General features: G+C 45.9%; 2 long non-coding RNA genes across 2 annotated transcripts; both read right to left on the bottom strand.

Moving 5' to 3' along the window:
- Nucleotides 1-337: 337 nt before the first annotated feature.
- LOC121137071 lies at nucleotides 338-35,424 on the bottom strand. The gene is made up of 5 exons (XR_005874285.1): nucleotides 35,234-35,424; nucleotides 31,296-31,425; nucleotides 30,620-30,689; nucleotides 1,896-1,951; nucleotides 338-1,208 (listed from the first exon to the last, which is right to left on the bottom strand). It is a non-coding gene; the product is annotated as an uncharacterized LOC121137071 (long non-coding RNA).
- A 14,134-nt stretch (nucleotides 35,425-49,558) lies between these two features.
- On the bottom strand, nucleotides 49,559-55,544 carry LOC121137203. Its single transcript, XR_005874434.1, has 3 exons — nucleotides 54,953-55,544; nucleotides 54,617-54,668; nucleotides 49,559-49,687 (listed from the first exon to the last, which is right to left on the bottom strand). It is a non-coding gene; the product is annotated as an uncharacterized LOC121137203 (long non-coding RNA).
- Nucleotides 55,545-72,089: the final 16,545 nt, after the last annotated feature.

The raw sequence follows: 72,089 nt of genomic DNA on the forward strand, positions 1-72,089 counted from the left end.
AAAAATGATCTCACATAATTCAAAATTATTTGAAAAGATTAAGTGGGTTTGGGGTTTTTGGTTTTTCTTTTTGTTGTTTTATTTTGGTTTTGGTTTTTGGCATAATCAGAAGAAAGGGAAAACTAGACATCCTTCTGTTGAGACAGAATAGAAACAGATTCTCACTACAGAATCTAATTTAGAATACCTAAACGTGATGTTTTGATAAAGTTCACTACATCAACTGATGAGCACATGAATAAGATCACAAAGGTACGGCTTCAAGGAACCAACCCTCTTTGTTTAGCTGAGATGGTCACAGGGGTTCCCAGGAAATTCTGCTTGCCCCTAGAAACTTCTTTTGTCCAGAAAGCCAAAACGTCAACTTCAAACCTTTATTTTCTCAGCTTATGCTGTTATCTTGAGATACAAACAGTCCTTAGAAAGAATGACTATGCAACAATGTGTTATTTATACTTAGTGGTGAACAAGCATATAATCTCACAACATGTCTTAAGGGGCACAGAAATTATGAAAATCCCACATACTATGAGGACAACAACTAATTCCACATCTGGCCACAACCAAGGCAATTTCTTAATTTTGAATTATTTAGGAAAGAGTAAGCACTAAAACTTCTTTGAATAAGTAGTTAGATTAGAAAAGGTGTTAACATGAGTTTATTATATCCCCAAACCCTGGACGGCCATGAAGCTGTTGTCCACTGCTCTGGTTGTCCAAGTCCCTGCTTAACGGGACTCTCAGCAGCATATATGAGTAACATTATCTTCCCTCTGACAATGGCAGCATTCTGCATGCACAAAGTAAAACAGGAATTAACAAAATTCCAATCGCTTACTAAGATGATAGATAGTGAGCCAGCTTGAGGAAGAGATCTCCCAGGGTGTGCGGAAAAACCTGCCGCTGAAGGCAAGCTCTCAGGATGTGGAACTCTGCGCGCATAAACAGGAAACCCAGCAGCTTGCGCGGGAATGACAGACAGGCTTGGAATGGCTCCTCTGAAGTGGGCACGGTATCTGACCCTTGGCAAAAGCAGGAGCTCGTGTTTGTGACATTTCATTTTCACATCTGTGTCATCCCTGTCCTCAAAATCCAAAGGCCTCCGAGGCGTCTTTGCAAAATACCAGACACGAACAACCACAAAAATTAAGTTCTTAGTACAAATAACAGAGGTGCGAATGATGGTCTCATTGCTTTCATGTGGTCTCCTGGATGGCATTTTAATAAAAGAAAGAAAGAAAGAAAAGAACCGTTGTCAGAGCAGAGTCTCAAACTCTAACAGGTAGCTGTTCCAGGGAAGGCTGTCAGGAAGTCCATGGCACCTATCTAGGACAATGTATTTGTCTTTGAACTTAAATATGGGAGCCAAAACTTTGACTCTCTTATGCTAACACAAGGAAGGTCAAGATCCCTGTAAAACCTAGGAAGTCAGAACCTACTCTTAGCACGGTTAGCAAAGTGGCCGCATTTATCAGATCAGTTGTTATGACAAAAATTTCCCAGGGCAGCAGTGAGGAGTCCAATGTGACAGGCTCACAAAGCTGCCCACACCAGCTGTTACTGAAAAACCAGCAACGAAAAAACAATATCTCACTATAACTAATCTCTCGCTGAGGGTGTCACATATCAGTAAAACCGGGCTCTGCGTCAGGCGTGTGACATTGCTCAGTGCCATCTTGATCTCACCCCCAAACAAAGGCTGTTTCTGCAGAAAACAAGGTCAACAGATCATGCTTTAAGTGTTTTGATTTACTGTGACGAGATAACTTGTTTTTTCAAAAGCTTCATTAAAAACTTGAAATATGGTAATTTCAAAATGACACAACAAATGATGAACAATTATTCTTAAAGGCATAAAATTAAGCCCAATGTGACATAAAACGGTGTCTACTTACATAGAAAAGAATTGTTAAGCTTGCACTGGTGGCAGTCCTTTATGTTTTCAGCAGACCTGGAATTTTAGGACAAATTAATAAGTAGCATGCTACTGATATCTCATTGATTTAAGTATATTATCATACGAGAAAGTGCAGTGAGCGGCTACTGACGACAAGGACAGCTTCCTAGACGCGTCCCTAGAGCAGGAATGTGGAGGCCCTTCGCGTTGGTAATGTTATCAGTGGCAAAACAGCCCTTTAACAATACGGCCTATGCATCTGGAATGTAAAGGATGTGCCATGGTGAGGTCAAAGGAAGAAGACAGCAAAGTGTAGGGCTCCCACTGATTCATAGTAATCCTGAATAGACAGGACCTGATATCACGGTGCCTAGGAGGAAGAAAACAAAACCGTGACCACGTAAACATCCCCACTGAGGAGACAAGGAGACTCAAAGGCTCTGTCTGCAGAAGGAGATAGCGGTCCCATCCATCCATCCATGACACGCCCCCCCATCAAAGAAGAGGGTCTGCTTTTGGTCTATTGGGTGTGGAGCAGAGAGTATAATGGATGATCGATAAGACAGAGCGTGGGCGAGTGGTTTAACACGTCGCAAGCTGCCGAACCGGTTAACACTCTTCACTTCCCTGGCTTCTTGTTCTCCGTTTTCCACTAGCGCTAAGTGCCTGAACCCCGTGCAACAGGAGTTTATAAAGGGCTGCTCTTGGCTAGGGAGAGCATTGAGCACCTCAGCGGTGACACAATATAAACTTCGCTACATGAAATCCTGGAAGTTGATGCAAACAGCTTTTAATAGCAGCGAACATTTGTCCCCTTTGTTTAGACCATCTGGATGTCCCATTGTGTTCAGTCAACACTCAGTGCCGCCGGGTGACAGTTGATATATGTTAAGTACAAGCAAAGTGCCTTGGTCCACTCTGGGGACCTTCAGGGGAACTTTTCAGTGTTTTGTGGAATATTCTGTCAGATCGCCGAGTAGCCTGCATCCTTAATGGCCGTGTGCCAAAGTCATCTGGCCTTTTTTTTTTTTTCTTTATCAAAGGAGAGTTTTGCTTTGAGTGTTTGAAAGGTTAGGAAAACTATGCCAAAGTTCTTCCAGGCAGCCTGGAGAGCTCAAGCTGACAGCAATGATTTTCAATATGGAGGAATGAATAAAGAACTCCTGGGCTCCTAGGAGGATCCAGGCTTTGCTTGTTTCACATGCAGTATGACTGACAAACAAGCCATTAAAACACGGCTGCAGAAGGCCTCACCATAACACAGCTGGCCCTCAGAAAAGGCGAGATCACTCCTGCCTCGGCGCCCTCACCTGCACAGCCACTGCCGGCATCCGCCAATGCACCAACGAGGCACTGTGCACATGCCCGTTAGCTTTCTCATGTAAAGTGACCTCGCTGCTCATCCTGATGTGGCATGCCTCAGACTTACCCAAGTGAGAAAGGCCGCTGCAAAAAGAGAGTGCCAACTAGATGAATGCTACTGTGTAGAAAGATTACCCAAGCAGAGCTGGTACCCTGCACAGAGTGAAAGGGCTTACAAACCTGCCCAGGCACACTAAGCAGCTGGTTTGGCTGTTCAGGAACATCTGTGGCCTGCTTAACAATGTCTGGACTCTTCCCACTCACGAGTGTCACTGCTGCCTGAGTGACTCTGGGTGGGTCTTCCCACAGAAAGGCAGCCAGGGAGGCAGGGAGGAAGGAGCACTGAAGATGAAAACACAGCCCTGATGTTTTGTTTCTGTGTTTTGTTAATGGTGTTTTAAAAATGGTTGGATAAACAGAATTTCATCTTTCTACAGAAGATGTAGCAATTAGATAATGCATATGAATCAAGTTGACCTCAGGTTGGGGCTATGAGCAGAGCCATAACGAGCCCTCCATATCTGGAGTCCTGCCAAACCTCAGTGGCCAGGGAAGTGAAAGGCAGAAATCCTATGCATAAGTGAAATCTCTGTAACAGGGCACCAGTTTCTGACTTTCCTTATCTTGTGTGCATGAAACAGGTAAAGAAAAGACTCCAGCAGAGACGGAGCGAGGGGAGAAGGATGCTCACTTGAGAGGTAGAGCTACAATCCTCTCGGATTTCTTCTGAGGACTCGATAGATACACAAAGTGACTAGCTCAACATACACTGGCTGAGAGCTGTAACTGAAGCTCTGATCACATGAGGCTGTTATACTAGCAAATAACTTACAGTAGCATATTCTTAAAATACAGTAACGTGGCTGAGGGCAAATTTCAGTGGCTGAGTACTTGCCTAGCATACTTGAGATCCTGGATTCAGTGCCTACCTCTGGTGGGGAGGAGGGAATGTTATTTAATAGATAATAATTTACGTTGGAGGAGAAATCTTTATGCTCTAGAGAACAAATTCTACCAAAGAGTCTAACTACAATGTGTGGCTTAATGAACATAAAAGTAAAATAAACTTTCCATAGCTTCTAAAATGTGCCTTAATCACTTAATTTTAGTTTTTTGGTTTTTTGAGACAGGGTTTCTCTGTGGCTTTGGAGCCTGTCCTGGAACTCGCTCTTGTAGACCCGGCTGGTCTCCAACTCACAGAGATCCACCTGCCTCTGCTTCCCGAGTGCTGGGATTAAAGGCGTGCGCCACCAACGCCCGGCAATCACTTAATTTTTTATGATTACACAATTAAAGAAACTATCCAATAGTTCAAAAGACAAGAACACAAAGGGAACACTAGAAATGTATTCTTCATTGTATCTGATGAATAAAACCTATATGTATATCACCATGTAAAGAAGGAACTATGCTCAGAACAGCAGTTACACTTTAAAGAAACAGAGAAAATGTTCTCTGAAGGAATAAAAGACCTCTTAAAGAATCCCAGACAGAGAACTCCACAACAGCAATTCTGAGTTTTAGAAAACATCAGCTACAATTGTCCCAGAAGCTACACTGTGAGTCTCACCAAGCAATAAGCAACAGACAGCAGTTACATGGTTGTTGCTGTTTTTTAAATGAGGCTCCTTTTCATCAGAACTTCAGATTTCAAAGGATGCTGAAGTAAATTGTACTACAGAACCATTGCTGTTTAAAGTCTTTTCTACATTTATTTATTGGGAGGGTGGAGCATGTTCATGCTACTCTGTACTCCCCTGGAGGTCAGAAGATAACTCTCAGGAGTCAATCAGTTCTCCCCTTCCACCAAGTGGGCCCCAGGGATCGAACTCAGGTCATCAGGCTTGGCAGCAAGCACCTTTACCCACTGATTCAGCTCGCTGGCAACTAGTTTCTATTGTTTAATCCATCATCTTTAATTTTTATTTTATCTTATGTGATAGATGATGTGCTTTTATATCCATCATTTCATTAAAAATAGCCTATCTTTCTCCCCTTTTCTAAAATAAGATACAATTTTAAAGCACATTGTCTTAAGGAATAATTGTAGTGAATTCGTATTTTTCCATTCACTCTTTCTTCTATCAAACTAAGCTGTATCCAGAATAAAATATGTCATATGATGGTTTTGAGCAAACCATGTATGTGGCACGTTCCCAAAGACAGCCACAGTGTCTTTAAGGTCAGTGATTCTTCATTCAGGCTCTTTCCCTCAACCTGGGATGCTACACTGCTTCAGCCAACGGTGCAGTATCAATGTGACTTCTGCGGCTAGAATTGTTCATTTTATGTACTTTGCACACTGGTGCAGAATGTTTCCTGTTAGAGCCCACCCATCAGCCTGGGAGTGACCCATGCTGCCTGTGTGGAGGTTTGTATGGTCCACAGCTCTGGTGGAGTGCCTAATGACACTGCATAAAATTGCCAACCGTCAGAGCGTGCACCCTGGAAACAGACCTTTCAGTATTCATCCTCCGCTCCCAGTGACACCACATGGGGCAGAGATGAGCCCTGGTCAGACTGAAAAATCACCAACTATCTTTGGTATAGACCACAGTTTTGCAGAATAGATAGCAGATACAGTTTCAAGGGAATGTGTATGCTAATAATCTGTAATGGTTGGTGAGCACAATTGCTATCTGTTGGAGTTAGAGGCTATAGGTAATTTCAATACTAAGACACACGGTAGATGCTCTACTTTCATCTACAGAATCCAATGAACTATTTAGGTTTCTAGAAGCTAGATATAACATAGATTCTATGAAATGACATGGATTCAAATCATTAGGCCTATTAATATAATGAAATCAGCCGAATACACTCAGCCAGAGGTTTATTTTTTAAAATTACAAGACATTTCCTAGGACATAAAACTCAGTTATTGATCAAATGAAAGACTACAAATGGAAAAACACTTTGTGAATTACGAGGCATCCTAAGAGAAGTTCAGATTCTAACACACACACACAAACTTATCATTTCAAAGTCAAACAGTTAGCTTCAGTTAGAGACATGCTCGGAACATTGTAAATAATACATTTATAAATTCATTAATCCTTTTTAAAATTCCAGACTAATGAAAAATAGTGCATTTTTAAACAGCTACTTTGGCAGCAGGGGACTGGATTAGATGACCTCTTAAAGTTCTTCCAGGGCTTGCAAATCTGCAGAATGCAAGCTGCCTTGCTACTCACAGACACCAGGTCACAGAGGACTCAGACGTCTAATTTCACTCATTTCAATTCCATGCTGATACAAAAATGAAAGGGTCTGCTTTGATGCCTGTATTAATGAAAAAGTATTAATTCAATAATATCTTGTAATACTACCCGTGTAAAGATTACTGCTTTTGCAAAAACTTGAATGTTATTTGCCTCTGGGTTTACAAATTACTGCTGAGTTTTTCTAAGTTTTCAGATACAGGCATCTTCGAAGAGCCCCAAGAAAAAGTGCAATTATAAACCAAGAGACCAGAGTGTATTACTAAATATCAGATATTATTAAGGTTCCAAAAATAGATAGTCAAAAAAATTTAATCACATTGAAGAGATATTACTTGGGGGACATTTTTTTTATCCTACTAAGGAGGATTTGTTTTAAGTGTTAAATGGAATCATATTAATATTCATGACTTTATCTGCATAACATTGGGAAGTGCCTTATTTGAGTCCTCAGCTTCCTGTATAAATATGTGTTTAAATATTTGCTATTTCAAAAGGAAAGCCATCAACCCACTAGATTCTCGGGCAACTAAAATGAAACATGCAGAGGAAATTTAGGTCAAATGGAGTCGCAGGAGCAAGCCAGTGATTCAAACATCTAAACTTTAACGTGAAATGTCACCTAGTTTTTTAAAAAGTGAAGATGCTAATTCTGCTGATGAAGATATTGTTTTCCCCCTCCTGTGCCCTATTCATTATGCAAGGCTGCAGAATATGAAGTTGTGGATGTGTGATCCGGGCCATCTAATGATCTCCCACACCTGCTCATCTGGTACAATTTTAATTAACACTCCAAGGAGGTTTGTCAAGAGTAATCAAAAACATTGTCGCTTATAAAGCTGTGGCAAGAAATCAATAGTTTTCATCAGAAAAGGTAAAGGCTAGCATAACTGAGCCATTTAATTGCTTCATTCCAATAAACAAAAACCGCACATTTTAATGACTTGATTCGGAAGATCAATATCTAACCACATATTGCATTAAACAGCAACATGTGGTGGGACATTCGTAGTCATTTCCATTCTGCAAGCAGCATTCCTCTTTTTTATTTCATCCCGAGTGGCAATAGGTTGCTGCGCCTCCGCGGTGCTATGATTTATTTCAAACGAGTGACCTCTAGGGCCGTAAGACTAGAACGGGTGACTAGTTCTCAATGGTAAAGCTACTGGCACTTGACAAAGAGCCTGAGGCAGAATGAATTTACTTCTCTTTTCCTCAATCATCAACAGGCTCTGCCCTGACCCCCGTTCTGACTCCTATAACAAGAGCTCCTGTCTCAGCGTGAAAAATTTACTGTCGCCTCTACTTCTCATCGAGCTCGAGTGAGGGCTTCTGTCACCTTCAGTGAGCTGAGAGCAGAGATCTAACTAAGCAGCAGTTCCAATTTAAAAACTACCTTAATGTGTTTCCTCTAAAGAGGGCAGCGTCTGCAGGCATCTGTTTGCAAATGGCACGATTGTCTACAGAGTTAAATCTTTGCCCTACGTTTAATTCAGAGCAACACTGAGACCCAAAAACTCGCTTATTGATATGGTGCCATGGACAGCATGAAGTGCTCGTTAATACTGCAGACTTGGAGAACTACGTGTTTATTACTGGTGGCCATTAAAAGCTTGAAGAAGACGGGATGCTTAAGTCATTTTGAAGGTTACTTGAAAATAGAAATTTCAACTAACCATTGAAAAATACTGTCTGTGATAGGTATGAATTCTTCCACGTTTGCCCACAGAAATACAAAAGCATGCAAGACTCAATAAAGACATCAGATTAAACACGATAAGCTGGCTAACACCTGTGGTATATCAGCATAGTATGTGGCCCTCAGAAAGGAGGAAAGAAAGGGGGGAAACAGAATCCCCCATGTATCTACTGCACATGACTTTTAACAACCACCTTAAAATAATTAAGCAGTCAAAATGAATGTCTTGGAACCCCACATCAACTACAAGGCAATTAAAAGGCTGGCGTTTGATGGTTTATTCCATCTTAGTGTCGCCTGGCCTTACGCAAAATTTCCACTCCCTCTTTAATTTTCAATCCTTCTACCCTCCCTGCTTCACAGCTCCTGACTATTGGCTTTTACAATCTGTCCCTAGGGACCGAGGAGTTATTACCCCTGTCGATGGAGGAGAAAGGGATGTTATTCCCTTGTCGCCCTCGTCGGCTCGGGCAGATTCCAGCCTCTGATGAATAGCCTTCATCGGAGGGAGGCGGATGCAGTGCGGTTAGTCCTCACGCTTGTCAGATCCATCTACCTGTGCCACTGGTATTACTTACTGGAGTCACTGTGACACTCGTTGTCCCCAGGGTCCACAGGAAAAAAAAACCCTAGAGTCAACCTTGCCCGGGGCATTCTGCAACTGTGGCTAAGATGGCAGGACAACGCCCAGGTGCCATAGCCGAGGGTACTCGGGCTCCTGCGCCTTCAAATCCAAGATACTAAAACAAGCGGCGGGGCTAAGAAAGCCCTTCAGAATTGGACCTTGGAGGTGAATATTGTGGCGAGTTAGGGGAAACCTGAGAAACTAACTAAAGGCAATTGAAGATGCGCAGCCAAGGCTGGGAGACGCCCTGCCATGTGGGGCTCTCCATTTCATCATGACCTAAAACATGGAAACCTCTAGCTGACTCTTAACTCACAGGCGCATATGCTTAATGCTCTGTCGCACCTAAAATAAGAGGTTCCATCAATTGCCAAGACACAGTCACAATTTTTCCCCCCAGACAGGGTTTCTCTTATAACAGTCCTGGCTGTCCTGGCACTCGCTCTGTAGACCAGGCTGGCCTCAAACTCACAGAGACCTGCCTGGCTCTGCCTCCCGAGTGCTGGGATTGATGGTGTGTATCACCACTGCCTGGCCAGTCAACATGTTACACATAGCCAGAAAAATATTAACTTCTAGAATGAATCAGTGGGTTCCCATCCTACGAGACGTCTGGTCAAGTCTAGCAGGGCTTGTCAGGTGAAGGAAAGCAAGTCCTTCACCCGCTCCTGCTTGTGGTCTGCACCTCACATCTGTCTGTCTCCTGCTTGTGGTCTGCACCTCACATCTGTCTGTCTCCTCCCCTGTCTTTACACAAGGTGGGTAATCGATGGGTATCAAGAAATCATTGCACATGGTGCCCGGCCAGACCTGCCTGGTAAGTGAAACCTGGGCCTGCCTTGTGTGGGCGACAGTCTAGCATGCTCAGCGGGCTAGCAGTCAGGAAATCAGGGCTCTGTATTTATTTTCCTTCACTTAGGCCATCAGAGCCCTGATTTCCTGCCTGCTAGCCCGGTGAGCATGCTAGACTGTCGCCCACACAAGGCAGCCCCCACCTCCATCTGTCTCCATCTCTATGTAGTAGGGATAATAAAAACCCAGAGACAGACACTGGGGCTCAAGCTTCGAGCTGAAATATCAGAGAAGCAAAGCAGCCAAGCCAGTATCTCTTACCTCTACCCAGGCTGAAGCAATCCTGCCCTCAACGTGGCGGGAGACTAATCACCTGAACGTGGCTGGGTACCAAAGGGCCCCAGACTGAATATTTGCTCCTATCTTATATACCTCAAGTGCTGGGATTAAAGGCATGTGATCCCAAGTGCTGAGACACCTTGGTGTGAGCTGTTTCTCTTATAGACTGGATCAGTTTCATGTAGCTTAGTGTGGCCTTGAGCTAACAGAGTCCATCTGCCTGTCTCTGAGCCCTGGGATTAAAGGTGTGTGCCACCACTGCCTAGCTGTATAGCCTGTGGCTAGCTTCACCCATTCTGAACCCTCAGGCAAGCTTTAATAAATCATAAAAAATATATCACTACACCCCTATTATTCCTTATCCCTACCATTCAACTCCCCCCACTGACCACTTGTAGGGTGTATACTTCCAGAATCCTTTGGAAGTATCAGGTTCATTACAACCTCATTTCTCAGACACGAGTCAGAAAGACACATAGACGGCCCTCTCCTCCAGGATGGTGCCTTAAATTCCAGAGTCATGCTGTGTAATGCCAACCACAACTGTGATTCAAACTTTCTTACAAAGAAGCTTTCAAAGAGAAAAAAAAAAGGCTGTGTTTCATTGAATAAAAAATATGCATGGGCCAGATGGTGGTGGCACATGCCTTTAATCCCAGCACTTGGGAGGCAGAGGCAGGTGAATCTCTGTGAGTTCAAGGCCAGCCTAGTCTATAGCGTGAATTCCAGGACAGCCGGAGCTACACAGAGAAACCCTGCCTCGGAGAAAAAAAATGAAGAAAAAAAAAAAAGCATGAACAACTATTGACTTCTGGGGGAATTAGCCTCTCCCAAGGACGAACCCCCTTATTTGCTGTCCAGTGCAGAGGTCAGCCTTGAAACTATGTGCATACAGTGGGGAGCACAGCAGCGGTTTGAGGATAAGAAACTGGGAGGGGCTGGAGGAAGGGAAGGGAATGGGAAGAAATATACCTCTATTTCAATTAAAAACATTAAAAGTATGTAGCTGGGTGTGGTGGTGGTGGCTCATGCCTTTAATCCCAGCACTCAGGAGACAGAGGCAGAAGGATGTCTGAGTTTTAGACCAGTCTGGTCTACAGAGTGAGTTCCAGGACAGCCAGGGCTACACAAAGAAGCCCTGTCTTGGGGGGAAAGGTATGTATAAAAAATATAAATAATATACTTGATGCTTTAAATGCAATGTTTATTTTACACTCTCAGCACATCTCAATTTGAACTACAAGTTCTATCAGAAGTGATTGATTGTGGCAGCACACACCTATAACCCCAGGGTTTAGGAGCTAAAGCAGGAAGAGCAACACTTTAAAGCCAGACTGCGATACATCATCTCAAAAAAAAAAGTCAGAGAATGTATATCATTGAAATTTGAAAATGTAAATTCACATATTCAAGTTCTTCCAAACCAGACATAAAAGTCCTATAATAATAGACTCATTATCAGTCCTTGTTTTAAAGAATTATTTGTCAATGTGTATGTGTGTCCCTGAGCGTATGTGTGTGCACCATGTGTGTGCAATGCCTGTGGAGGCCAGAAGAGGGCATCAGACTCCCTGAAACAGGAGTTACAGTCTGCTGTGAGTTTCCTGATGTGGCTGCTGGGAACTGAACAGGTCTTCTGAAAGAGCTGAGCCCTCTCACCAGCTATCCACTATTTCATGCAAATTTAAATTAATTAAATTAAAATTTAAAATTTGACCAGGAGGTGGTGGCAGCAGCACACGCATTTAATCCAGCACTAAAGAGGCAGAGGCAGGCAGATCTTGGAAATATTTAAATCCAGTTTCCTAGTCACAGCAGCTGCATTAGAAGTACCCATTGGCATCCTGTGACTTGTGCATTCTCAGGGAATGGGGCAGCTCTAGAGGAACATGTGTCAGGTTGGAGACCAGTGAGCAGCTTCAATCCTCTTTGGGACTTGGGGATATCTTCAGTCTGACAGCCAAGCCCGTGCTTGTGTAGCTAGCTCTCCATGCAGAATTCTCAGCTATTAGAATCATCACCAGGACAGCTTCAGCTATTAGAATCATCACCGGGCCAACTTCAGCTATTAGAATCATCACCAGGACAGCTTCAGCTATTAGAATCATCACCGGGACAACTTCAGCTATTAGAATCATCACCGGGACAACTTCAGCAATTAGAATCGTCACCGGGACAGCTTCTACGGCCTCATCCATCATCCCCTTGTGAGGCCATGTCTCAGTTAGCGCAGGATTAGGAATCAGAGAATGATAAGGACTTGGGACTAAGGGACTTGTTACACCCTGTCCTGCTTTCCTTCTCCCCCCGGTCTGCCCTCAGTCTGCCCAGAACCATCTATGAAAGAGGCTCTTGGACATCATCACTCTACTTGGCCAAGATAGTACGAAAGGAGTTGGGAGGCTGTAGGCAAGCAGGTGGGGGCGTTGTCTTGATCAACATCTGATGTGGGAGAGCCCAGCCCATTGTAGGCAGAGCCACCCTTGGATGAGTGGCCCCTAGTCATATAAGAAAGCAGGCTGAGGGCTGGAGAGATGGCCCAGAGGTTAAGAGCACTAGTTGCTCTTCTAGAGATCCTAAGTTCAATTTCCAGCAGCCTCAGGGTGGCTCACAACCATCTCTAATGAGATCTGGTGCCCTCTTCTGGCCTGCAGACAGACATACATGCAGACAGAACACTGTATATGTAATACTTAAATCTTTAAGAATTAAAAAGAAGAGAAAACAGGCTGAATGAGCCATGGGAGCAACGACCGCATCTAGCATTATGATGCCAGATCACCCACCAGGGAGTCCTCACCAGGACATGTGCCAGAGTTATGCCCTGGAAACTCCAGAACAATGAGCAGAATAAACTTCCCTTCTTTATAAAGTTACTCAGCTCAGCTAATTCACTGTAGCAACAGAAAACAGGTTAATCCACTAACACCTCCCCAAAGCAGCATTCTGGCTCCTTTGAGTACCCAAAACTGTGAAGGTTTCAGTAAACCTTCCAGCATCCCAAGCACAGTCACTAGGAGCTCACTCCATTCCCTTCACCACCCTTGCCTTGAGATGACATCCCTACGAACGGTCCTCTATTGTCTATCTAGTTCTTTTCATCCCCTTTCTTCAAAAGGATGTAAGAGCCAGGAGGGCAGTGACCTCACTTTCCTTGCTCACTGCTCAATCCCCACAATGAGAGCTGTGCCTGAAGCTAACCTGCCTCTCACTCAGTACATTTGTGATAATGGACTAACGAATGAATGGGCAGCTGATGCATGAGCTAAAAGCTACTTATTGGTTTATTTTCAAATAAGAAGGGGCTGGAGATTAATAATAATAATAATAATAATAATAATAATAATAATAATAATAGGGGCTGGAGAGATGACTCAGAAGTTAAGAGCATTTGCTGCTCTTTCCAGGGAACCCAGATTTAATTCTCAGCGCCCTCATAGCAACTCACAACTGTGTGTAAATCCACTTCAAGGTCATCTGACTCCCTCTTGTGGCTGCCAGGGGCACTGTATGCATGTGGTATCCAGAAATACATGCTACAACATACCTGTGGTGGTTTTAATGAGAATGGCGAGGCAGAGGCAGGCAGATCTCTGTGAGTTCGAGGCCAGACTGTTCTACACAGTGAGTTCCAGGACAGCCTCCAAAACAATACAGAGAAACCCTGTCTCGAAAAAACAAAAACAAAACAAAACAAAAAGCTGAGAACGGCCTCCTCAGGCTCATGTATTTGAATGCTTGGTGTCCAGCTGGTAGAATCGTGCGGAGAGAATTACGAGTGTGGTCTTGTGTTGGAGGAAATGTGTCACTAAGTGTGGCCTTTGAGGTTTCAAAAGCCTATGCCAATCCAATTGGTTCTCTGTCTTCCCTCCTTCCTCCTCTTCTCTGTCCCTCTCCCTCCCCACTTCCTCCCCTTCCTCCCCTCCCCACCCCTAGAATCTGACTATACAGGTCACTCCAGTACAGGCTAGCCCTGAATTCTCAATCTCCTGCCTCTGCCTCCCAGTTGCTGGGATTACAAACATGTGGTTCCTTACCTACTCACACGTTAGCATTTTTCAATCCCTCAAGAAGCGTCTGGCATGGAATTGAATGAACACATTTATGATTGGCATTAGTGTTATACTCACTCACCGTTTGAATACTGAACCCAGACCTATACATTTCCATAGCAAATCCTCAGACTCCTCAGCTGGGCTCATGTTCCCTTGTTAAAGACTCACGGGACTCCGTACAAGGGACCTTATCTCAATTTGTAACCATAATCTGTGTCTCTCATTAGATCAAGGACTGGTGGTTTATCATTCTCGTACCCACAGTGACTGACCTGAAGGGTGACTGTGACAATAATTTATAAAATGGCTAGGCTATATTAACATGGAACATTTTTGTGTGTTTTTATGCCATATCTAAAGTTCACTTAGAGGAGGAGCCCAGGAGCAACTGTGGATTTAGTCAATGTTTGCACAAAGAAAACCAACACTAAAACTGCCCAACTCAGCGTTCCGAGGCCAAGCACTGGCTGATTCTGAGGGTTACCCCTCTGCGTTGCTGCTCTATTGCAGGTGATCATGAACTAGCTAAGCTACGGATTAGGGAGGAGCCTGATCCACATAGCTCTGGTCCACAGGCCAGTGGCTACCTGGGGCATTCACAGCTCAGCAGAGCTCCCTGGAGCCAAAGACCCCTGTCTTGTGTGCAGCAACCCCTACATCTCCTACCAAAGCAAGTCATGTGACCACACCCAAAGTCTAGTATAGTGTGTCTTAAGCTTTTCTACTCTTAACCATTTTGCCCTGGATATTTTTATGTGATTCAGATATAAAGGTACATAAAATAGGAATGTAAGTCAAACATTGATAGTAAATAAAAAAAAAAACACTTCAGGAGGTAGAGACAGGAAGATCTCTGTGAATTTGAGTCTAGCTTGGTCTAGTGAGTGCCAGAACAACTAGGGTTACATAGAGAGACTGCCTCTCAATAAAAAAATAAAAATAAATAAATAAACAAATGAGCCCTCATGAAAGCTCTGAACATTACCGTGCACTCTGCGAGACTCCCTGGAAACTCCTGGGTCAGCTAGTCTGGCATGCACAGTGCAGACATCAAAGACCTTTCTCGAGCAAGGTGAAGACCGGCACCTGAGGATGCCCTCTGACCTCCACATGAGCACTGTGCTATCTGTGAACCTGCACTCACACACACAAATGTTCGTGAGCACACATCTTACACATGGACCCAAAAATAGAATGAAATTTTTTAACTCTGACATTTGAACACAACACAGATCCAAATTTTATGCATGCTGAGGAATAATGATAAAAATAAAAGAAGTCTTTGCTTTCCTAATTAAACTGCATACTCCTATAATAGCAGAAAACGTTGTATGCACAGAATAAACATTATTTGTAACATATGATAGTCTCAGATCTGCCGAGGTGTTTCAGGCAGTGTTAGTTGACAGTATTGCATGCACAGTAGAAAGTAAAGACGCTGTGTGTACAGACTTACAGTGAAGCCCACAATGCAACACCAGCAAGTACTGTCAAAGCATCATGAATTTGTTTTTGGTTACTGTGCACTCTTGTCAAGTGTTTCACAACTCCACATTCACTTAAGTGACTCCCGAGGGGTTATAACACAGAAACTGGGGTTCATCTGGGTGTAGTGGCATGCTTTAATTCCTGCATCCAGGAGGCAGAGGCAGGTGGATCTTTGTGAGTTCCAGTATAGACACAACTGCATAGTGAGACCCTGTTAAAAAAGAAAGAGAGAGAGAGAGAGAGAGAGAGAGAGAGAGAAAGAAAGAAAGAAAGAAAGAAAGAAAGAAAGAAAGAAAGAAAGAAAGAAAGAAAGAAAGAAAGAGGAAAGAAAACGAAAGTGAGGGTTAGGAGCCTACAATGGGAAGGGCAAGGGAGAATATTTGCTGAAGAGTAATCTCGGCAGTCACAGACGGTCACGCCCCAGAGCAATTGCATCAAAGGTAAAATGAGAAGCCAGAGCCCACTGCCAGCTGCGGGAGACACGCTACAATTATGAAGTCACTGTGGATAGAGAGAGCAAACAACGGTATCCACTGTAATCCCAGAATTCAAAGTCACAAATAAGAGCCATCCCCGAAACTGTTTATAATTGAGATGCTGCTCACTCCAGCAACCCTGCAGCATGCACCGGCTGGGGGTGGGGTGCTGAGGAATGGCTGGGATGTATTTGCTGTGGAAATGCCTGGGAAAGAGGCCTTCCAGAATGGCTGGAAACAGTGCAGAGGAGAGCGGGCTAGCTGGGGAAAGAACGCAGGGAAGGAAGAGAGAAAGGAGACGTGTGGGCAACTCAAGAAGGAGAATTGAGGGCAAATTTTAATCATCATGGCTGGAACTTGACGTTATTGTGGGCTTTGTTATTGTTTTGTTTTGCCGGTTTTTGAGAACAGGATTTCTCTGTGTAGAGAGATGTAGACCAGGCTTGACCTCGAACTTAGGGATCCACCTGCCTCTGCCTCTGCCTCCGGAGTGCTGGGACTAAAGTCGTGCGCACCACTGCCCTTATATTGTGTTTTTTTTTTTACAGTTTCTCAATTCAAATACAGAAGACGTTTAAAGTTTTCACATGACTCCACAGTAAATATCCAGTGAAGTCCCCTGCTTACACCTTACTGGCGACTGAAACGTAAATCTGATCATGTCATACCCCAAGGAAAAGTTGCTCAAGTCTTCCTAGTGCCTGAATCTTCCTTTCAGTGGCTTTCTAGAACTTTCTCAAACCGCCCCTTCTCTTCGGCGCTCCCCTTCACCTTCCCCATGCCCTACTCTTTAGGGATGGGTATGGTTAAGTTAACCTCGTGGTCTCATCCCTAGGATGTACACATGTCCCTGCAAACACTTCCCTTCTTTGGCTGTCCTCACTCATTATTTCCCCGGAAACCTCACTTCCTCAGAGACCCTCCAGGAGCAGAGCCTCCGCTGTCTGGAGTCCTTCACAAATTCCCTCCCACACGTGAAGGGCAGGTCTGGACCACTCGTCATTTTGTCCTCAGTCCCCTGGTACACTGGAGGTATCCCAGAATATTTACTGAATGAAATTCAAGGTTGAAAGGCATCTAAAAGCACCAGCTAATCCAGGACGACTTCTTCCTGTTCACTGAGCAAATACATCTTCACTGTATACCAGCGCACTTACATGGTACAGGCTTGTCTTTAACGTGCCAGTTTCAAAATCAGAGCATTTTTAGAAGCCATAGTGTCTGCCACCTTTGCCCACAGCTTTTGCCTTGTATTTATTTCTCAAAGGCTGCTAATTCTAAGACTAGGGAACTGTCTCTACAAAAGAAATAGCACTCGGCCGGCGGTGGTGGCGCATGCCTTTAATCCCAGCACTCCGGAGGCAGAGGCAGGCCGATCTGAGTTCGAGGCCGGGCTGGACCGACAGCCTCCAAAACAATACAGAGAAACCCTGTCTCATAAAACCAAAAAAGAAAAAAGAAAAAGAAAAAGAAATAGCAATCTCTTTCCCTCTTCCCCTCCCCTCCCTCTGAAAGCAAGGAAATTCAACAAGTCTGTCTCAACACCTTACTTCTGGTTTTCTCGTTGTTCACATGCCAGCATTGCCATCACCACTTCCAGGAAGGCCTCTAAAATCGGTCAACACTTCCACACAGCCAAGAAGCTCTTTTCCACTCACACTGGTCATCACTCACACTGGTCACTGCTCACACTGGCCACTGCTCACACTGGTCATCACTCACACTGGTCATCACTCACACAGGGCATCACTCACACTGGTCACTGCTCACACTGGTCACTGCTCACACTGCTCACACTGCCCACTGCTCACACTGGTCATCACTCACACTGGTCACTGCTCACATTGGCCACAGCTCACACTGGTCACTGCTCACACTGGCCACTGCTCACACTGGTCACTGCTCACATTGGCCACAGCTCACACTGGCCACTGCTCACACTGGCCACTGCTCACACTGGCCACTGTTCACACTGGTCACTGCTCACACTGGTCACTGCTCACACTGCTCACTGCTCACACTGGCCACTGTTCACACTGGTCATCACTCACACTGGTCATCACTCACACTGGTTATCAATCACACTGCTCACTGCTCACACTGGTCATCACTCACACTGGTCTCACACTGGTCACCACTCACACTGGTCACCGCTCACACTGGTAACCGTTCACACTGGTCACCGCTCACACTGGTCATCACTCACACTGGTCATCACTCACACTGATCACTGCTCACACTGCTCACTGCTCACACTGGCCACTGCTCACATTGGCCACTGCTCACACTGGTCACTGCTCACACTGGTCACTGCTCATACTGCCCACTGCTCACACTGGTCACTGTTCACACTGGTCACCGCTCACACTGGTCATCGCTCACACTGCCCACTGCTCACACTGGTCACCGCTCACACTGGTCACCGCTCACACTGCCCACTGCTCACACTGGTCACTGCTCACACTGGTCATCGCTCACACTGCCCACTGCTCACACTGGTCACCACTCACACTGGTCCCCGCTCACACTGCCCACTGCTCACACTGGTCATCGCTCACACTGGTCATCGCTCACACTGGTCACCGCTCACACTGGTCATCACTCACACTGGTTATCAATCACACTGCTCACTGCTCACACTGGTCATCACTCACACTGGTCTCACACTGGTCACCGCTCACACTGGTAACCGTTCACACTGGTCACCGCTCACACTGGTCATCACTCACACTGATCACTGCTCACACTGGCCACTGCTCACACTGGCCACTGCTCACACTGGCCACTGCTCACACTGGCCACTGCTCACACTGGTCACTGCTCATACTGCCCACTGCTCACACTGGTCACTGTTCACACTGGTCACCGCTCACACTGGTCATCGCTCACACTGCCCACTGCTCACACTGGTCACTGCTCACACTGGTCACAGCTCACACTGGTCATCGCTCACACTGCCCACTGCTCACACTGGTCACCGCTCACACTGGTCCCCGCTCACACTGGTCCCCGCTCACACTGCCCACTGCTCACACTGGTCACTGCTCACACTGGTCATCGCTCACACTGCCCACTGCTCACACTGGTCACTGCTCACACTGGTCATCGCTCACACTGCCCACCGCTCACACTGCCCACCGCTCACACTGCCCACCGCTCACACTGCCCACCGCTCACACTGCCCACTGCTCACACTGCCCACTGCTCACACTGCCCACTGCTCACACTGGCCACTGCTCACACTGCCCACTGCTCACACTGGTCATCGCTCACACTGGTCACCGCTCACACTGGTCATCACTCACACTTGTTATCAATCACACTGGTCACCGCTCACACTGGTCATCACTCACACTGGTTATCAATCACACTGCTCACTGCTCACACTGGTCATCACTCACACTGGTCTCACACTGGTCACCGCTCACACTGGTCACCGCTCACACTGGTCACCGCTCACACTGGTCATCACTCACACTGGTCACCGCTCACACTGCTCACTGCTCACACTGCTCACTGCTCACACTGGCCACTGCTCACACTGGTCACTGCTCATACTGCCCACTGCTCACACTGGTCACCGCTCACACTGGTCATCGCTCACACTGCCCACTGCTCACACTGGCCACTGCTCACACTGGTCACTGCTCATACTGCCCACTGCTCATACTGCCCACTGCTCACACTGGTCACTGCTCATACTGCCCACTGCTCACACTGGTCACCGCTCACACTGGTCATCGCTCACACTGCCCACTGCTCACACTGGCCACTGCTCACACTGGCCACTGCTCACACTGGTCACTGCTCATACTGCCCACTGCTCACACTGGTCACCGCTCACACTGGTCATCGCTCACACTGCCCACTGCTCACACTGGCCACTGCTCACACTGGTCACTGCTCATACTGCCCACTGCTCATACTGCCCACTGCTCACACTGGTCACTGCTCATACTGCCCACTGCTCACACTGGTCACCGCTCACACTGGTCATCGCTCACACTGCCCACTGCTCACACTGGTCACCGCTCACACTGGTCATCGCTCACACTGCCCACTGCTCACACTGGCCACTGCTCACACTGGTCACTGCTCACACTGCTCACTGCTCACACTGGCCACTGCTCACACTGGTCACTGCTCATACTGCCCACTGCTCACACTGGTCACCGCTCACACTGGTCATCGCTCACACTGCCCACTGCTCACACTGGCCACTGCTCACACTGGCCACTGCTCACACTGGTCACTGCTCATACTGCCCACTGCTCACATTGGTCACTGCTCATACTGCCCACTGCTCACACTGGCCACCGCTCACACTGGTCATCGCTCACACTGCCCACCGCTCACACTGGTCATCACTCACACTGGTCACCGCTCACACTGCTCACTGCTCACACTGGCCACTGCTCACACTGGCCACTGCTCACACTGGTCACTGCTCATACTGCCCACTGCTCACACTGGTCACCGCTCATACTGGTCATCGCTCACACTGCCCACTGCTCACACTGCCCACTGCTCACATGGTCACCGCTCACACTGGTCACCGCTCACACTGCTCACTGCTCACACTGGCCACTGCTCACACTGGTCACTGCTCATACTGCCCACTGCTCACACTGGTCACCGCTCACACTGGTCACCGCTCACACTGGTCACCGCTCACACTGCCCACTGCTCACACTGCCCACTGCTCACACTGCCCACTGCTCACACTGGTCATCGCTCACACTGCCCACTGCTCACACTGGCCACTGCTCACACTGCCCACTGCTCACACTGGTCACCACTCACACTGCCCACTGCTCACACTGGTCATCGCTCACACTGGCCATCGCTCACACTGGCCATCGCTCACACTAGTCACTGCTCACACTGCCCACTGCTCACACTGGTCATCGCTCACACTGGTCACCGCTCACACTGGTCACCGCTCACACTGCCCACTGCTCACACTGGTCACCGCTCACACTGCCCACTGCTCACACTGGTCATCGCTCACACTGGCCATCGCTCACACTGGTCACCGCTCACACTGCCCACTGCTCACACTGGCCATCGCTCACACTGGCCATCGCTCACACTAGTCACTGCTCACACTGATCACTGCTCACACTGGTCACTGCTCACACTGGTCACTGCTCACACTGCTCACTGCTCACACTGGTCACTGCTCACACTGGTTGTTAGACATGCCCCCACCGTACCACTAATCATTATCTTGCAGTCTAACCATTGGGAGCACAGAGGTGGACGGGAGTGTGTAAGCAGCAAGTAAGATGCATGGCCGTTGTCACAGTCCTTTTGACTCTAGTTTACGGCCAGCCCTCAAATCAACACAAGCATTGGCATTCCCGTGTTCCTATCTGCAGACCAGGATGCCACAAACACCACGTCCACATCTGCAGGCATCTAAAATGAGGTTTTAAAGGTGACACAGCTCATGTTGTAGATACAACGCACATATTTACCCTTCACTACAATCATCATTGTCCTCCCCTTTTGCTATAGGGAAACTGAGGCACAGAGAGATTAAGCAAAATGCTTAGTGTCTTACAGCTACTATTATTTGATGAGGTCAGGTGGAAGGTACTCAGGTCATCTGGCTTGGTGGTGAGTGCACACTGTCAGCATGATATACTGTGAGCACTGTATGCTGTGAGCACTGTACACTGTGAGCACTGTATGCTGTGAGCACTGTACACTGTGAGCACTGTACACAGGGAGCACTGTACGCTGTGAGCACTGTACACTGTGAGCACTGTACACTGTGAGCATTGTACACTGTGAGCACTGTACGCTGTGAGCACTGAACACTGTGAGCACTGTATGCTGTGAGCATTGTATACTGTGAGCACTGTACACTGAGCACTGCACACTGTGAGCACTGTACACTGAGCACTGTACACTGTGAGCAGTACAGATGACCTTAGGAGAGTCAGCCATTCATCACCTGGATTGTACATTTTCTCTAATGGTCAAGTTTCTGTTTTGATTAAGAACGTTACAGTATCAAAAACATCTGCTCTCTTTATTTATTATTTGGTTACTGTTACATTTGCATGTATTTATTTGTGTGTGTGCATGTGTGTGTTCTTGTGTTTGCACATGTATGTGTGCATGTGTTTTTGCATGTGTGTATGGTTAGAGGACAACCTGTATAAGTAGATTCCTTCCTTCTGTCACCCAGTCCTGCCTGGGTTTGAACTCAGGTTGCCAGGCTTGGCAGCGAGCACCTTTGCCTACTGAACCATCTCATGGGTCCCGCATCTGCTTTAAGAATCTATTTTGGCCATGCCAGCAATGAAAGCATTTTATGAAAGTTTCTTCTTTTAACCTGAACCAAGTGTATGAGCTTCAAAGTGTTTGCTCAGTGACTGAGTGATGAGGGGAGCCCATCTCTGACCGTGACCCCAGAGCTGGAGTGTTCAGGGGTGTGTGCTCTCATACTGCTGCATCCGTGTCTCGGATGGGACGGGCACTGAAGGGGGGAAGCTGCAGGAAAGGTAAAGAAATGGCAGCGGTCAAGCATCTTACCTCAGATGCTCCTCAGCAAGTCTGCGAGCCGCACTCTTCTTAGCTGAATCCTGGTGGCCACCTTGAGTTGCCTCAACTTCCAGCAGAGCCAGTGGTCAAAAGGAGAAAGACAGCAACGACTGTATGCGATTTACCTCGTCATTAGCGGAGGGTTAGAGCCACCTGAGCCATGTGCGTGTGCTTGCAAGCCTACTGTGAAACTGTACTTAAAACCTTGCCTTTAGGGCCAGCAGATCACAGCGTACAGTGCTCACAATGTTCAGTGCTCACAGCATACAGTGCTCACAGCGCACAGTGCTCAGTGTACAGTGCTCACAGCGTACAGTGCTCACAGCGTACAGTGCTCACAGCGTACAGTGCTCACAGCGTACAGTGCTCACAGTATACAGTGCTCACAGCGTACAGTGCTCACAGCGCACAGTGCTCACAGCGCACAGTGCTCACAGCGTACAGTGCTCACAGTGTTCAGTGCTCACAGCGTACAGTGCTCACAGTGCACAGTGCTCACAGTGCACAGTGCTCACAGCATACAGTGCTCACAGTGCACAGTGCTCACAGCGTACAGTGCTCAGTGTACAGTGCTCACAGTGCACAGTGCTCACAGCGTACAGTGCTCACAGTGTACAGTGCTCACAGGGTACAGTGCTCACAGTGCACAGTGCTCACAGCATACAGTGCTCACAGTGCACAGTGCTCACAGTATACACAGTATACAGTGCTCACAGTGTACCGTACTCACAATACACCATGCTCACAGGGCTGACTCATCTCAGGTGACAAACTGGAGTCTACAAGGCCAACACCAAGCTTCTATGGCCCTATGGTGTGAAAGAGAAGTTGAAAACATAAGTTCAAAGTCAGAAGATGCCAGCTATGCCTCCCAACACTGATTACGCTTATCAAACGATTTTTCTTCTTTTAAGTAAAGGCCTGGATGTATAAAGATGTGATCCTTTAAACTAGCAATGCCGCCACAGTGTCCTTATAGATAACTATGACAGAAATAATAACACCTTGGATACAGGGTATTCGGTTAACCTTGCCATAACTCCATGTTCTCCTGAGGGGTCTGTGAGACAACAGACTAGAGATGACTTATCTAAAAATGTATGGACAACAAATACTTCAGGCCATTCTCCATAAATATGATTTCCTCTGCAAGCTTCAGAAGGCATTAATGGAGGGAGCTCGATGTTCTGTCTTCCCAGTAAGAAGCTGGATGTACCCATGTGTCAGGTAGTCAGAGACTTGAGGTGTCTACAAGCCGCACCTTCCATCTTAGCCATTATAATCACCATTTTCTACCTTTAATTTTGGTAACCAATTCATGCATAATTTACTGTAAGACAGACATGCCGCTGAAATGGAAGTTTGAGAATTAAATGCACACACAGCACGAGCCCTAGAGTGTTGCAAATAACATCAAATGGAATTTGACACTTTAGGATGAACCAACCTTATAAGCAAGGGTAGTATTTCATCCTGCAGTCTGTATAGGCACTTACTGGTTTACATTTTTTTCCCAACTCCTTTGGTAGTCAAGAGAGCTAATTTCCAAAGATGGCCACCATAAACAGTTCAGTCAAGGTAACCCAGTCAGTGAGGTAACCCAGTCACAAAAAGAGAAACCTGGTACGTACTCACTCATTTATGGATTTTAGACATGAATCAGGGGAGTGCCAGCATACAATCCCACTGCCAGAGAGTCTAGGAAACAGAACCTTCATCCAGCGACTGATAAAAGCAGAGGCAGATACCCACAGACAAACACTGAACTGCATTAGAATCTAATGTCAGAAAGAGACAAACGATGGGCAAAGGAGTTAAGAGTGGGCTGGTTTAACCCACAGAAACAGTTGCCTGGAACAAGGGGGAGCTCTTGGACTCCAGACTGATGGCTGTGTGGAAAGCATGGGACTGACCCAGACCCCTGAATGTGGGTGTCAGTGAGGAGGCCTAGGTAATCTATGGGGCCTTGGGTAGTATTTATCCCTGGCATACAAATAGACTTTGAGTGCCCATGCCACAATATGGGAGGCTCTCTCAGCTGGGACTCTTGGGGGAGGGTCTAGGCCCTGTCCTGGTTGAAATAACAGTTACTGGAGATCCACCATGAAGGGCCTCACCTTCCTTGGTGATCAGAGTGGAGATTGGGTGGGAGACTGGGGGACCTGTTGGGGAGGGCGGGGGAGGAGGGGAGGGAGAGGGAGCTGGGATTGACATGAGAAACAAGATTGTTTTTAACCTAAATAAAAAAAACAAAAAAAAATAATTAAAAAAAAGAGTTAACACTGAAGGCTAGGGATATAGCTCAGTGATACAGTTTGTATCCAGCATGCCTAAGGCCCTGGACTCAGTCTTCAGCACTTCAAAATAACAAGAATTAACCCTAACCCTAACCACAGATGTCAAGTAATGTATCTTCTCCTCAAGTGCAAAACTTATTGCCTAAGTTGATTCACAGAAAACAAACAGGCTTCTACGGGATAATGACAATAAATAGTGAGTTCCAGGATAGTTGGGACTACACAGAGAAACCCTGTCTTGAAAACATCTAAATAAATAAATATAATAAGATAAAACAAAAACTAATAGATTGGAATTGGACAAAACAAACACACAGGAGGAAAAGAGCCCAAGGAAAATCACAAGAAAGAGACCCACTCGTTCACACACTCAGGGATCCCATAGAATGCTAAACTGGAAGCCACGGTACTTACACCTGGGACACACACTTCCTGCCTCCTCTTCCACAGGCTGAGTGTCCCGAGGTCTCTGACTCTCTGAGAATGTCTGCTGTGGGTCTGTTTCTGTCCCCATCTGCCTCCAGGGATTCTTGCTAAAGAGCCAGGGTAGGCATCTTCCTGAAGGCAGACAGGGTGATCTGATATCGAAGGTGGGGAGCTTTATCTAAAACTGGATGAGACAGTCTGGAAACAGAGCCCGCGGAAGAGGCTTGGCAGGGACTCTCAGGGGCTCTTCACAGGTTTCAGAGACAAGAGTCTTCACCAAGCCTTTCCCAGATTTATCATTTGCTTTCTTTTTAAAAATGTGTTTATGTGTATAATGTGTGCTCATGAGTGTATGTACACATGTGCCACAGCAGGCATGTGGAGGTCAGAGAATAATTTCCATTGATTGATTGATTGATTGATTGATTGACTTGCACAAACACGTGCAGGCCCATGTGTGCCAAGCAGGAGTGTAGAGGTCAAAGGACAATGTTTGGGGAATTGGTTCCCCTCTTTCCACCATGATTATGGTGGCCAAACTCAGATTTTAGACTTGGGCTGTAAGCACTTTGTTTTTGTTTCTGTTTTTCAAGACAGGGTTTCTCTGTGTAGCTTTCTAGACCATACTGGCCTCGAACTCACAGAGATCCGCCTGCTTCTGCCTCTCAAGTGCTGGGATTAAAGGCGTGTGCCACCACCAACCAGCCTATTTTAAATTTTTTATTAAACTTGTTTATATTCTGTGTGTATGTGAGCACATGTGTGTACATCCACATATGTGAGCATGCTCTGGCACACATGTGTACATCCACATATGTGAGCATGCTCTGGTACACATGTAGAGGGCAGAGGACAACTTGGGGGAGGGAGGGCTTTCCTTCCACCACATGGGTCCTGGGGATTGAACTCAGATCCCCAGGCTTAGCAGCAAGCACTTTAACTCCCTAGTCCACTTCTCTGGGCCTTAAAATACATCTTTTTTGTTTGTTTGCTTTTCGAGACAGAATTTCTCTGTGTAGTCCTGGTTGTCCTGGAACTCACTTTGTAGATCAAGCTGTCCTCAAACTTGGAGAAATGCACCTGCCTCTGCCTCCCAAGTGCTGGGATTAAAGGTGTGTGCCACCTGGCTTTCAATTTTTTTGTTTTGTTTTTTAGTTTTTTGAAACTCAATAAATTTGGCATTAGCAAGAAAGCTGACATGAGGTTGGCACATCTATAACTGGGAATCTAACAGTTTCTGGAACTCACAAAGAATATAACACATCTACACTTTTATAGAAAATCACAATAGAGCCCTATGATGAATCACTCCCAGGCCCACAGAGGCAGGAGTCTCCAACATGTCAGCTTGAATAACAGAAGTTGAATGATAAAGCCCATGAGTTATGATCAGCATCCCTGCCTCCCATGAATCAGTTTCTAACTTCTGCTACCAAGGAGCCTGCACAAGAGACACCACTCACGGGCCCCTCTTGTCTGAAAGAGCAGTCACACCTGTAACTTAAGGCTGTCAGGACTTTTCAAAGACCAGGCTGCTGGCTAGAGAAGTTCTCACTCGTATGTAGCCCAACTGTCAGCTGTCACGGACACTCCACTGATCAATCGGCAATACTAAAAGATGCTCTGTGATAATGAGTCACATGAGAGCCACTTGCCTTCAATTAGTACCAGGATATGGAGTTAGGAGTTCAGCGTCAGAGACCACTTCATTCCTCTGGCCTTGTGGCCCAACCCTCTGTTCCAATCCACATGGCCTTTCAACTGGATTTTTTTTTCTAGACAGGGTTTCTCTGTGGCTTTGGAGGCTGTCCTGGAACTAGCTCTCGTAGACCAGGCTGGTCTCAAACTCACAGAGATCCACCTGCCTCTGCCTCCTGAGTGCTGGGATTAAAGGCATGCACCACCACCACCACCACACCTGGCTCAACTGGATTCTTGCAGTAACCTCCTAGTTACTCTTTGCATCCCTACCCACCAAAGACCTCAGCACAGCCTAAGCCTTCCCCATGGAAGAGCACACTGTGACATTTCTCTGAGCTTCACTCAGAGTCCCTTCATGGCCTATCAGGTCCCATGATCCAAAAATTCCCTTCCCAAAACTGCTCTGACTTCATACCCTTGTATGAACCCTCCCTCACTCAACTCCAGCCACGCTGCCCCCGGCTGCCTGTGGATACACGGGACACACATCCATCCTGGGGTCTTTGCAGAGCTCTTTCCCAGCTGTCCACACGGCTCCCACCCTCACCTCGTGGTTTATTTCAGCAGGTCAGTGTTGCTGGGGACCAAACTCAGGGCCACACTCATGCTAAGCAAGCGCTCTACCACTGAGCTGTGGCCCCTGGCCAGTTCTTTCTGTATTACAATGCTTCTTCTCATATACTAAGTGGTTTAAGACTCAGGTTTGAATTTTGAAGCCTATTTGTTCTGTTTTAACATTTATTTATCTATTTGTATGTATGTATGTATATATTTGTATAGACATAACATGCCACACCATACATGAGAAGGTCACATGACAACTTATAAGAGTGGCTTCCCTCCATCCACCATGTGGGTCTCAAGATTTAAATTTAGCTTGGCTTGGCAGCCAGCACCTTTACCCTCTGAGCATTTTAAAACAGTTGCGCCACGTAGCCTAGGCTGGCTTCAAACTCTCCATCCTCCTGCCTCAACCTCCCAAATGCTGTGATTATAGGCATATACCACCAGGCCTGGCATAAGACCTCTGAGTTAGGTTGGAGGTTTTCCAGGTCTGTTTTTAATGGCAGTTTGCCTCAGTGGCCAGGAGCCTGCCTCCCACAGGGTCATGTGTGGCAGCATCTGATCCCAAGTGGGATCACTCTCGTGGGAAGCTGTGGTACCCATGAGGCAGCAGGTTTGGCTGGTCAGGTGGATCACTGGGGGGGGGTGGCTCTGAGGAGTTCAGCAGAGACCTGCTCCCAGCTCTATGTGCTATAACCTATGCTCCCTGTCCGATGTCTGTCTCCATGACGTAACCACTGTAAGGACCACCCACCGTCATGGATCACATTCCCCCAGGGACCCTGTCTTCTCCGCCACTGAGGGACTTAATCCCCTGAACTGTGACATGAAATCCCTCCTCTGTTCCTTCTGTCACAGGTTATGTCACTATGACAAGGAGAGTAATAGAGATGAAGATAATGACGTGAACGGGGTCCCACCTACCGACTCCTCCAAAGTCTGAGTCTTCTTCAGTCAACATTACCCCCTGAAAGTCAGCAGAAAATGTAAAGGCTGATCTGGGTATGGAGAAAGGAAGAAGCTGGAGGATAAAGAGCTCAAGGTCATCCTCAACTATATAACAAGTTCAAGACCTGCCTGAGCTACATAAGTATAAAAAAACTGTTTTTAAGAATGAGTTGGTCTGCCCAGTCCTAACACCACCTTGTTTGTATTTTCCAGCCTTGGAAACTCCCAGAACAGGTAACATAAACTGTACACTTCATAACAGGAAACTGCTGCCTCTTCCTCTTCAGGCATCCTCCCCCAATCAGTATCATCGGTATCCCCTTATTCGTCTGTGCCGCTACATCACCAGAGGGGGCGCTGCCCCGCACCCCTCTTCCCTCGCCGTCTTGACTAGGCTGCTTCCTCCACTCCCCGGCTGCCTGCAAACATACTTCTACTCAGATAAGGACTCTCGACATCCCCTAAGGCAAACGTTCACTCTGAGTAAAGATTTTTTCTTTTACATTACTTTCATTTCAAGTCAAACTCTTTTTCCTGTGCTCACAGGCTCAACGCGGAGTAGCTGACTTCTGGCGGGGTTTTCCCACACGCCAAGCAACTCCCTGGAGACTACCGACGGGGAGTTCTGCAATTCACTCTCTAACACTAATGATCTGGAATTAAAGGCAGCAAGCTGGTAAGCCAAGGGCCCAGTCTCACAGGACTGTCTGCCCTTCAGAAGCTATCATGATCTGGATCTTAACTATCTGTCAAGCCTGCATACTGGCCCCTGGCTGCCAGGTGATGGCGCTGTTGGGAGGCAGTGGAACCCTAAGGAAGTAGGAGATAATGAAAGAAAATGAGATCATTGAAGGAGTGCTCCTGAAGATATGTATGGGGACCCCCCCACCCCCTCCTTCTCTTTCACGTCCTGACAGCCATGGTGTGAGCAGATTGCTTGATACCACGGCATCCAACATGGTCACAGGTCCAAAACAACTGGCCAAGCAACCATGGACTGAAACCACGAGCCAAAGTCAACTTTTCTTCCTTCCAAGCCATTTCAAGTATTCAGACACTGACAGGAAGCTAACACACATACCAATCACAACCAGCAGGCTGTCAACCACACTTCTGCAGTTATATTGAAGTTATACTGTAGCTACTCTGCAGCTATACACAGAGGGTTCTCATGACCCCTCCTTGGAGTGGTTTAACTTACAGACAGCAGAATTCCAGAGAACACTTTGGTTCCATTTACCCAATTACTATAGTAGATATTACAAAGGGTACTGTGAACATACATACGGACATGCACATAAACATATAGAAATAAAATCTCTTGCCAAGCATTGGTGGCGCATGCCTTTAATCCCAGCACTCGGGAGGCAGAGGCAGGCGGATCTCTGTGAGTTCGAGGCCAGCCTGGTCTACAAAGTGAGTTCCAGGACAGCCTCCAAGACAATACAGAGAAACCCTGTCTTGAAAAAACAAAAATAAATAAAATAAAATCTCTTTAAAAAGATTTCCCACCCCCTTGTCTCAACTCTGACTTCTCCAAAGACACTTTATATCCAACAAAGTGATTAGCAATGGGAATTATAAAAGGAAATAGAACTGTTTCTAACTCCTGAATGTGTTTTCTTTTGTATTTGATAAACACAGGGCAGAAACCTGCTCCCCGCACGTATTAACGGCGGACAAAGGCAATGGCTGGCTATCTATGCTGGTTACTGAGTTGCCACCTGAAGCAAATTATTGTTATTACCAAGTTATCAACCCTTTAAGAATCTCTTAATGGAAAAGCAAACAGCTCATTAACTATAATGACTACCATCCTTCCAATAGAGGGGTGGCGACGGCAGAAGCACCCTTTTACACCCAAAGAGCCCCTGAGAAGGATGACCAACAGCACACAGCAAGGTCCTGGCATCCAGGCCACAACCACTCTATAGCTGTGTATGAACTCTGCTGCGTTCCCAAACCCTCTGTGTTTACCCTGGTTTGTACCCTAAGAGAGTGCAGTGCATCTGTGGGACAGTTGACAAAGGAAACAAGCTACTGCTGTCAGCTGACTCAAGACATTACCGTCAGACACCATGCTGCAAGACGGGCCCTGTTATCACAAGCGAGCTGTTTGCTCACAGTTTGGTTTGGTTTTTTGTCTTTTTTTTTTTCTCCAGGAAATTGTTTACCTTGATGAAATTGCATAGCCACTGGGTCAGGGTTCAAAGCTCAAAAGATAAGTGCCCTAAAGATGCAAGTCTGGGAAAACAAGGAGGAGAAACATTAGATGAACCCCAAGGAGGACATTTCCATGCCATAAAAACTACACAGCGTTCTTTCAGACCATCAGTTAATTCTAATTCCGAAAGTCCAAAGCCACTGTTTAAGGGAACTAATTAACTAACTGCCAACACCCCCTCTAAAGTAATCACCCAGGTTTGTAGGAGCAGAGGTGCCCAAGGGTTCCTGCTTCTTTTGGACATCACTAGTGATGCTGTATGAGGCAGGGCTGGGAAGTCCAAGGCCTGAAGCAGCAGCAGCGTTCAATGCTCGCCCAGCCTTAGCAGGTAGTTTGGTTACTGAATCCCTGAGGACTCACTTGCCACATTAAGCCCTCCTCGAAGCCATTGGTTCCCAACCTTCCTAATGCTGCGACCCTTTAACACAGCTCCTCGTGTGGTGGTGACCCCCAGCCATAAAATTACCTTTGTTGTTACTTCATAACTATAATTTGCTACTGTTATGAATTATAATGTAAATTTTTTTGGAGATAAGAGGTTTACAAGAGGGTCTCCATCTATAGGTTGAGAACCACTACCTCGGCTCTATGGAGAAGTGGCTGCTAAGGCCAGAGATGTATCTCACCGTAGGTAGATGCTGCTGTGCCCTTCATAAGTTGTTCTGGCTGCTGTGTTTTAAGAGAGGTCCTCCTGTAGCTTCTAATTTTTCTATATGGTCATCTGTGTGTGGATGAGTACATTTAGAGGGAGGAAGGCTAGAGAGGGAGACAAAAGAGGAGAAAATACAGAATGCATGTTATGAGAAGTGTGAGAGGGACCTGGGGTTGGAAGGGTTTAGGAAGGAATGGGGGGGGGAGGAGTTAATCAAAAGGAAACACCTACAGCAGAGTGCGAGGAGCCTGCTTCTCTGTAGGCCAATCTTTAAAATTCTTTCTTAATCTTCCTTCCCACTTCTGTTCTCCTCTCTTCCCACCCATAGGTAGCTCTCTAGAGGTGGTTAGTGTTTATTTTGCTGACTTGAGTATTGCTATTTTGTGCCCATGTATTTTTCTCAAAATCTCCTGTCTGGCACGTCTTTAATCCACGTTAAAATCCAATCCTTGTGTACTTGCATGCTTGTGGTCCATGCAGTCTTTAAAAATCAGTGAGAGAATCGCTATGTTCTGGTTTTACAACGAACATTTTTATCATAAAACTTTGGTTTTGTTAAGTTTTTGTCTGCTTTAGTCCTTGGTTTTTTGTTTGTTTGTTTGTTTATGGTGGTGATGGTTTTTTTTGTTTGTTTTCTTCAGACAACCAGCAACTGTCTGAGACTTACAGTATAGGGGACCATTCAGAATTGCTGAATCCATTAATTGAATGAGTACACAGACACACCTATGGGCGAGAGAGCAGGCTGAATGAAGCTGGATTCACAATCCACATCTAGGGGGGTTGTTTTTCTCGTGTAAGAAAATGTCATGGGACTGGGAATGTAGCCCACTGACTGGGTGCTTGCCCACCATTCGCACAGCAAAAGGAAAGATGAAAAGAAAAAGAGAGGGAGAGAGCAGGAGAGGAGAGAAGGAGGGAGGGATGGAGAGAGGACGGGCTTCTTTTTTTAAAAAGCCCAGAGGATATATCTTAGTTGGTAGAATGCTTACCTATCAAACATGAAGCTCTGAGTTTGATCTCCAGCACCCTGTAAACAAAGTACTGTGGTAGAATGTTCCAGCAGTGAAGGATCAGGAATTCAAAGCTACATTCCATGAATTTTCCCAAGACTTTCTCTCAAGGAAAACTAAGTGTGTGAGGTCCTCTTCTAGATCTAGAATTCCCTTTGTAATAGGTACGACTTGCGTGCCAGCAAGCATTTAAGTTGTGCTCAGGTTTTTCTTTTTTAACCACTTCAAACAACACTGCACTAAAGACAGGTGCACATGAGCCCCTAAGGAGTGCTCACTTGTATAGGACAGAATTCCAGAAACATTCATGTGTTTTTACTGTATAAGCAGCATTGGGCTAGACACTTTGTCTTCGTTTTCCCACGATGCACCATTGTGTTTCTGGTGGAGTTACCACTTGCAGACCTACAGTTGCACAACAATTCAGTGAGTTCCCAGGGCTTCTCACCAGTCATAGTCTGGATGACTTTGTAATCACCAGCACACTGGCCAGGTGTTTTTCAAATCAGACTGAAAGTTAACACATTTGAAAATAAAATGCCAGGAGCTGGAAAGATGGCTCAGTACTGGCTGTTCTTCCAAAGGACTCAGGTTCAATCCCCAACACCCACACAAGGGTTCACAACCACGTGAAACTCCAGTTCCTGGGGATCTGATACCTTTTTCTGGCTTCTGCAGGCACCAGGCACACAAGTGGCTCACAGATATATATGCAGGGAAAACACCCACATACATGAAACAAACTAAAATGCCAGGCCAGCGTTTGGGGAGCTTGGGGGGAGGGCTGAGGCAGAAGGATATGAAGTTTGGAGGTAGCCTGGGCTACATATCAAGAACCTGTCTCCAAATAAAGAAACAGCTGCTCACAGTCACACAAACATTTAGTTCCAATGGCTGCTTGGTTTATATAGTGAGTTTCAGGCTAGCCAGAGATATACATGAAGACTGTCTGAAAATATAATAATCAAGGGGAAACAATAATAAACCTCAAAAGAAAAATCACCAGTAGGAAAGAAAATAAATAATTCCAGCATTTTCAAATACTTTGGAATCATTAGGGAAAGTGGCGATCCCAGGGTTAAGGAGATCTTATCGTACTTATGCCACCAATTTCACAAAAGCTCAGGGCTGAGATGTGACCCAGTGGCAGATCATTCTCGTAGCATGTGCAGTCACCGGATCCATCCCTATCGCTGTGGAAGGAGAACCTGGGAGGTGACACTCCCACACTGACCAGAAACTGAGGGACAGATGGTCTTACTCGGTCCTGCCTCCGGGGTGCAACCACCCATGGTGGCTTCTGTGGGCAAAGCCTGGGCTGCCTGTCTGCTGTCTCTGTGAACTTAACCCAGGCTAAGCTCTAATAGGACGCATTCTCCACACAGCCTGAGAGGTGCTGGGGAAAGTCACACAAGTATTGCAGGACTTTCAATCTACAGTTTCATCAAGGGATGCTGGGCACACTGAACGCTGATATGCTACCTAACACAAACAGCCTTAAATCAGTGTTCCAAGAAGCCCTAAAAGTCTAACAAATTTATAGAGCTTTTGTGGAAGGTGGTCGTGTTTCCAGCAACGAGATGACTCAGGGTTGAATTCTGGGTGCGCCCAGTTCAGGGAGAGGCAGGCCTGGATGAGGAGGACGGCATCAGGGAAGTGTGTTGAACAGGATGCAATCATCAGTGGCGCTGCTGGCACAGAGGGGGTGTGACCGAATGTTCCAGAACGTGAGCAGACTTCTGCTAGGGATCCTCAACTGCACAGGGCTCCTTTCCTGTCACTGAGCTTTCTCTTCACAAACCCGTGTTAGAGCACACAGGACTGTAAACTCATGTGCTCAGGGGCCGAGGAAGACAATCACAAGTTCAAGGCTAGCTTGCACAGCTCAGGGAGACTTTATCTCAAAAAGTAAAAAGAGGACTGAGGATGTGGTTCAGTGGGGCACTTAACACACTACACACATACACACACACACCACATATGCACATACCCACCACACATGCTACACACACATACACATAGACAGACTGCATACACACATACACACCACTCACACTATACACATATACCACATACACATACACACTCATATACTACACACACACTACATGTACACCATATATATATACACATATATATCACACCACACACACTACAAACACACCACACACACACATACACACCACACATACTATATATACACATACACCACATATACACCACACATACCATACACATACATACACCACATACACACACGCACCCCACACATACTACACACCACACACACACATACACACATGCACCACACACACACACACACACACACACACACGCACGCACGCATGCATGCACTACAGCACACACCCAGTGACCTCAAAGCTACAAGAAAAGACTCGAGAAGCCATCATGATGCAGTTTTTTGGTACCTAGGCCTATGTGCCAGGCCATGAGACCACACAAAGGATCCAAGGTCTAAGCAGAGGGTTGGCCACATGCAGAAGTTTTAAACTCAGTGAACTGACCTACATGTGTGTGCCTCGGGTGGCTGTGCCATCTCCTAGTGACACACACAGCAAAGCCACAGAAAGCAGTACTAGCCCTGGCCTTGAATTAAGAAGGCCCTCCCCACTGTCATGACAAGCGCAGCTGTGTGGAGGACAACCTAGCGAAGACAGAATAGAACCCTAACGAGGGAGGCATGCGAGGTGGGGAAGCTCTCCAAGAAGCCACACAGCAGCAGGTGAGTGAGTGAGTGAGTGAGTGAGTGAGTGAGTGAGTGAGTGAGTGAGTGGCAGGGATCAGTGCCAAAGTCCTTGCCTAATACACATGAGGCCCTGGGTTCACCCCCGGAAGCGTAAGTCAGGGGACCACTAATGGAACTTGATTCTAGAAGCACCTGACAGAGTCCTTAAGGAACAGCCAGAAACCAAAGGCCTCCCAAGAGCCACTGTTTCCCGGAGACACTTTATGCGAGCACCGTTGCAGTCTCGTCTCGTGTGGATGCACCGTTGCAGTCTCGTGTGGATGCACCGTTGCAGTCTCGTCTCGTGTGGATATACCCCATTCCCACCGCTCTGCTTCCTGCCGTGGGGCTGTCACAGCTGTGTCACAAGACGGGGCTGTGGAGCGCTTACCTTGCTCTACGTCACACAGTTAAGTAGAACAATGGGAAGCCGATTCCAGTTCTCTTTCACTCCAGACTTCCAGATTCGCTTAGCTCTCTTCAAGCCCACCAAAAAAGGGAGGTCTGGGAAGATGGCTTAGCCTCCATGGTGGGACTTGCCTCAAAGCCACTAGGGGGCGATAGAAGGGAAAGGGAGGCGAGAACCTGTGGAGACAGGAGGGTGCAGAGAACCTGCAGAGCGTGGAACCAGGTTCGCAGAGAATGGCAGGCTCAGAAGTGCGTGGCTTTTCCTGAAGAACCATCACAGGGCCGTGTTTTACTTGTTTCAGTTACAATAAAATGCAAATAACAAATTAATTGCTCAAAGCAAACGCACCCACGGTGTTCAGCACTTTCACAACATTGCACACCTCTGTCTGGTTACAGTTCCATCACCCCAAAAGAAAACCCCAAACTCCATGCCCCCTCCCCCCACAAGCTGGTAACCATCAATCTGAATTCTTATGTGGTCTGGATGTTTCACGATGGGATCACAAACTGCCTGACTATTTGTGTCTGGCTTCTTTTATGTGTGTTTTCAAGGTTTATGTAGCATATATCCACCTTTCATTCCTTCTTCTGGCTAAATTATGGTCCGTTGTATAACTATCCACACTTTGTCTCTCCATTCATCCACTGATGGGTATTTCAGTGTTGTTTTTCTAGAGGTTTCTGCAGCCAGTCAGATGGCTTGGTGGTAAAGGTACTTATTACCAAGCCTGATAACCCAAGTTTAATCCCTGAAACATGTATTGTAGGAGGTTACATGTATTGTCCTCTGACTTACATACAAGTCATGCACACCCATGCACACACAAATACACAAGAAATGTAAAGGTACAATTTTGTTTTAATATTTTTGAAGCTACCAGGCATGGTGGTACATACCTGTGATCCCAGAACAGCGGAGGTTGGAGCAGGAGAATCATGAGTTCAAGGCCACCATGAGGAATATAGTCAGACCCTATGTCATAAGAACCGACCAAGGCCAGGTGGCGGTGGCGCACGCCTTTAATCCCAGCACTCGGGAGGCAGAGGCAGGTGGATCTCTGTGCGTTCAAGACCGGCCTGGTCTCCATAGCCAAGTTCTAGATCTGCCAGCGCTGCGTGGCAAGACCCCATCACTATCAGACCACAGCTATAAGACGCACACCATAAGAACAAGATGCCGTGTGGATACGGAGAGAAGGCCCTCGGGGAGAAGCACTGGGATTCTGTAAAGGACATAACGGACGTGCTGTGTGCGCAGAATGGACCACACAGACGGTGATACAGTGGTCACAGTATGCACTGTTCGGACATAAAGTGATGTGGGGCTTTGTTCATGGGTGTTTGTGTTTGGCTTTGTGACGCAGTTTCTCTGTGTAGCCCTGGCTGGCCTGGAACTCAGGAATTTGCCTGCCTCTGCCTCTGGAGTGCTGGGATTAAAGGCACCACCACCTTCTGGCTATAAAAGAGGTGTTTTAAGCAAGCTTAAGTTGGACATTTGTGGAATCGTGGAACAACTTGTGAAGGAGTCATGGAGGGAAGCTAGCATAATAAACCAACGTAAAGAAGGAACCTAATGTCAGCTTTAGCAATTTAGGCATGGTTAAGACATAAAGTAAATACATTAAACCTTGCTGTTGGCTTTAGAACATTAGACTACTGATGTCTGCCCTGTGTTTTGAAGCACGGCCCAGAGGCTTGGAATTTACATCTGGGTCACCACCTGGCTGTAAGAGAAGCATTTTAATCAGAGGTTTCTCGTCCTTGTTCACCAAACTCTACCATAGCAGCCATGAGCATGCCTCATGTGGTGTGTGTGACAGGAAGCAACGGCCGACTCGCACACCCACCCTGTGCACCCCTGCCCCAACAACTCACCGTGAGCAGTGACGCTACATCGTGAAAAAGCCAGCGTACTGAAGGCTGCAAAGTATAACCGGGCAGAGGACAGAGACCCGGAAATGCACAAAAGTGTCAACAGTGCGCTGCCGTATGGGCTAAAGGGAGCTGGGCCAGCCCAAGCGGATCCCATTTCTCATCAGCACAGAGAACAACACACCTGCACCTGAGAAGCTATGTAATGAGGGGATGGTGCTTTTGCCCCATCACTCAAAGGCACCGTATTTGGAGGAGAGCCTGGCAATTGCTCTCCAGTTTGGCTTACATGGAATTTCTCACTTGTACATCTCTACACTAGCAAAGTCCTTACTCATCCACTGAAGGTGTTTGGCCATTTTGTCGTGATGAATGGAGCCAAGGGTAGGCCACTGATGACAACAGGATCATTCTGAGAAGAGGCGCCAAGACGCTTCCAATAGAAATAAAAGGGAACCCCTGCCACCTTTCCCAAGCACCATTTTCCCCTTACCAGGACACCACACCAAGCACTAATCTTTGCCTACTGAGAACATCGACACTTTTTATGTAGTTAAAATAATATATTTGCTATTACGAGATACTTTTTGTTTGTTTTTCGAGACAGGGTTTCTCTGTATTTTTTTGGAGACTACCCTGGAACTTGCTCTGTAGACCAGGCTGGCCTGGAACTCACAGAGATCCACCTGCCTCTGCCTCCCTAGTGCTGGGATTAAAGGCTTGTGCCATCACCACCCGGCTCAGCTGTATTTTTTTTCATCTACTTATTAAAATACATTAAACAATAATAAAGGGGAGGAGACCTTACCCTCTCCAAGGAACAGATGGGAGGTGGGGAGAGGGGGAAAATTGGGAGGAAAGGAGGGCGGGGAAACTGGGATTGGAATGTAAAAAATAAATTAATAAATTTTAAAGAATAAAGCTTTGTAATAGGATAATAAAACATCGAGTGTTTCTACAGTCTGTAATGTTTGGGGGAAACAAAATGAGGAAAATGGCAGGCATGCTAAATTTCGTTCATTTGTCGTTCCGATAGAAACTACAAAAACAACTCCAACATTATTTTTGGTTGTGAGCCTAGTCTTTAGCAGCTGAACCATCCCTGCAGCCCTAACTCTGACATTATAAAGATGGAGGAAAACCTATTTTCCTTTTTGAGACAGGGTCTCTCACACTGTAGCCCTGTCTAGTGTGACACTCATAATATAGTCCAGAAAGGCCTTGAACCTTGGGCAATCCTCCTGCTTCAACCTCCCAAATGCTGGGATTATAGGTGTGAGTCACCATGCTCAGTTTAAATACACTGTTTGATGTTATGATTTTTTTTGTCGGCAACAGATGTGTTTTCCAGCTTGTAAATTCCAACCAACAGCACTGTAAAGTGTACACATTGCAAGTTGCAAGTGAGCTGGGCAGTGGTGGCACAGCCTTTAATTCCTGCACTAAGGAGGCAGAGGCAGGTGGATCTCTGTGAGTTCCAGACCAGCCTGGTCTACAAGAGCGAGTTCCAGGACAGCCTCCAAAGCCACAGAGAAACCCTGTCTCAAAACCCCCCAAAAAGAACCTCTAAGGAGCCTCCAAAAAAGAGATGTCACAGGTCACAAGACTGCTCTCACTGGTACCCATAACAATTTAATTCCTCCTACTCTGTTAGCTGATTTTATAGCATAGGAGACATATGTGCTGTTTGCACTTAAAAGTATCATCATCTTCAAATTAGAAATTAATCAAAATAACATTAGATACTTAGGGTTGGGGATCTAACTCAGAGGTAGAGTTCTTGCCTACCATGCTCAAGGCTCTATGTTCTACCTCCAGTAATAACAATAGTAATAATAATAACAGATGCTTAACCTAAATTCAATTTATATTATTTGATTAGACACATAATGAATCTAAAAGCCGTCCGACTGTTTTTGGAAAATGATGTCTCATCTACTCGGCCGCTGTGACAAATATCATAGACAGTGGCTTGCACAACGAAAACCTTTGATGTCTGAGAGCAGGTGCCATTGTGGTAGGGCTTGGGACGAGGCCCCACTTCCTGGTGTGCAAATGTTCACTTCTTGCTGTATTCCCACAATGCAGGGTGAATAGCATTTCTCAAGTCTGTTCTTAGGACATCATTATCATCTCATGCCAAAATTACCATCCAAAGACCAGAACGTCCCATTCCCGGTGACGATCACATATTAACTGTGGGGACACTAACATATTAACTCAGTGTGGGGCAGAGAAGTGCACCTTGCCATACCAAGTCTAGGATGGGGTCTTTAGGACTTCCAGACCCCCACACCCAGGTATAGGCCAGTCACTCTTGACTTAAAAACTTTTCCCAGTGGCACATGCCTTTAATTCCAGCACTTGTGAGGCAGAGGCAGGTGGATCTCTTCGTGTCTGAGGCCAGCATGAAGCATGGTCTACACAATAAGCTCCAAGACAGCCAAGGCTGTATATATAGACCCTGTCTCAAAAAAAATAAAAGTTTCCACAAAAGAAGCAAACCTCAGTATTTACCTATGTGACTTTTCAATTTCTCATCCCCAGATCTACCAGAGACTTTTCACAAGGCAAGACAGAGAAAGGTAGAACATTCCAGAATATTTGAGCCAGAAAGATACCAACATAAAACTTGATATCATCATATATTGTCATACAAAATATAAAGTTACTGATTTCGAACATAGCAGTGGTGATAACTAATATTCCCTCAAAGGGAGAGCTGTGGGGACCAAGAGGTCAAGCAGGAAAGTGGTTCTTCTACACAAAATCGGGACATCAATAACTGCTAAAACATAACTGATAAAGCAGTAGCCATTAGCATTAATTTTTATAAAAACTTTCCAATGATGTAACAAGCTTGACTGCGTGTCTGTAATCCCAGCATGTAATCCAGGAGGATCTCCAGATGAGGGCTAGCCTGAGCAACAGGGTAACATCCTGTTTGGAAAAAAACAAACACCAGATGTGGTAGAGCATGCTTTTAATCCAAGCAGGCAGAAAGGGAGGCAGGCAGACCTCTGTGACTTCAACACCAGCACCGGCTACGTAACAAGTTCCACGTCAGCCAGGGCTATGTAAAAACAAACAAAGCCACTAGATGCCCCACTCCAACATCTTGAGGATGGGCAGCTCAGCTCCTGGCACACATTAACCAATATGTGCTCCAGTTTGGACTTTGCGGCACAGAGAACAAAACCGCAGCGCAGAGCTATCCCTGCAGGGCCTCTTCCCTGCTGGGACCCACGGTTCTGCTGCTGGGGAGCTCGTGCCCCGGTCGTGACCTACATGGCACCAAGTTCAACTGTTTTTATGTCCTAAACAAAACGTCATCTGACCTAGGTGGCTACTGGCTATGAGACACGCCAGCAACTTATCTGCCTCAATAATGAAAAGTAACACAGACCGAGACGCGAGACTGGTCCCTATTTCAAAATCAGTGAAGGACGGGAAGTCCTTTACCCAAGATCCTTCCAATGCCAAAGTGTCCATCCCCTTCCCGTGTCACCCGGCTTCAGCAGTACTGTCTAGCTTCCCCTACACTCTTTTTACGACGGTTTATCGGCCTGTGTGTAAGTGCACTCACACGTCCTACGGTGTGCACGTGCACGTCAGAGGAGTTAGGAGTGGAGTCTCGCCACACTGCGTGCTCCGGGCTAGCTTGCCTGTGAGCTTCGGGAGACTCTGTGTCTATCTCCCTTGTCTCTGTAGGAGTGCTGGGGTGACAGGTGCACACCACTGCGCTCGGCTTTTCTGACACGGGTCCTGGGGATGGAACTCGGGTCATCCGGCTTGGCAGCATTGCTTTACCCTCAGAGCCGGCTCCCCAGCGCCTACGCTCCCGTGCTCTTGACCTCAGCCGTCCGTTCTCCACTCCAGGGCTGCAGCGCTCACACACCCATCCGGTCATGTCCAAGTTCTTCCGTTCTTGTCTTCAAAGTTTCGAACGGCTTCCTAGTGCCTCCCCCCCCACTCCCAGGCAGAAAGATTTAGGACCTAGGAGTGCTTACTGGGACCTGTGGCTGAATGTCCTGACTCTCTCTCTAGTCTCAGCTCTCAGCCGGACTCCTCGGCACCTCTCATTTCTCTGGAGATCAAGGGTTACCTCCTCAGCCACCATGTATTTATTCTGCCTCCCACCAGTTCATCTGCCCCTCGCCTCCCCTCGCCTCCCCTCGCCTGCCCTAGCCCTGGCTGACTTCTGCGTATCCACCTGGCCACTTTGCCTCTAGAAGCTAGACTAGAAGGTACCCACCCCCTCGGAAAAGGTCCAGGCACCCAAGAGCAGCACACTTTCTGCGTTTCACCTGCAGAACTCCCGGGAAAGCCTGGCTTCGCTGCTGCCGTGTCAGCCACGTGACAGCGCTTGGTTGTCTGACACCGATGTCTAGTACCGTGTGTGGTACACGGACACAAACGGCGCTCCACGTTGCTGCCTACAAAGAATACCCTGCATGATGACAAATGTAATTGTCCAGAAATAGTTCCACGGACACTCCTTTCTGCTGAAAAGCGACAGTCAGAGTTCTACGGCAAGTGGAGCTTAGAGTGTGGTCTCAGGAATGAATACAGGGTGCTGGCAGACCCAGGCTACACCACATGATGCACCACGGATCACCCAGCTTTGGGGGACAGGCATCAGACTCAGCTTAATCTCCTGAGTCACAAGTGGAAAGCCTGTGTGGGTTCCCCGGAGACAACAGCAGAGCACCAATAGCAGAACATGAATAGGTACTGAACTAGACAGAGACCTGTAACCAACTTTTTCTTTATAGCTTTGGAGACTGTCCTGGAACTCACTCTATAGACCAGGCTGGCCTCAGACTCACAGAGATCCCCTGCCTCTGCCTCCCGAGTGCTGAGATTAAAGACGTGCTCTAAATACCTATGTAGAAATAAATTTCAAGTTTAACCCACCAGAGACAGCCCTGTCTCATGATATTCACCTGAATGCCGTATCCTTCTAGAATATAACTGGCAGGGGCATGTGCCTCTTCAATATCACTATACTGCATTTTTAGAAAGATTTATTTTATGAGCTGGACACAATGGTGTAACCTTTAATCCCAGCACTCAGGAGACAGAGGCAGGAAGATCTCTTTGGGTTTGAGGCCAGCCTGGTCTATAGAATGAGTTCCAGGAAAGCCATGGCTATGTAAAGAGACCCTATCTCAGGAATATATATATATATATTGTGTGTCTGAGTTTTCCCTGCATCATGTCTGTGTACTGTGTGCATGCAGTACCTGTGGCAGCCAGAAGAGGGCACCAGCTCTCCTAGAAGTGGTGTTACAGACAGTTGGGAGCAGCTGTGTGGGTACTGGAATTGAACCTGGGTCCTCTGGAAGAGCATATGGTGCAGTATTTTAGGTCACAAATACATATTCAGACAGAACCTAGTTTAGATTTTTTTATACATTTTGGGACAAAACAACTAGTTTCCACTAAAAGATTAACAATGTTCTTAACCTACACCAGCAGCAACAGAAGTGTATGACCAAATGACAGGGGGCTGCACTGAATGGGAGGGAGGGAGAAGGAGGGAGGGAGGGAGGGGAGGAGGGGAATTTTTTTTAATCTCAAAGAATAAATAAACCCTATATAAAAATATACAGGACCCGATATCAGGGACCTCCTCCACACGCTGCAGTGAAAGAGCCACCAAACACAGTGACAAGTCAGAAAACCAAGCAGAAGATCAACTAATGTTAACAGAAACAGGGTGTGCTACCTTTCCAGAGAGAGAATTTGAATCTGTATCCGTCTTTATGTGCACATACATGAAGACTGTTAGAGTCTTTCACATACATGAAGACTGTTAGAGTCTTTCACATACATGAAGACTGTTAGAGTCTTTCACATACATGAAGACTGTTAGAGTCTTTCACATACATGAAGACTGTTAGAGTCTTTCACATACATGAAGACTGTTAGAGTCTTTCACATACATGAAGACTGTTAGAGTCTTTCACATACATGAAGACTGTTAGAGTCTTTCACATACATGAAGACTGTTAGAGTCTTTCACATACATGAAGACTGTTAGAGTCTTTCACATACATGAAGACTGTTAGAGTCTTTCACATACATGAAGACTGTTAGAGTCTTTCACATACATGAAGACTGTTAGAGTCTTTCACATACATGAAGACTGTTAGAGTCTTTCACATACATGAAGACTGTTAGAGTCTTTCACATACATGAAGACTGTTAGAGTCTTTCACATACATGAAGACTGTTAGAGTCTTTCACATACATGAAGACTGTTAGAGTCTTTCACATACATGAAGACTGTTAGAGTCTTTCACATACATGAAGACTGTTAGAGTCTTTCACATACATGAAGACTGTTAGAGTCTTTCACATACATGAAGACTGTTAGAGTCTTTCACATACATGAAGACTGTTAGAGTCTTTCACATACATGAAGACTGTTAGAGTCTTTCACATACATGAAGACTGTTAGAGTCTTTCACATACATGAAGACTGTTAGAGTCTTTCACATACATGAAGACTGTTAGAGTCTTTCACATACATGAAGACTGTTAGAGTCTTTCACATACATGAAGACTGTTAGAGTCTTGCACATACATGAAGACTGTTAGAGTCTTTCACATACATGAAGACTGTTAGAGTCTTGCACATACATGAAGACTGTTAGAGTCTTTCACATACATGAAGACTGTTAGAGTCTTGCACATACATGAAGACTGTTAGAGTCTTTCCCGTGATGCCTCAGCTGCAGCACAGTCACCTCCAGGGTCAGAGGGTTTTCTTTAACTTAATGTTCTTCATTTCAATTTTGAAACTCAAGAACACAACATTTCTTAGAAACAAAATAAATTGTTCCTAAAAGTAAGGATAGGGCTGGCCAGGGGCATTTGATGCACAAGTCTGACAGCCTGAATTCAATCCCTAGAATCCGTACTCAGGCAGAAGGCAAGAACTCTCCTATGACCGCCACAGTGAACATCCAACCATGCACACCCTCCCCACACCTCCCTTTCTCTGTCTCTCTCTCTGTCTCTCTGTCTCTCTCTGTCTCTCTCTGTCTCTATCTCTGTCTCTCTCTGTCTCTGTCTCTCTCTGTCTCTCTCTGTCTCTATCTCTGTCTCTCTCTGTCTCTGTCTCTCTCTGTCTCTATCTCTGTCTCTCTGTCTCTCTCTGTCTCTGTCTCTCTCTGTCTCTCTCTCTGTCTCTCTCTCTGTCTCTCTCTCTGTCTCTCTCTGTCTCTCTCTCTCTCTCTCTCTCTCTCACACACACACACACATCCACATAAATAACAAGTAAAAGTGATGATTTCTTAGAGTAAGAATAGGTAAATTGCTAAATTCCTCACAGGTGGACAGTGTACAGCTTGCACTTACTAACAGCGTGACTCTGAGGAAGCCACACTATTTCTAATCTCTTTGTTTTCACCTATAAACAGGGTCACGGAGGCAGCAGCTCAGTGTAGAGAACTTGCCTAGCATGTGCAGGGCCCTGGGTTCAATCCCCAGGACTGGAGGTGAGGGGGGCATTTTATACCTTCTTCAGGACTTGAGTAAAAATTAAAGATCTGTGACGTAGCCATGACACGGGAATGCAACACAGGTCCCTGTGCGCTAAGTATCTGCCTGAATGCCAGTTGTCAGGGCGCGGGGTCAGCACAATGCCGGGATCTCCACAGTGACCAAACTTGGGCTTGATTGAGCAATGTTATATTAGATTGGTTTGGTAGCAGGCCTGTGGCGTGTTCTGAGTGACGTGGGAGATCCCACCTCCCTGTAGGCCCTGGGCAGGTGGTCCTAGGTTCTCTAAGAAAGCAGCTGAACAAACCATGGGGAACAAGCCAGTAAGCAGTGCCCCTCCATCCCCTGCATCAGCTCCTGCCTCCAGGTTCCTGCCCTGCTTGAGTTCCTACCCTGAGTTCGTTAAGTGTGACCTGAGAGTTGTAAGCTGAAAAGAAGCCTAACCTCCTCAAGTTGCTTATGGTCGTGGTGTTTTATCACAGCAATAGAAACTCTAACTCTAACCAAGACCCTTCCTTCCCCCCCCCCCCTTTTCAGGGCCTCCTGAATGCTAGGCAAGTGCGGGTCAGCATAATGCCAGGATACCAACACATACCTCTGATCCCAGCACTTGGGAGGCAGGGGCAGGTGGATCTCTTGAGTTTGAGGCTAGCCTGGTCTACAGAATGAGTTACAGGACAGCCAGGGCTACACAGAGAAACTATGTCTCAGAAGAAAAACTATTTTTTTCCTCACAAACTATATTCTGATTATGGTTCCCCTTCTCCCAGTTTCTACACACCTGCTCTCTCACCTGGATCTGCCCCCTTTCTGTCTCTTATTAGAAAACAAAAACGGGCTGCCTGGTGGTGCTTGTGGTCCACGCCTTTAATCCCAGCACTCGGGAGGCAGAGGCAGGTGGATCTCTGTGAGTTTGAGGCCAGCCTGGTCTACAGAGAGAGTTCCAGGACAGCCAGAGCTACACACAGAGAAACCCTGTCTCAAAAACAAAACAAATCAAACCAATAAGTAAATAAACAAATAAAATTACTAAGATAAAAACAAAGCTAACACATTGGAATTGGACAAAACAAACACACAGGAGGAAAAGAGCCCAAGGAAAATCACAAGAAAGAGACCCACTCGTTCACACACTCAGGGATCCCATAGAACGCTAAACTGGAAGCCACAGTACATACACCAGGGACACACACTTCCTGCCTCCTCTTCCATAGGCTGAGTGTCCCGAGGTCTCTCACTCTCTGAGAATGTCTGCTGTGGGTCTGTTTCTGTCCCCATCTGCCTCCAGGATTCTTGCTAAAGAGCCAGGGTAGGCATCTTCCCGAAGGCAGACAGGGTGATCTGATAGCAAGGGTGGGGAGCTTTATCTAAAATTGGATGAGACAGTCTGGAAACAGGGCCCGAGGAAGAGGTTTGGCAGGGACTCTCAGGGGCCTTCACAGGTTTCAAAGACTAAGCCTTTCCCGTAGATTTGTCATTTGCTTTATTTTTAAAAAATGTTTTTATTATTCATGTGTTTATGTGTATAATGTGTGCTCATGAGTGTGTGTACACATGTGCCACAGCAGGCATGTGGAGGTCAGAGGACAACTTCCTTTTTCATGTGTTCATTTATTTGCACACAGGCGTGCAGGGCCATGTATGGTACAGCAGGATGTCGAGGTCAGAGGACGACTCTTCGGGAGTTGGTTCTCTTTCCACTATGGTTATGGTGACTGTTGTTTGTCGAAGCTGTGGGAGATGAAACACAACCACAAAACCCAACCAAACCCACGTGGACTTTCTTGGGGAAAGGGAGCAGAGGGAGGAGTAGGTGTTGGCCAACCGGGAACAGAATTGGAAGGGGGAACAGGTGGGAGGCAGAGTCCTTATGCAGTCACGTAACGCCAGGTGGGGGGAATACTTAGTTAATACAAGGAAACCAGAAGCCAGAACCAGACCCACCTAAGGTCGATCAATGATGGCTCCTGGACGTGATTCTGGCCTCTGTAGTCTAAATGTCCCTCCCCCACCCAGACTCCCCTTATTCCTTTTAAAAATAGCATTTTCTTTAAGGTACACACTTTTATTCTCGGCGGGGGGTGGGGAGATTTCTATGAGTTCATGGCCAGCCTGGTCTAGCATAGTGAGTTCATGGGATTGGGTGGGGATTCCTTTCTCCTCTGGTCATTTTTTCCTCCCACTTTTTTTGTTTGTTTGTGTTTGCTTTTTGAGACAGGGCTCTCTGTGTACCCCTCACTGTCCTGGAACTCAAGTCTGTAGACCAAGCTGATCTCGGACTCAGAGATCTGCCTGCCTCTACCTCCCAAGTGCAGGCAGGAGCCACCCCTGCTTTTTAAAGGAACTTTTCCATTAAAAGGTGACAGGGCTGTGCTTTACAAAACACTAAACAAATAACGAAGTCCCAGCCTTCCAGACTTTACATCCAGGCTCCGGTTCCTATTCAGGAGTGTCTGTGGACTCCAGCAGCTAATTAACATCTTGGATTGTTTTCTCAAAATCCAGAGCATCTTTCCCGGGTGAGCGGGATCCAAGGAGGCTTCAGCTGTTTGCCCTTCCTTCCTCTAAAACACCGGAGGTCCTAGCCTCAGTGTTGGAAGGAACTTGGCCGTGGAGCTGGACAAGTGGGACGGATCCCAGGCCGCCACGAGGCCATAAGGATTGGATATAGTGGGCTCCCCTGGGGGGCAGCCCCAGCTAACCCACTGCAATGAACCCCGCTCCTGCATTAAAGAATTGATTCTGCTCTGCAAACCTGTTTGCACGCAGCTGGAGAGCCTTTTTATTACCCGTCCAGGGGGCTGTCCTTGGTTAACCCAGCCTGTTCCACAGGCTCTGTAGAGAGCTGCGAAATGCCACACCCTTAAGATGGTGCTGGCTTCCGCCTCTGCTAGCCCGATAGCAAGTGCTCTCTGTGATAAACAACTCCTTATTTGGTCAAGGCTGGATATCTGGCTTGCTTCCTCGTATGTGGACCTATCTGCTGTCGCCACATGGCTTACCGGGGTTGGCCGCCCAAGGGCCTTTTTACGCTGTGGGCGGGCACTCCCTGGGGTCAGAAGATTTGTTCAAGGTCCTGAATAAACTGCCTGTGAGAAGGATTCCTGAGTCGCGTCTTCCTTGCTGGTCGAGGTGGTCGTGACAAGGCTCCCCTCTCTCTAAAGAAAGTCCAAGCATTCTTCTGAAAACCCTCTCTTTTCCGTTTCAGGTGGCCTTGCTGAGAGGCGCCAAGGTCATTCTCAGCATCTCGGGTCTAGCCTGATGCCCTAGGGAGCTGTCGGAACACACGCCCGACCCCGTGGAGAGGCAAAAATCACGCCGTGTCTCCTTGATGCAATTACTCTCCTCATTGAGAAACTGGGCTCCTGGGTTTTGTCGGTGGTCTCAGGGAAGCTTGTTAGCCTCCCATTCCCGCAGCTGGAGCCACAGTGCAACAAGCTAAGACAGGCTGTGGCCGGTCTTGCTGTCACTGGAGGAATGGTGCACCAGCATCGCCGCTGAAAATAACTCCCTGCTAGCCATGGCATCCTTCCACTGCCATCCCGCTGAGCCTCAGCCGCCCAGCTAAAGCGAGGCGAGCCTGAGTACCTACAGGGAGGGATTCCCATCAGATAAAACTGCCTGACGATGACCTAATTCCTCCATTCAGAAGAACAATTCGTCCTACCCACATATTGTTGTTATGGTTTCCATTCTTAAATTATACATAAAAGGCCCAAGCTGTACCTGGCCTGTTTTAGACATTGCAAAACGTGAATCTTAAGATACACATGTCAGGTTGTGCCCCAAAATATGTATTATCGAAGGCACTACTGTATAATTTCACATCTGTCGTCCTAAGCATGCTGTTAAAATTCTGTAAAACTCATTTCTTACAATGTGTTCATTCACTACCTTACACCTGCCTGCTGCCTTTTCTGGTCTCCGATTACAAAATTTGGGATGGCAAGATGGCCTGGCCACTAAGGGAACTTACCCCTAAACCTGATGATCTGAGCCCATTTCCTATGAGGCAACATTAGCAAGTTGTCTCCTGACCCCAACACTGGCCCTGTGGTGCATATGCCTGCATTTCCTATGAGGCAACATTAGCATGTTGTCTCCTGACCCCAACACTGGCCCCGTGGTGCATATGCCTGCACACACACGCACACACACACACACACCCTCTTTCTCAATAACTACATCAGTGCAAAACACATTTTTAAAAGATATTTTTTATTTTTAAATTTAAATTTAAATTAGAAAGAAGGTTGCTTCACATGTCAATTCCAGGTCCCTCTCAGTTTCCCTCTGCTCCTCCCACACCCTCCCACCAACTCCCCCCCAATATCCCCTCATTTCCCCAGGGAGTGTGAGGCCCTCCATGGGGGTGTCCATAGTCTGTCATTACATCCAGGACAGGGCCTGGACCCTCCCTGCAAAACACATTTTAAAAATAATTCATAAAAGAAATCGAGTGTGATGGCACACATATTGGGGAGATTGGAGTTCAAGGCCAGTCTCCACCACGTGAGACCCTAAAGCAAAAGAAACAAATATCAATTCATTTTTAAAATTCCAAAGTGATATATACCACATTATACATATACTAACTCACCTTCAATGTTCTTGTTTAGGTTCTGTCTTTTTTTTTTTTTTTTTTTTTTTTTTGACTTTTCGACAACTCTGGCTGACCTGGAACTCCTCCGTAGACCAGGCTGGCTTTGAACTCACAGAGATCCACCTTCCTCTGCCTCCTGAGTGCTAGGATCAAAGGTGTGTGCCACCACCTGGCAGTTTCTGTCTTCTTTTGTGACGATCTTTTTAAACCTGAGTGAATTCATACACAGGTATTTCCTAAGTCCTACAAGGCATTTTAGAGCCCACACATAATCTCCTTCTGGGCTTCAGACTTAATACACTTCCTGTCAAGAAGTCTTCTGCGGGCTGGGCTGTGATTCGGTTGGTGGGGTGTTTACCTAGCAATGAGGACCCCGCCCCCCGGTGGAATCCCCAGCACTGCAGTGGCACCTGTCTATAATCCCTGCACTTGAGAGATGCTGGCAGGAGATCAGAAGTTCAAGGTCAAGTTCCCATAAGGGTCGGCCTGAGCTACATGAGACCCTATCTCAAAACAACAGACACCTGTGAAAGTTGCCCTAGTCCAAAACACATTCATTTCCACGGGGAACCCTATTACTATGCTGTGGAGCTGGAATTTCCAGGACTACACTGTGGGAAGGCAGTGACTGGGCCATCTAGCAGGCATAGTAATAGTTGCACCTGATAAAGGCGCCCACGCAACCAACTGAGATGCGGCAGCAGTGGTGTGCGCTCCTGTGACCCGAGCACTCGGGTCGCAGAGGCCGGAAGATCAGGAGTTCGCCAGCCTGGGCTTCATGAGACTGTCTTAAAAATTTAATCCAGGATAACAAAATGCAGTCTAAATGAAATTTGAAGGAAGTTGGTGGGTAAGGTTGTCCTGGAGTTGACTATGTCACCCAGGCTGGCCTCAAACTCAGAGACAATTCACCTTCCTCAGCCTTCGAAGTGTTGGGATCACAGGCCTGTACCACACCTACCAAGACACCGACCTTAATTGCAGGGGTAGGGGGGTGTCTGAGTTGGGGAGTTGTTTTTTTGTTTTGTTTTGCTTTTTTGCCTTAAGTAACCATACATGGGGCCAACATGTAAGAATCTGGAATAAGAAACGTTCCCAAAACAACCATTTTTTTTTCATGGAAAAACTAAACCCAAAGTGTGGTGCATTCCACTCTCAGAGAGTCAATCTCTCCTTTCCCCTCACACACCTGGAGCCTTTAAAATGGTCCCTGAGATGTAGACCACGAAGCGGTCAAGAGAAAAGGCCACCCACCCGGACCAGACCTGTCAGGCCCTTCTGTGTCAGAGCTCACAGGAAAACACACACACACACACACACACACACACACACACACACACACACACACACACCCTCACCCCTGAGAACAAAATAGCAGCTTTCTGACAGGAACTGTTATCCAATAAAAGCATTTTATAAGGAACCCTGTGTCGAGCTCCAGGACTGAAAGGAAGAGACTGGGTGTAGGGGCTTGGGGTGAGTGCAACTGAGTCACAAGGCTCCCTTAAAACACCTTCTAACCGGTGAGGTCTGGTGGAAGCTGAGACTGGAGGACTGCCAAGTTCAAGGCCAGCCTGGGGAATTTTATAAAAAGGAAAAAGAGGACTGCAGATGTAGCTCAGCGGTAGAGCGCTTGCCTAGTGTGTCTAAAGTCCTAGGTTCAACGCCCAGTGCTTCACAAGTAAATAAATAAATAAATAAATAAATACTCTTCAGACGATGGCCTTTGACCCTCTGCCTCCAGAGGCGCCCTGTGGCTCCCTTTCTCCCCCCCCGCCCCCCCACAGCGAGGCTCCGCAGACAACAGGCACACAACCAGGGGGATTAGGATGCAATTTGTCTCCTGTTGCTCACGACATTTAATAGAAGACTAGACAAAAACCGCATTTCCATAAATACTAATTGATTGGTGGCTGATTGATCCACCGAGGTCCTTCTAACAGTAATTATTATCCCCAGAGAAGCTGAACTCAGAATGCAAATTCCCGGCTCTGGTTTTTGCCTGGAGGTTATTTTACATTTCAAGGGAGCCTCGCAGTTTGAACCGGACTGTGAAAAATGAACCCAAGCAGGCTGGCAAACAGTTTTCAAATCCCATTCTGCCCACGACATTTGCATCCCTTCTGGTGACATTTGTCAACTGTCACCAGGCCCTCTCTATCCATCATCTTCTCCCACACAGGGACAGCCTGCCACAGTGAGCGTCCATCTATCTGCTCCTTGTTCCTAATCACAGGATTTTATAGCAACTTTTCAAAGGAAAGGAAGTGAAAACCATAATGTACCTCATCAAACCCACCAACTGCTCGTCCTGTTGGGATTTGACCTTGGACTCGTTTAAACTTAAACAAAAGCTTAATTCTATCTCTGAGAATTACGGGCACCACTAACTATATACCAGTAAACAAATGAGTTGACCCTGAGATGCATCGATGTCATTAGCCATATTAACGATCCAGGATCTTCTGCCTAAAATACTGATATTTGAACTAGCTAGTTAAGTTGGAAGAGAGAAGGAAATGCCCAGTGTATGCAAGGTTAAGAATTCATAACAGATATCCACCTCCGGGGTCCTTGTGAGTTCACAGAAGCGGACGGAAAGTGATACTTAATTGTCAAAATTAAAAATTCTCAGAGGCACAAGTGCAAGGCAACTTCCTCTTTTTCTGTTCTACTCCGTGTCTGGGGAACCAAAGAAGTGAATGAGCTCTTTTGGCTGTTGGTTCCAAGAAATGGTTTTGCTGTTGTGAATACGAAAGTTCTTGCAACCATTCACTACGGGTTCTGTTTCAACCGTGATGCTCCGTAGTAAGGTGCTAACCGCAGCTCCGGAGATTCTATTCGGTCCTCCAGGCTATGGGGGCCTTTGATCCAGCCAGCTGGGTGTTTTTTCTCTCACTAACGAAAGCATATCAAATACTGTCTCTCCACATTCGTGACTGCTGTCTAATCTCACTTTACTCTTCCACGGAGATTTGGGGGGCAGTTTGATGAGACGCTTTGTCCACAGTCTATCCAAGCCACAGTTATGTTGATGATAGGAACCTAACATTACATTTTATGGGGTAAATTTATTCGAGGTCAGGAAAAGAGGGGTGCGGGGTAGGAGGTGAGGGGGGAGTTGAAGGCTGATGTCTATGCTGCCACCTGTTGGCCATATGAGGAAATACACGGGGAAGAAAGCGCTCCATTTGTATTCATAGCCTACTTATATTCTGGTCCATAAACGCTTCTCAGATTCTGGGGAGGGAGTTCACAGGCCATTTCAAGGATATTACAAAAGCCTGAACCTGTCCTCAGAAAAAATTAAAAACACGTACAATATAGATTTTTAGCAAAATCTTTTTAAAGCTTTATTTAATTTAGTTTCTGTCTGTTAGTGCTTTGCTCACATGAATGTCTGTGCACCAAAGGCATGCCTGGTGCTCTCAGAGGTCAGGAAAGGATAGTGGATCCCTCTAGAACTGGAGCTATGGACAGTGGTCAGGTGATATGGGGGTGCTGGGAATCAAACTCAGGGCTTCTACAAGAGCAAGGTATTTTTGTAGACAAATTTGGACAGTCCAAAGTCCATCGTATACCTAAGAAAAGCAACCTCATTTTTGGTGCTGTGGCAAAAAAAAAGCACAAATAAAAGTAATCAGACATTCTGGGACAATAATTTGAATGCAAGATTATTCTGGGAATTTTTTTTCTTTTTTTACAATAAATGATTTTTTGTTTGTTTCAAACCTGGTAGTTTACTACTGAAAGAAACAAAACAAAACATTTTAACCTTGTCCCATGGCCACAAACAGTTGCATTCTAGGATAATGGAATGGGGATGACTCTGTGGGCCTTCTGGGTGGTGTCCCATCAGAAACAGGATGCTTTTGACACCCTACACTGGCTGTTGGACCACCACAGACAGGAGCAAGTGCACAGGGACCAGTCACCTGGGCCTTCTGTGTTTCTGGGACTTTAGACAGAGACGGTTACACACTTGCCTCTAGCATCGTTTTCTCCAGTGCTGGGATCAAACCCAGGGCCTTCCTTGTAAGTGTTGGGCAAGCATTGCACCACCGAGCCACGCCCCCAGATGCTAAGATATTTTTAATTCACTCCAGGGATCTCCATATTTAGAGACTTCCTACTCCATGCCCAGAACAAAGCTATTTCGCCCATGTCCTGTCTAGGAAGAGAGACTTGCTCACAATCCTCAGAGCATCTAAGGACTACCCAAGATAGCCTTCCTGGCTTCCTCCTTCAGAGTGAGTGACAGGCACCTAAAGGAGCTTGGATAGACCATCCCACACACTTGTCCTTTCAAGGGGTCAACATGACCAAGATATTAACTTAGAGCAGCACTTGCAACCCTACACAAGTCTCACGTCTTCATGAAATTAACACTCCATTGGACTGGAGGGATGGTTCAGCAGTTAAGAGCACCCGCTGCTCTTCCAGAGGACCCTGATTCAGCTCCTAGTGCCCATGTTAGGTGACTCACAACCGCCTCTAACTCAGTTCCACAGGATCTAAGCCTGGTTTTGCTTCCATGGTCACCTGGCTCTCACACAGGGTGCACATACATATATGCAAACACTTACACATAAAGGAAAGTAAAAATAAATCTTTAAATAAGTTAGGACTCTCCTGTGAGTCCCCTAATATCCAATGTATGCTTCAGAAGGAATATACAGTAATAGTAGCTGGTCTCTCTGTCTGGATAAATGCCTTTTTGTCTTTAGTTGGGTTATTATCTTTACTCTTGCTATAACGACTCTCATTCATAATAGCATGCTATTCCATCACTATGCAATAGTTCACCATGGAAAGGATGTACCATTAGGAATAATAATGGACTTTCTGAATATGACTTCCCAAAGGTAATAAAAACAATTGGCAAATAGGATTACACAAAATTAAAATGTTTATGCATATCAATGGAAACAGTAACCAGATTGAGGAGACAAGCTACAAAATGGGAGAAAAAAATGCTGCCAGCTATTTATTGGGTGAGGGATTGATATGTAGAATATGTAAAGAAAAATAAACACACAAAAATTTCAGCCAATAAATCATGGTACGAGTTAGTGTTACAGATGTGTAATCAACTACTCAGCCAACAAAGGCAGAATGGTCTCCTGGTCAAGGCCTACCTGGGCTGTAGAATGGGTTCCAAGCAGCCAGGGCTACACAGCAAGACCCCGTCTAAAAGGGGAAAAAAGAAAGTTGAGATTCTACCTCACGCCATCAAGAAAGTAAACCACAATAGCCAGGAAAGAAGAGCACATATGCAGCCAGGTGTTGGTGGCACATGCCTTTAATCCCAGCACTCGGGAGGCAGAAGCAGGCGGATCTCTGTGAGTTCGAGACCAGCCTGGTCTTCAAGAGCTAATTCCAGGACAACCTCCAAAGCCAAAGCCAAAGCCACAGAGAAACCCTGTCTTGAAAAACCAAAAAAAAAAAAAAAAAGATAAAGAAAGAACACGCACACAGTTGTGGTGAGACTGTAGCTTGGCATAGCCACTCTGAAAGCCAATATGAACATCCCGTGATAAAAGGAAGAAAAATGGAACATGATCCGGGAGCCTATACTTTATAAGCGTATAAAGAAATCAAAGTCACACAGCACAGAGTAGCTGACCCCAATGTTTACGGAAACACTATTCACAGTAGCTTAGCTACACAATTACCCAGGTGCCCATCACAAACGAGCAGATGAAGGGCACAAGGCACGTACACAGTGGGGTTTTATTCATTTTCAGGAAAATGCATGGGGGCAGAGACCATCATGTTAGCTGACAGAAAGTAAATTCCCAATGATATGTTCCACCTGTTTTTCTCACATACAAAAATCTAGACTATCTATACAAATCATGCAATTTTTCAAGATTTTTAAAAATCTTGCATTGAAATTCTATCTCACTCCGTGTATTTATATGCACACACCCAAGTACATGCATGCGAGCAGGACTGGAGAAAGAGCAGAACCAGGCAGAGGTGGGAGGAGGATTAAGAGTGGGTGATGAAACTGCAGGTGCTAGCACACGCCTTTAATCCCAGCCTCGGAAGACAGACAGAGGAAGGCAGATCTCTGTGAGTTCAAGGCCACGTCTAGCCTACAGAGTGAGTTCCAGGATACACTGAGAAACCCTGTTTAGAAAAACCAAAACCTCCGGGTGTTGGTGGCGCACGCCTTTAATCCCAGCACTTGGGAGGCAGACGCAGGCGGATCTCTGTGAGTTCGAGGCCAGCCTGGTCTATAAGAGCTAGTTCCAGGACAGCCTCCAAAGCCACAGAGAAACCTTGTCTGGAAGAAAAAAGAAAAAAAGAAAAAAAGAAAAACCAAAACCAAAACAAAATTGGTGGAGATGAAATATAATCAGAGAACATGATACACAAATGAAAATGTCACAAAGCAACCCATTAATTTGTACAGTGAATTTATACTATTATTAAAAAGAGAAACTTAAATAGCCTCCTTTTGTGGGGGACAAAGATTCCCTTGTACGCTGCGAGTGTCCCTTCCAGCTAACAGTGCCTGCAGACCCCTGGCAGATAGGTGAAGCAGTGAGCTCTAACCGAATCACTGTCGCTCGCTTCTGGGTTGCTTCAGGAGGTTTTACGTTTTATTAATGTAATAAAATGTAGCTTCCACAGTCATCTAAAGTATGTAACTACAAATGCATGTTATTGATATTACCAGCGTGACGCTTGAGTTTGCTTTTCCATTAATAGAAACTCTGCACTTTATGCATTAATTATACAAAGAATTAATGACGGCTTACACAAGTCAGTCTACGTGGAGACGGCGTCGAAACAATTACTCTGATGGTAGAGCGCTCCTCTCTTTAGTAAAGCTGATGTTCCAAGCAGTGGCTTTAAGTGCACTTGTTCCCAGACATAAAGCAATAGTGGATGAGGAATAAGTGAGCGCCCTCCTGTAAAACCCAGTTTCTCGAGAGGACAGTGGGTACTGCGCATGCCTGCTCTTACTCTTGTTACTTTTCAATTCTGGTCAAAGTCCAGGTGAAGAGATTTACATTTTGGCTTTATTCTTTGCAACATTAAAACTGCACTGTCAACTCCAAATGCAACCTGTCCAGGGCAGGCCCACCCTGGTCTGATCCAGGTCCTCATCACTGCAGACAGCACCTTCATTAAGCTCCTGAAGCTCAAGGGCTGTGAAGCAACTGCCCTCTCTTTTATCCATCCATGCTTTGCCACTTTGGCCTTCCAACAATCCTTTGGATCCTTCCACACCAGCACCACCAGCACCAACCCCGTCCGCGGCCGGACTCTGGCTTGAGCTTTATCATGTAGTATTGTACCTGAGCCCTGCAAGTGGCCACAAGCCTCGCAACCCACATGCGCCTCAGACCAGACCATCTCAAACCCATCCTCTCCATTGTAGCAAGAGGAGGGACCCCGGAGGAGACAAATGGTGGCCTCTCCCTGCTGGCCTTGAGATAAACCCGGAACCACCTTCTGCAGCCCGCACGGGTCTGCCTATGCAGCTTGGCCTCCCCTAGCACTAGGCTCTCGCTGACCTCAGTGACCTCTGAGTTCCCCAGCACTGAGTTCCCTGTCCCAGGAACTTGGAAAAACCGGCTCAGCTGGCATTTGGTGGTGAACTTCAACTTTCAGATCCAACTCAGTATTTTCTCAAGGACTCTTGCTAAGTTAAATTCCTTCCTGTGAGCTCTCTTCCAGTACCTGCTACCTCTGTCTTACATTGCAGTGTTATAATTAGCTATGTTTGTATTTCACTGGTGCCTACTTCCTTCAGTTATCTGTAAGTTGCATGAGGACACCACCTCTTTCTTCTAATCCCTACTCTAGCTCCTGTCTTGCAGAGTAGCTGCTATAGATTGCAACACAGACCACATACATACATTGCTTGGCTGGCTGGGTGGGTGGTTTGCTGATTGGCTCCTTGATTAGCTGGTTTGCTGGTTGGCTTGTTGGTTAAGTGACAGGGGCTGTCCTTCTGTGTATATGTTTCTCTTATTGGTTAATGAATAAAACACTGTTGGCCAATAAGGCAGGAAGATAGGTGAAACTAGGAGAAGAGGAGAATTCTGGGAAGTATAGGCAGAGCTGAGAAAACATGTGAGCCTGGAAAGAGAGGACGCCAGTCAGGCGTTTCCCGGTAAGACCATGTAGAAATACATAGATTAGTAGTTATAGGTTAGTAATTAAGACAGAGCTAGCCAATAAGAAGCCCAAGCCACCAGCCAACAGTTCGTAATTGATATAGTGTCAGTGTGTTCATTTGTGGCTCAACGGCTGTGGGACCTGCAGGGCCAGAAACATTCATGTTACAGTTCAGTGGTTGGTTGAGTAAGTGAATTAAGAAACGAATGAATCATGAAACAGTGCTTTGTACCAGGTGTTACAAGAAGCAGGGGGATCAGGCTTAGTGGCTCATGCCTTTAATCCCAGCACTCCAGAGGCAGAGGCAGGTAGGTCTCTGAGTTTGAGACCAGCTTGATCTATAGAGTGAGTTCTAAGACAGCCAGGGCTACGCAGAGAAACCTGTCTTGAAAAAAAAACAACAAAAAAGAATCATAGATTTGCCGGGCAATGGTGGTGCAAGCCTTTAATCCCAGCATTTGGGAGGCAGAGGCAGGCAGATCTCTGTGAGTTCGAGACCAGCCTGATATACAAGAGTTAGTTCCAGGACAGTCTCCAAAACCACAGAGAAATCCTGTTTGAAAACATGCCCCCCCAAAAAAGAATCATAGACTCCTAGGTTTTTTATTTTGATTTGTCGTTGTTGTTTCAGGGGTGGGGGGAGTGGGGGTGTGTGGTTGATATCTTGTTTGTACTCTTAACAAATAAAGCTTGCCCAAATAGCAGAGGGTGGAGCTAGCCACTAGTTAACTATAGAGGTCTGGAGGTCTGTAAGGACAGACAGGAAGCGAGATGGCTGGGCAGAGAGAGTAATATAAGGTGGGAGGAGACAGCAGCTCAGTCTCTTTTGGCTGAGGAGTTCTCAAGGTGAGGTGTGGCTGTGGCTTGTTCCTTTGTCTTTCAGCATTTACCCCTATATCTGACTCTGGGTTTTTATTACTAAGACCAATTAGAATTCATGCTATGGGTGGTTGTGAGACAGGTGCTCTCTCTTTATATAGCCCTGGCTGTCCTAGAACTTGCTATATAGACCAAGTTGACCTCAAACTCAGAGATCCACCTGCTAGGACTAAAGACATGTTCCATCACTCTAGGCTGAGACATCCTGGTTTTGAATCCTAGTTCTTCCTGAATGACCACAGACATGTTATAGCTGTCTGCACTTGTTTCTTTAACTACAAGATAAAGGTATTCATAATATATATATCTTACAGTGGCTACGTATTACATTTAAATGAGTCAATGTATATAAAGGTACTTTGGACAGTGCCTGGGATATAATAAACACATATATGTGCTACTGTGATATCATTTCATAGGACAGTCCAACTGCAGTATTGCTTCCACTAGCCATCATCATCAATGCCATTTGAACCGACACTTGCTTTTTCAGAACAAACAATAAGGGGCTACCAAAAATATTTTGAAGTTATATGTTTATTTATTCTTTAAATTATGTGTGTTCCGGGGCTGGAGAGATGGCTCAGAGGTTAAGAGCACTGACTGCTCTCCCAGGGGTCCTGAGTTCAATTCCCAGCAACCACATGGTGGCTCACAACCATCTACAATTCAATCCGGTGTCCTCTTCTGGTGTATAGGCAGAACACTGTATATGTAATAAATAAATAAATCTTTTTTTAAAAATTATGTGTGTTCCTGTCTGTCTTTGTTGTGTCTGTGAGTACAGTGCCTCTAGAGGCCTGAGCGCCGGATCCCCTCCCCAGAGCTGAATTTTCAAATAGTTGTCAGCCACCCACCATAGATGCTGGGAATTGAACTCAGGTCTTTTGCAAGAGCAAGACACACTCTTAGTTGAACCATCACTCCAGCCTGGGTCCAGGATGTACAAGGCCCTGGATTTAATCTCTAGTAAATAAATGAATGATTAAATATATAAATGAATGAATAAGTGAATAAATAAATAACATTGGCATTAAGCTCTAGTTCCAAGGTCTTCAAACATGAGCAACTAAAATGAGAGAAAGAAATTTTGTTTATCAACAATCAGAAACTTCTAGAAATTCCCTTCACAGTATGGAATGGACCTCATCAGATCCGTCAGATCTGAAAGGAAGTTAACAACCTTGTTTCAGGATGAAGGGATAGAAAAGGAGGCAGCCAGTCTGGGCAAGCAGCTGCTGTACCACAGCCATCCAGTCAAGTCCCTCCTGCAGGTTATTTGGCTGAACAAGTGCAGCCTGTGCTGTGGCCCATATTTCAGATAACACTCTGGCACCAATGAGGGTCACATCTGCTGACGATGCCACGGCCATAGCCGAGAAGTCCCAGGTTGAAAGAGTATGGTCTATCTGCCTCTGCTTCATTGCATGGCTCACGGAAGTGGACTGTTTTCCAAATCTCTGTCCCTGTTAGAATCCTAGCTATCTCTCCACACATTTCTCTTCCCTGTTATCTTCTAGTGTACTAGAATTTGTCTCCCTTCTCAGTGTTGTTGTCTTTTTCTACTCTTACACAGTGACTTCCTTTCCTAGCTGGTCTTCAGACCAGACACATGTTTACTGGGTAAGCTGGCCCACTCTTTGACCCTCCTGCTATATATGCTCAGGACCGTTCTGGGTTTGACATTTGACTAAAACACGCATGTAAATTTGGTCTGGATCACTGACAACTATATAGTGACCCGACAGCCTTCTGTATTCAGGAGCCAAGCCGCCATCAAGGGTGACAAATGACACCAACCTAATGACCACAGTAATTCACTGTCCTGCTTAAAGATACTATTTAGCAAAGTCAAGGTTAAAACCATGTAATGGAACAATTAAGGGGCTCAGTTGCAGGACTCCACGCTTTCGGCATACACTTCAACTACTAGGAAATAGCTGTCGCTCATATCTATCTACATTTTAAATTTTTCTCCTTTCGAACAGCTGTAAAGTATCTGAGGTTGTTTGGGGCCTCATGAACACTTTTCTTTAAAGCATTTAGCTAAGGCCTGAAGTGGTGTGCAAACCTCTTCTCTGAGCACTTGGGAGGTAAAGGCAGAGAGATCAGGAGTTCAAGGCCAACCACCACGACAGCACCAGGCCGGGCAGAACAGTGAAATCCGCCTATAAGTAAAACAAATAAAGGGACTAGAGAGACGGCTGAGCGGTTGTGAGCACCAGCTGCTCTTGCAAAGGACCTAAGTCCTTCAGTTCCCAGCGCTCTCACTGGGCAACTCACAACCCCATGTAATTCAAGTTCCCTGGTATTCCACACCTCCTGACCTCCGAGGGCACCTACACACGCATGCACATACTCCCACACTGACACAGGCACACAAATAATAATAAAATTAATCTTTTAAAATAAGTAAGGGGTGTAGCTCAGAGATAAAGGAATCATCTGGACTTATTTGCATAAAAAATAAAAACAAAAAACAATAAAAATCAAAAGGCAAACACACAGGATTGCTCTTTTCATGACTGAAAACAGTAAGAGTCTGTCATGGAGTCTGGCCCATGTTAGTCTTATGCTGACATGTGATTCATACTTAGGAAGGGAACATCAGTAGAGATGTCCATCTGACGGTGCCCATGTCCATCCTCACCTCCGGTGGACACCATGAAGAAGGCAGGGGCTGCCCGGCCATCTGTGGGAAAGAATGGGAACAGGGACGCCCACACAGTGAGATGCACAGCTGCTTAGCCAGCTCTCCGTGAACCCTCTGCATAGGAAATGAAGAGGAGGGAGGCTCTGCACCTTCAAGAAAGCCACAACCTCGAATCTGGTGGCCCAGGATGTTTGCAGCTGCCTGGGGGCGGGGGAGTGTTATCTACGCAGCCAGCCAGCCACACCGCTCATCTCTCATGATTTCATCGGGTTAATGTGTAACCGAAGAAGTGAAAGACATTTCACAATCTGCATGTCTCGGCAATTCTGAAATTCCTTTAGGCTGGAAGCAGCCGCCAGCAAGGCTTCCTCCACTCTGACATATTTCTTCTTCGACTTCAGAGTCAAACCATTCCAGCGGGTGAGTTCAAAAAGACAGCAAAAGCAACCTGCTTGTCTGTGGTATTCACATGCTTTACATACCCTGAAAATATGTAGCTTATTAATGACCAGTTCCCAACCTCTTCAATAAGCTTTTTATTAGCATGACACTCCTTAGCTTACAAGTGTCAAGCATTGTACCCTGTGCGTGTCCCCTTTATGATATTTAATATAAAGATAGAGCAGTATTTATGTCCCTCACAATCAGAGAACGGATTGTTTTAAGGCTATACAGCCTAGATGCGATAAAGAAAGAAGGAAGCTTACAAAATGATAAATATTTTCATTAAAAACTTTAAAACTAAAAGTTCAAAGATATGTTCTCCTCTCTTATTTCTTGTCAAAACATGACTTAAGACCCAAAACTAATCTACTTTCAATTTTATTCCATATTTCAGCGCTGTCATAGCACTCAGCAGCGAGTATTGGAATACGATCATTTTTTATTTTGTTGATGTTACCGACAGCTTTATTTCACAAAGCAATCTTATACTATGTCTAGCAGTAGCAGGGCATAGAGGTCAAATAGTCTATCCTTACAGGTAGAGAGCTTATTAAATGGCACGTCTATTAAACCCGATGGACAACATAAAGAGACATTTCAGCAAAATACTTTTAACATAGTTCAATGAAGATACGGCTCAAAGGGGCAGTAAATAATTTAAACGGAGACCAATGGGGGATTTGTTCTATTTTTTTAACAGCATCTTCAAATTATATTTCAAAGAGAGTGGGTAGAACAGAAAGCTAGGGAGAAACAAAAGCTACCGAGACCAGTCCAAGTCTTACCATTCTCGCAGAATGGCTATTTTCTCCAGCAAGTGTGGAGGCATGTAGTGCCTCAGCCCACAGCTAAGCACTACCACACTCACAAAGTTCACTCAGAGTGAATGGTTCAGCCAGCAGGCATGGTAGCACAGTCTGTGATCCCAGGACTGAGAACCGGGAGTTCAGGCCCAACCTGCATTTCACTAGTCCCTATATAAGTAAATGAACATAATCTAGCCATAGACATTATATAATTGTGCATGGAGATAATTTTTTGAAAGGGGGGGCTCACTGTGTAGCCCTGGATGGCCTGGGACTTACTATGTAGACCAGGCTGGACTTGAACTCACAGAGATCCACCGGCCTCTGCAAGATTTAAAGATATACACTAACATACATGGCAATAAAATTTTTGTTTTGTTTTCTGTTTTTCGAGATAGGGTTTCTCTGGGTAGCCCTAGCTGTCCTGGAACTCACTCTGTAGACCAGGCTGACCTCAAATTCACAGAGATCCGCCTGCCTCTGCCTCCCAAGTGCTGGGATCAAAGGCATGTGCCATACCTCTTGACAGGCAATGCCATTTTTAAAAGCCTGGTGCCTGTTTAAGAGATTATTTCATTTTTAAATTACTTCGATAGATCATAGCTCAGCACTCAGGAGGCAAAGGCAGGAGAATGTAAGTTTGAGGCCAGCCTGGTCTACATATCAAGCTCTAGGACAAACAGGGCTACATAGAGAGACCCTATCTCAAATATAATACACACACACACACACACACACACACACACACTTAGAGAGATACATACATATGTAATATATATACATATACATGTGTATATGTATATGTTACTAGATCAAGACAAAGCTTTACTTCTAAGAAAAATGACTGACTGGAACCAATAGGGGTAATATGTGCTCATTTATTGAGTAGATTTGGTATGAAGACATAAATGTGGAGTTGGAGATGCAGCTCAGACATATAAAGTGTTTGTTCAGTATTCTCAAGGCCCTGGGTCCATACCACTGCTGAGGACAAAGAAATCTCAATGCAACTACAAAGAATTCTAAAAGAATGTATTAATTCATTTTTAAGATTTTTCTTCCTATTTTTAATTATATGTAGGTGTGTATATCTGTGTGTAGGTATGTACACATAAGTGCAAGTGTCTGTGGAGGTCGGACAAATCAGGTCTCCTGGGGCTGGGGTTACAGGCAGCTGTGAGTCATGTGACGTGGGTGCTGGAAACCAAGCTGGCGTCCACTCCGAGGACAGCACGGCTCTTAGTTGCTCAGCCCCCTCTCCAGCCCCAAAAATGTGTTAACTCAAAGCAGGATTTGCTTCTAGATATCCCTGGTAAGTCCTTAATTTTATATATATTTATAAATCAAGCCCATCATTGTTTTAATCATTATTTAGCATTTCCTCCTCTGTGTGTTAAAAAGGGAAGAGAGAAGAAAGGAGGGAAGGAAGGAAGGAAGGAAGGAAGGAAGGAAGGAAGGAAGGAAGGAAGAGAAAAAGAGAGAAAGAGACAATAAAAGAAACAGACTTCTAAGGTGAAATGGCAGTCCACCTTCTCACCAAGACGGCGACCAGAACCTGCAATATCAGTAAAGATGAGTATAAACACCACATCTCTTAATCTTGAAATTGGGTGTCCAGTCTCTCACCAGAAAATCAGCCCCCTGGTCTCTTGCCAAGAATATAAACCACTTACTGTAGGGTTATCAGCAGATTCACCTGGGAGGATAGTTAATAAGGAGCAGAAACATAAAGCCTGAGCTGTTAGGGTGTACAGTCGCCTCCCGTCACAGCCACTGTCCTTGCTTCAGCACACAGTAAATCATCTACCTAAATGTATTTGCACCCAATCATTTTTTAAAGTCACAATCTTTGTAGTGTCAACTTGTCAAGGGTCAAAGGGAAGAACAGGCAAGATTCCCAAATCAATCTGCTTGTAGAAACTGTCTCGTTTCATTTCAAATTACCTGCTGTGGTGGACACCGGGTATGGACAAACTGCCTTCCTCCATAAACCATGGCAGCTTGGGTCGAACTTCTGCGATCATTCATAAGGGCCACATCATGTCGCTTCTGTCATTAACCACTTTTAAACGGCTCTGCAGGGGTAAATGATCTTCCAGGGCAGCCACAGATATAAATACTGTCTGGACAGTTTAATGTCAAGAGACAACTCCTCTGGGATTAAAACCGTGTAACCCAATAAGACGGCTGCCCATACGAGGATTAAGGTTGCGTTGGTATTATTATTTGAAGTAATATCTCTACATATGTGTGTGCAAACAAGCCCATAGCAAGCTGATCACCACTCGTGTACATTATGCCACAACGTGGTGTCTCGAAATATTAACAATAACTTTAACACTCAGAGTGTCAGCCTGTTCTTCCACAGTTGACACGCTGTCCTTGTGAGGCTGACCAGAAAATGAGAGCACATGATGGTGTGAACCTTGGGCTTGCAGAACTCAATGGACTGTTAAAGACCTAACACTGTCCATGACATCAGGGCAGTTAGATAAAATAACTTGTGCACAAAGCCAGCAGATAAGAAAGGACTGAAATCATTATTCCATCACCATCTTGACTTATCCATGGTGGTTAGCACTGTAATAGCTGAATTAACAACTGATATTTCTTGAATACTTGGTATATGTTAAACACTGTATGAAGGGCTTTATGTGTGATCTTGCCAAAATTCATATCCTAATAAGGAATCTGATTTAATTTTGGTCTAGATGTAATAAGACTATGAATCAGAGCAGGCAATCATTTGCCTCAACGGGAACAAATTTTGTTTGCAACTAGAGAAGAAGTTGACATTGATGCTATGCCGCCTCCATCACCATCTGCCCCCTGGAAAGAATTTTACTTGCTTGACATATGAAGAATTACACAGTATAAATACAACGGCTCTGCTTTCTTTAACATGCATGCTATGTACAAAAATCCTTTTGAATCACTAAAAGGAAAGTGTTGCTTAGTTACTGGGAGGCACACTGAGTTAAATCAAGTGACTGTAAGAATCCCTCTATGGGAACATGAAGACTTTCCAGAGGGTACGTGGGTACGGAACTTTAAAGGAAATCAATTTCAAAATACTCAGTGCCCATATGTTTTCTTTCCTAAAATTAATCACCCTGAGAAGATATGCTAGTCCACACTTTCTACCCCAAATCACAACAGATGTTCTCCAACCTATTTCAAGGAGAAACACCCCCTCGGGCTCCAACTCTTACCCCACCCTGAGGGCGAGAACCTCCACTTCCCCAAATTTCCTCACCAGTCCATCCCAGAAGAGATGTCAGTTGAAAGCCTTCTGTGTAATGGATCTGTGAGGCTCTGATCAGTTTCTGGTGATACCTCAACGTGGAAGGAAGGACTTAAGAACCTCTCTTTAGTCTAGGGTTCTTGTACACAGCTGTATAGCAGAGAAATGAGTGAGGACAACCAGCATAGGACCCATTGCCTTACACTAGGGGCCTGTGGGGGAAAGAGAATGGAACCACAATTTCAAAGGGAAAAATACAGGAGAGTTTGAGGGTTTTGTTTGTTTGTTTTGTTTTTGAGACAGGGTTTCTCTGTATTGTTCTGGAGGCTGTCCTGGAACCCCCTCTGTAGACCAGGCTAGTCTCGAACTCGAGATCCGCCTGCCTCTGCCTCCCAAGTGCTGGGATTAAAGGCGTGCGCCACCAACGCCTGGCAAGTTTGAGTATTTTTTAAATGTATTTATTTTATGTGCACTGGTGTTTTACATGCATCTATGTTTATATGAGGGTAGCAGAGGCCCTGGAAACAGGAGTTATAGTCGGTCTTGAGCTGCCATGTGGGTGCTGGGAATTGAACCCAGGTACTCTGGAAGAGCAGCCAGTGCTCTTAATCGCCGAGTCATCTTTTCAGTACCCAACTTAATATTTTTAAATGGGTGCTGATGAGTAAGAAAAAAATCACTGTGAAATTCATATTTCCCTGAACATATCCACAGCACTGAGGACTTTTGAGACTGTGGTTTGCTGTCTAGTCATTGGATGTCAGAAGCACCCTTGGTCTGTGCACACATGTAATCACTCCTAGTCCCACATACATTTGTGCATGTATATAATGTGACCTCTAAAAAAAAAAATCTCAACACATGCTAGCCAGTGGTGGTGCATGCCTTTAATCCCAGAACTTGGGAGGCAGTAGCAGACAGATATCTGAGTTTGAGGCCAGCCTGGTCTATAGAGTGAGCTCCCGGACAGCCAGAGCTGCTATACAGACAAACCCTGTCTCAAGAAACCAAAAAAATAACAACAACAAATCTCAACACATTGTCCAGGTGAGGAGGGGAGAGTGCACTTAAAGAAGCAATGTAGTAGATTTATTACTTTTTCAATTTTTGATATTGAATCTATTCACACTGAACTTCCAATTAAAATTGTACAAAACAGTGAATGTTAATTAAAAAAAAATCATTGTGTGTACCCATGATAGGAAAGGGCATTTCTGTGCATGTTAGAGATTTTTTTAATTGATCTTTATTTTATCTGTATGGATGTTTTGCCTGATTGTGTGTATGTAAACCATGTGTGTACAATGCCCTTGGAGGCCAGAGGAGGCTGCTTTGTGAGTGCAGGGAACTGAATTCAGATCCTCTGCAAGAGCAGCAAGTGCTCTCAACCAAGGAGCAGTTAAATGCCCTGGCTGCTGTCCCGGAAGACCCAGGTTCAGTTCTTGGCAGCCACGTGGCAGCTCACAGCCAGGGCATCCGATGCCCTCTGTGGCCTCTGCATGCACTCACTGGAGCACATACATGTAAGAAAAACTCACACCTCCTAACAGAGCCATACCCTATGGGCCTACGGAGGCCATTTTTACTCAAACCGCCGCACCTCCTTGGGTTTTGCTAATCAGCTAATGCTGCTAGTGAGCTTGCTGACTTACTTTAAAATCTAGGTAACAGATGCATACGGCTCAGTACATAGTCCGGGCAGGGCTGAGTGAGAACCAGCCTCCAGGTCCTGGGAACACTGAGCCATCTCACGGCTCTCTGAACCCAGGTCTTTTGATGGTGGTGGGAGCTTCACTACATCGACATGGCTGAGTTGACCACCAGAGGCAAATTTGCAGCTTCTTTCCCTTCTCCCTGGCTTCCTAGGTGCCCAGCCCCCATCCTGAAGCCAGTAATTAACTCATTCGAATACAAAAACAAAAAGTATCTCAGAACATCTTAAGGACACTAGTTTGACATTACCCTTTACCTGAGTGGGGTTCAGGTGCCCTAGGCAATGGCAAGATGGCAGTAATAAGAGATATTAATAGAGGGGAGGCAGGGCATTTGCTTACATGTGAGTGGCTGGGTTCTATCCCAAGCATTGATTAGGAGAAAAACCTAGTCAGGGTCTAGGGTATATTTTCAATTATCTGCAGTGATTTCTTTTCTTTTCTTTTCTTTCTTTTTTTTTTTTTTTTTTTTTTTTTGGGTTTTTCAAGACAGGCTTTCTCTGTATTGTTTTGGAGGCTGTCCTGGAACTCACTCTATAGACCAGGCTGGCCTCGAACTCACAGAAATCCGCCTGCCTCTGCCTCCTGAGTGCTGGGATGAAAGGCGTGTGCCACCAAAGCCTGGCTAGTGGTTTTTTTTTTTTTTAAAGATTTATTTATTATATATACAGTATTTTCCTACATGTATGCCTTTAGCCCAGAAGAGGGCACCAGATCCTATTATAAATGGTTGTGAGCCACCATATGGTTGCTGGGAATTGAACTCAGGACCTCTGGAAGAGCAGCCAGTGCTCTTAACCTCTGAGCCATCTCTCCAGGTCCTACAGTGACTTTCAGAATGGAACAGGGGCCTGCCTCAGGTGGGCTTGACTCAACTTGACCCTGTGACAGGAAAACAGGGGCTACTGTGTCATCCCAGGTGCCGCCTGGCTGAGTGTCTCATTTTGTTGCTTTTTGAGGGTGTTGGGGGCCAGGAGGGCTTCAGGAAGCTGTACTTATCACAAATTGGCTGGCCCTATGATGGCCTCCAGAGCAACAGCCAGACAAGGTTTAACTATGTGGTAATCCATCTACTGATTAAATGGCACACCCTTCGGCACCATGACTGTTAACAATTGCCATGGCAATGGTTGCCAGGGACTGTAAAAGGAACAAAATGAGGCTGCACCAAAGTTCCCAAACTAATCACCCTTTTCAGCAGGCATTCCCCTTCCATACTGTACCCATAACCTCCCTCCCCAACCCAAGAGTTAAGAGGTCATTTGCAAGTTTGCCTCCCTTTCTCTTGTTCTTGGTCAATAAGAAGTCCATTTTGGGGCTGGAGAGATGTCTTAATTGGTAAGACCCCAAGCTGCTCTCTCAAAGAACCTGAGTTCAGTTCCCAGCACCCACATGGCAGGTCACAGCTGTCTGTAACTCCAGCTCCAGGGGATCCTATATGCTAGCACAGATATACATGCAAGTAAAACACCAACATATCTAAAAAATAATTAATTAATTTAAAACAAGAAGTTGATTTCATGACTTACTTGTTGCTAAGTCTTAGTATCTCTTTCACAATTTAAAAATGGAAAAGGGGGCTGGAGAGATGGCTCAGAGGTTAAGAGTACTGACTACTCTTCTAGGAGTCCTGAGTTCGATTCCCAGCAACCACATGGTGGCTCACAACCATCTACAATTCAATATGGTGCCCTCTTCTGGCATTTAGAAAGAACAGTGTATATGTAATAAATCTTTAAAAAAAAAGTTTTAAAAAATAAAATAAAAATGGAAAAGGGCCAGTCTGGAGACAAAAACCCAGTAGTGAATCAGTCTGAGGGGATTCGGGAACAGCCTGAGCGACAAAGTGAGGTACAGGTGAAGGCCAGGCTGGGCAACAAAGAAGACTGACCCTGTCAAAAACAAACACCAACCTGATAACAACTAGAAATCACTAACCCTGTTAGGGCAAACAAGCCTGACTCTGGGCGCGGCGTGGTGGCCTACTCCAGTCATACCAGCCCTTAGAAAGTGGTGGCAGAGGCGGGTCAGGAACCAGCATCCCAGATCAATAGATTTAAGGCCAACCCAGGCTACAAGAGACCGTGTTCCACAAAGCAAGAACATCAGGAGAATGCTTGCCTAGCAGTATATACAATGTAGTGGGCTCAGTCCCCAGCACATGAATGGGTGTGTGGCACATGCCTGTAATCCCAGCAAAAGGCAAGCAGAGGCAGGAGGATCAAAAGTTCAAAGCCATCCATCTTCAGCTACATGGTGAGTCATAGGACAGCTTGAGAAACATGAAATAAATTTGTATATGTATACATACATATAAGTTTGTGTGCTTCTGTGTGTGTGTGTGTGTGTGTGTGTGTGTGTGTGTAGTGTGCGTGTGTGTTTCTGTCATATGTGGAATCTTAAAAAATAAAAGGACAGGGGGGCTATTAGGAATGGAGAGACAAATATGATCAAAGTACGTTGTATGCATGTATGAAAGCGTCTTGATGAAGCGTGGCCTAGCGTAATAGCCTATGCCTGTAATCCCAGCACTCAGGAGGCTGGTGGTAAGTCCAAGGCCAATCTGAGCTATGGCAGAGAGGCCTGTCAAAAATAGACAAATAAAAATATAAAATTTTATGAGGACCACTATTATATACAATTAATACTTCCATGATTTCTTTGTTACTTTCGTTTTCCAGGACGGGGTCTTACTATGGTGCCCAGGCTGGCCTTAACCCTTTGTCACCCCTGTCTGCCTCCATGAATGCAGAAGCAGTGTTTGTCACAGTGGGCTCTACTCCATCCTTTGCAGATTGGCTCCCCTTCCCAGGACACTCTTCCCTGTCCTATGGAAAAACTCAGTCTGCTTACCCAACATTTAAGTCACCTGGGTCCCACTCGACCTGTGCCCAACTGCTGTGGCCAGGAAAGAATGTGTGGGTACGGGTCTCCCTCAGTCCACAGGAAACTGCTTCACTGGAAGTGCTGTGTCAGCGGCAGACAGGCAGGCCAGCTACCACAACTGCACTGCCTGGTTTGCACATCTGTTCAATCCTTGCCTTGAGGCTAGCTCCTCACCATGTTGCACGGCTGCAAAATCTGCTGCCTGATAGCATCCTGCTCTTGCTGGCTTGATAAAGTAGGGAGCCATGTCCTGGCAAGGAATTGAGTGGCCTCCAGGAAGTGGGGCGCTAGCCACCAGACCATAGCCAAGAAGAGGAGGCAACTTGAGAAGAACTGAGTTCTGCCAATAACCCTATTAGTTTGGAAGCATTTATTTCCCCAGGCAAGAAGCCATTGCGAGCTGCACCCTCCCAAACTCTTATCCTCAGAAATAGTGGTGTTAGCACAGGTGATACCTTTACGCTCTCGACTGTACTATACGCAGAAACCAGTAACTAATGTACCCACCAAGGCAAGGCCAGATTGCTGTTGTCACAGAATGGGGAATCCAGGCTACAAGGCAAAAGCAAGTGTCCCTCACTGTCCCTATTCGAGATTCCATGTCTGACACCTGTAGCCTGAGGTTTCCCTAAACCTCACAGAGAGCAAATTGTTTGCATATAGATTTGGGGAAAATCAGTTCCCTTAACTACCAAAAATGCATGCTTAAAAGCAAAACCAAGCATGTGACCTTTGATTTTGGCCCATCCATATCGATTATAGTTGCCACCAAAAACTGATTATAAGCAATATTTTATGGTCCAATAGAGTAGCTTTTAAAAAGAAATAACTGTGATGGATATAAACTAACTAAATACACTATGACATTTTAAAACAATCTGTATTACCCTGATGTGTTGGAGCATGCCTTTTTTAATCCCAGCACTCGGGAAGCAGAGACAGGTGGATTCCTGTGAGTTGAGGAAGATTGCCATGAGCTCACAGTCAGCCAGGGCTACATGGAAATATCCTAATTCACTGATTTATTTTTAATAAAGAATACTCTTGTAGTCAGCATTCGAATTAAGACGTAGATCTCTCTGCAACAGCGTTGCACCTGCCTCGCACAACTCCCCACCAGCCCCCATCTCTTCCCAGTCACTGTCCCAACCATTGGTTTGTTTGCATACAGATATCATAAAGCACCTAGTGTGTGTCTGTCTCCTGTCACTCAGCATCATTTGTGCACCGTTCACCAATGCTGTCATGTGTCAATAATCTATTTTGCCCAGAACTTCAGAGAAGACTGTCCCAGACAGTCAGCATACGGCAGGTGTATGAGACTGTGAGGGGGAAGGGAGGGGCAGGTCAGGGACACCTGAGCAAAGACAGGGTCCTCAAGACCACACACACACCACACAGACACACATACCACACACACACACACACTACACACACACACACACTACACACACACACTACACACACACCACACACACACAGACACACACAGACACACACACACCACACACACTCCACACACACACACTACACACACACAGACACACACACACCACACACACACTACACACACAGACACACACACACAGACACACACACACAGACACACACACCACACACACACACCACACACTATACACACACACTACACACACAGACACACACACACACTACACACACAGACACCACACACACACACAGACACACACACACTACACACACATAGACACACACACACCACACACACACCACACACACACTACACACACACCACAAACACACACTACACACACACACCACACACTATACACACACACTACACACACCACACACACACACACCACACAC

This window comes from Mesocricetus auratus, unplaced genomic scaffold (assembly GCF_017639785.1).
Source record: "Mesocricetus auratus isolate SY011 unplaced genomic scaffold, BCM_Maur_2.0 Super-Scaffold_100676, whole genome shotgun sequence".
Classification (NCBI taxonomy): domain Eukaryota; kingdom Metazoa; phylum Chordata; class Mammalia; order Rodentia; family Cricetidae; genus Mesocricetus; species Mesocricetus auratus.